The following is a 71,405-nucleotide window of genomic DNA, read 5'->3' on the forward strand; positions in this document are numbered from 1 at the left end:
TTGGATAAGTTAATTCATGTTATGCCTATCTTGGCATCACATTGGTTCACCCTGCTGAATTTGTATTTCAGGACGGAAGAGGATCTCAGGAGGTAACTTCACACGCTCACCTTTTCTGATATTCATTTGGAAAGCACATTGTTTTATAGCAAAATGATTTATTTGCCCCAGACTAGTTTGGTCCTATTGGGTTTTACTGTCACATTATGCCTTCTAACTTCTCCTCTTTGTGCGTATATGTATATATATATATATACGACACAGAATGCATTGTTGCTGTTTTTTGGATAAGTTAATTCATGTTATGCCTATCTTGGCATCACATTGGTTCACCCCGCTGAATTTGTATTTCAGGACGGAGGAGAATCTCAGGAGGTAACTTCACACGCTCACCTTTTCTGATATTCATTTGGAAAGCACATTGTTTTATAGCAAAATGATTTATTTGCCCAAAACTAGTTTGGTCCTATTGAGTTTTACTGACACATTATGCCTTCTAACTTCTCCTCTTTGTGCGTATATATATATATATATATATATATATATATATATATATATATATATATATATATGGTCCATAGATATATATATATATATATATATATATATATATATATATATATATATGGTCCATAGATATATATATATATATATATATATATATATATATATACGACACAGAATGCAATGTTGTTGTTTTTTGGATAAGTTAATTCATGTTTTCATGTTATGCCTATCTTGGCATCACATTGGTTCACCCTGCTGAATTTGTATTTCAGGACAGAAGAGGATCTCAGGAGGTAACTTCACACGCTCACCTTTTCTGATATTCATTTGGAAAGCACATTGTTTTATAGCAAAATGATTTATTAGCCCAAAACTAGTTTGGTCCTATTGGGTTTTACTGTCACATTATGCCTTCTAACTTCTCCTCTTTGTGCGTATATATATATATATATATATATATATATATATATATATATATATATATATATATATATACATATATATACGACACAGAATGCAATGTTGCTGTTTTTTTTGGGTAAGTTGGTTCATGTTATGCCTATCTTGGCATCACATTGGTTCAGCCTGCTGTATTTGTATTTCAGGACAGAAGAGGAGGTGGCAAACCCCAGCACGTACATGTGAGAAACAATTCACCTTTTCTGATATTCATTTGAAAATCACATTGTTTTAGAGGAAAATAATTTATTTGCCCCCGACTAGTTTGGTCCTATTGGGTTTTACTGTCACATTATGCCTTCTAACTTCTCCTCTTTGTGCGTCTGTATACATATATATATATATATATATATATATATATATATATATATATATATATATATATATATATATATACATATATATACGACACAGAATGCAATGTTGCTGTTTTTTGGATAAGTTAATTCATGTTATGCCTATCTTGGCATCACATTGGTAAACCCTGCTGAATTTGTCTTTCAGGACAGAAGAGGATCTCAGGAGGTAACTTCACACGCTCACCTTTTCTGATATTCATTTGGAAAGCACATTGTTTTATAGCAAAATGATTTATTTGCCCAAAACTAGTTTGGTCCTATTGAGTTTTACTGTCACATTATGCCTTCTAACTTCTCCTCTTTGTGCGTCTGTATACATATATATATATATATATATATATATATATATATATATATATATATATATACGACACAGAATGCAATGTTGCTGTTTTTTGGATAAGTTAATTCATGTTATGCCTATCTTGGCATCACATTGGTTCACCCTGCTGAATTTGTATTTCAGGACAGAAGAGGATCTCAGGAGGTAACTTCACACGCTCACCTTTTCTGATATTCATTTGGAAATCATATTGTTTTATAGCAAAATGATTTATTTGCCCCAGACTAGTTTGGTCCTATTGGGTTTTACTGTCACATTATGCCTTCTAACTTCTCCTCTTTGTGCGTATATATATATATATATATATATATATATATATATATATATATATATATATACGACACAGAATGCAATGTTGTTGTTTTTTGGATAAGTTAATTCATGTTATGCCTATCTTGACATCACATTGGTTCACCCTGCTGAATTTGTATTTCAGGACAGAAGAGGATCTCAGGAGGTAACTTCACACGCTCACCTTTTCTGATATTCATTTGGAAAGCACATTGTTTTATAGCAAAATGATTTATTAGCCCAAAACTAGTTTGGTCCTATTGGGTTTTACTGTCACATTATGCCTTCTAACTTCTCCTCTTTGTGCGTATATATATATATATATATATATATATATATATATATACGACACAGAATGCATTGTTGCTGTTTTTTGGATAAGTTGGTTCATGTTATGCCTATCTTGACATCACATTGGTTCAGCCTGCTGTATTTGTATTTCAGGACAGAAGAGGAGGTGGCAAACCCCAGCACGTACATGTGAGAAACAATTCACCTTTTCTGATATTCATTTGAAAATCACATTGTTTTATAGCAAAATGATTTATTTGCCCCTGACTAATTTGGTCCTATTGGGTTTTACTGTCACATTATGCCTTCTAACTTCTCCTCTTTGTGCGTATATATATATTTATATATATATATATATATATATATATATATATATATATATATATATATATATATATACGACACAGAATGCAATGTTGCTGTTTTTTGGATAAGTTAATTCATGTTATGCCTATCTTGGCATCACATTGGTTCACCCTGCTGAATTTGTATTTCAGGACGGAAGAGGATCTCAGGAGGTAACTTCACACGCTCACCTTTTCTGATATTCATTTGGAAAGCACATTGTTTTATAGCAAAATGATTTATTTGCCCAAAACTAGTTTGGTCCCATTGGGATTTATTGTCACATTATGCCTTCTAACTTCTCCTCTTTGTGCGTGTATATATATATATACAACACAGAATGCATTGTTGCTGTTTTTTGGATAAGTTGGTTCATGTTTTGCCTATCTTGGCATCACATTGGTTCAGCCTGCTGTATTTGTATTTTAGGACAGAAGAGGAGGTGGCAAACCCCAGCACGTACATGTGAGAAACAATTCACCTTTTCTGATATTCATTTGGAAAGCACATTGTTTTATAGCAAAATGATTTATTTGCCCCCGACTAGTTTGGTCCTATTGGGTTTTACTGTCACATTATGCCTTCTAACTTCTCCTCTTTGTGCGTATATACATATATATATATATATATATATATATATATATATGACACAGAATGCAATGTTGTTGTTTTTTGGATAAGTTAATTCATGTTATGCCTATCTTGGCATCACATTGGTAAAACCTGCTGAATTTGTATTTCAGGACGGAGGAGAATCTCAGGAGGTAACTTCACACGCTCACCTTTTCTGATATTCATTTGGAAAGCACATAGTTTTATAGCAAAATGATTTATTTGCCCAAAACTAGTTTGGTCCCATTGGGTTTTACTGTCACATTATGCCTTCTAACTTCTCCTCTTTGTGCGTATATATATATATGTATATATATATATATATATATATATATATATATATATATATATTATATATATATATATATATAATATATATATACATATATATATATATATATATATATATATATATATAATATATATACATATATATATATATATATATAATATAAATATATATATATATATATATATATATATATATATATATATATATATATATATATATATATATATATATACGACACAGAATGCAATGTTGCTGTTTTTTGGATAAGTTAATTCATGTTCTGCCTATCTTGGCATCACATTGGTTCACCCTGCTGAATTTGTATTTCAGGACGGAAGAGGATCTCAGGAGGTAACTTCACACGCTCACCTTTTCTGATATTCATTTGGAAAGCACATTGTTTTATAGCAAAATGATTTATTTGCCCCAAATTAGTTTGGTCCTATTGAGTTTTACTGTCACATTATGACTTCTAACTTCTCCTCTTTGTGAATGCATTGTTGCTGTTTTTTGGATAAGTTGGTTCATGTTATGCCTATCTTGGCATCACATTGATTCAGCCTGCTGTATTTGTATTTCAGGACAGAAGAGGAGGTGGCAAACCCCAGCACGTACATGTGAGAAACAATTCACCTTTTCTGATATTCATTTGGAAAGCACATTGTTTTATAGCAAAAATGATTTATTTGCCCCCGACTAGTTTGGTCCTATTGGGTTTTACTGTCACATTATGCCTTCTAACTTCTCCTCTTTGTGCGTATGTATATATATATATGGTCCATATGTATATATATATATATACATATATATATATATATATACGCCACAGAATGCATTGTTGCTGTTTTTTGGATAAGTTTGTTCATGTTATGCCTATCTTGGCATCACATTGGTTCAGCCTGCTGTATTTGTATTTCAGGACAGAAGAGGAGGTGGCAAACCCAAGCACGTACATGTGAGAAACAATTCACCTTTTCTGATATTCATTTGGAAAGCACATTGTTTTATAGCAAAATGATTTATATATATATATATATATATACGACACAGAATGCAATGTTGTTGTTTTTTGGATAAGTTAATTCATGTTATGCCTATCTTGGCATCACATTGGTTCACCCTGCTGCATTTTTATTTCAGGACAGAAGAGGATCTCAGGAGGTAACTTCACACGCTCACCTTTTCTGATATTCATTTGGAAAGCACATTGTTTTATAGCAAAATGATTTATTCGCCCCAAACTAGTTTGGTCCTATTGGGTTTTATTGTCACATTTTGCCTTCTAACTTCTCCTCTTTGTGTGTGTATATATATATATATATATATATATATATATATATATATATATATATATATATATATACGACACAGAATGCATTGTTGCTGTTTTTTGGATAAGTTTGTTCATGTTATGCCTATCTTAGCATCACATTGGTTCAGCCTGCTGTATTTGTATTTCAGGACAGAAGAGGAGGTGGCAAACCCAAGCACGTACATGTGAGAAACAATTCACCTTTTCTGATATTCATTTGAAAATCACATTGTTTTATAGCAAAATGATTTATTTGCCCAAAACTAGTTTGGTCCTATTGGGTTTTACTGTCACATTATGCCTTCTAACTTCTCCTCTTTGTGCGTATGTATATATATATATATATACGACACAAAATGCATTGTTGCTGTTTTTTGGATAAGTTAATTCATGTTATGCCTATCTTGGCATCACATTGGTTCAGCCTGCTGTATTTGTATTTCAGGACAGAAGAGGAGGTGGCAAACCCCAGCACGTACATGTGAGAAACAATTCACCTTTTCTGATATTCATTTGGAAAGCACATTGTTTTATAGCAAAATGATTTATTTGCCCAAAACTAGTTTGGTCCTATTGAGTTTTACTGTCACATTATGCCTTCTAACTTCTCATCTTTGTGAATATATATATATATATATATATATATATATATATATATATATACGACACAGAATGCATTGTTGCTGTTTTTTGGATAAGTTAATTCATGTTCTGCCTATCTTGGCATCACATTGGTTCACCCTGCTGAATTTGTATTTCAGGACGGAGGAGAATCTCAGGAGGTAACTTCACACGCTCACCTTTTCTGATATTCATTTGGAAAGCACATTGTTTTATAGCAAAATGATTTATTTGCCCCCGACTAGTTTGGTCCTATTGGGTTTTACTGTCACATTATGCCTTCTAACTTCTCCTCTTTGTGCGTATGTATATATATATATATACGACACAGAATGCATTGTTGCTGTTTTTTGGATAAGTTAATTCATGTTATGCCTATCTTGGCATCACATTGGTTCAGCCTGCTGTATTTGTATTTCAGGACAGAAGAGGATCTGACAAACCCCTGCACGTACATGTGAGAAACAATTCACAGCTGGACAGTCCTTTAACTACAAATGCTGTTTTCAAAAAATGAACGAGGCCATGTTGATCCTTCATATTATTAGCTAAATGAAATGTAATGTAATTATGTAGCATGATGCAACAGTAGCCTATACAATGATTTTCCAACTGATTTTCCCCTTCTTTGTTACAGAAAAGAAGTACAAATGAGACCGAGGTAAGACAATAATCTGTCAGTATCTATTGTTTGTATCTATTTACGATAACGTTCAGAAATATTCAGTTCAATGCAACTTTATTCATCCTGATATCAGGGTAGTGTTTGATAGATTGATAAACGGGTCGCCTAGTGTGTCAATAAAACGATTGAGAATAACAAAATTCACCGAAAAGGAGTTTAGTCTCAAATTGGAGGATACAGCACCCAGGTTGAGTCACCGAATCGCTCTCTCACAACACTCTGTTATGTCACTGTGGAATCAGTGACATAATGTCTTGAAGAAAAAAAGGGCAGCATGCTGTGGACTGAACCCAGGTCCGGTTGAAACGACATGACACATAGCAGATCTTACAGGGCCTTCACTGTACAAATAAAGAATGACAGTGAACGAGGCAGAATGTGACACTGTCCATCCTCTCAGATGGTGGAGGTGTACAGCGTGAAAGTGGACTGCACAGTGACGTCTCGATTCGCCCACACCGTCACGACCTCCAGGGCTCTGAACAAGGCAAAGTCCTCCCAGGAGATCTTCTTCGAAGTGCAGATGCCCAAGACGGCCTTCATCGTCAACTTCAGCATGTCAGTCTGCCTCCACTCTGATTTCGGCTCTGTCCACATTCCTGCTCGCATTATGACAATTTTTTTGTGTGACAGTCGTGCACTTATGATGAGTTTTCTTAATGATCCAGTGAATTAATGAGTTCCCCCATGTTTGTTCCTCACAGGGAAATTGATGGTGAGGTGTATGTTGGGGCGGTGAAGGAAAAAAAGAAAGCCAAGAAACAGTATGAGAAGGCTGTTTCTTCTGGACAGACTGCTGGACTGGTCAAGTGAGTCGGTCCAGATGAAAAATACATAACCGCAGTGTAACATATGCAGTCAAAAAAGCGTACTGTATCGAAACTTACCACTGAGTTAGGGCAGATAATTTTAACATTAGAGGCTGTCATTGGTGGATGTGTTTCATGACAGAGCCTCTGGAAGGAAGATGGAGAAGTTTTCAGTGTCTGTCAACATCGCAGCCGAAAGCAACGTGACTTTCATTCTGACCTACGAGGAGCTCCTTCAGAGGAAACTGGGCCAGTATGAGATCCTGACTCGAGTTAAACCCAAACTACCGGTGCAGGAGTTTCAGGTGAATCCATGTTCGTGTTCAAATCCGTCTTGGTCATTTCAGATATTCTGAATGAGTGGTTTACACTCTCTGCCTCTGCCTCTCTCTCTCTCTGTGTATGTGTGTGTGTGTGTGTGTGTGTGTGTGTGTGTGTGTGTGTGTGTGTGCGTGTGTGTGTGTGGGGAGACAGATTGTAACAAACATCTACGAGCCTCAGGGCCTTGCTTATGTGGATGCCCATGCAACCTTCCTTTCCAATGAGCTGCTCCCCCTGGTGCATAAAACTGTCACAGACACTAAGGTACGTGATACAACCTTAAAGAACTTGTCTCTGATTGGTTTTGCAGATCCTCACTTCTTTTCCTCCACATTCAATGAAACGATTGATCCAAGAAACACTAGTAAGCTAAACTAGTCGTATCGTTATCCCTTTGTCAGGCACGCATCTCTTTCTCGCCAACCATGGACGAGCAGAGGAAGTGTCCAAATTGTGAAGGAACGCTCATCGACGGAGATTTTGTCATCAAGTACGACGTGAAGCGAACAGAGAACCTCGGGAACGTTCAGGTCAGCTGTCAACACATACTCAGTATCTATTGAAGAATGCACATTTGAATCAGGCTTCACATGTAAAACTATGCAGATTCACTTTTTTTCTGGAGGCTAAGTTGTATTTGGTGTATGTGAAATGAATGAACAACATTTTAGAGGGGAACATTTAGCAGTTTTTTGCCTTTTCATTCTTTCATGTTCATGCTCTTCATTGATTCTCATCTCCTTCAGATTGCGAACGGATACTTTGTGCACTTCTTTTCTCCCCAAGACTTGCAAAGAGTCCCAAAGAATGTGGCTTTTGTGATTGACAGGAGCGGATCAATGTGGGGAATAAAAATGCAACAGGTGAGAGACCATTCCGACATTTAATGTGTCTCTGATTTATTGAGGCCCGCATGCACATATTTTAACCTCTGACCTTGTGACTCCTTGCAGACACATGAGGCATTGTTGGCCATCCTCAAAGACCTCAACGAAGAGGACCACTTTGCCCTCATCCAGTTTGATGATACTATCGACTCTTGGAGGGAATCACTCTCCAAAGCAACCAAGGAAAACGTGGCTGAAGGCATGGCTTACATCAGAACGATACAGCCATCAGGAGGTTATTGATACAACTTTTATGCTAAATGTCATCCTAACTCCTAAAATGGTAGAAATACACTCTCCTACGAAAAATATTTTATGATTTGCTGTGTGTTTTCCTTCAAGTCACCGATATCAATAGTGGAGTGTTGAGAGGCGTGCATATGCTGATCAAAGACAGGCAGGAGGAGAAGCTTCCAGAGAGAAGCGTCGATATGATTATTTTACTGACTGATGGGATGCCAAACATAGGTAAGCATGCAGAGTGTGTCCATACTACCTGTGTAGTTGTGTGAGTGCTCATTTGATTTATGCACTTTCTATTTCATTCAATTTCTGCATGTTGTATCTCTGCGTTTAAAGGAGTGACTTCCATCCCGGCAATCCAAGACAATGTTAAATCTGCTATGGGAGGAAACATGTCTCTGTTCTGTCTTGGAATTGGAAATGATGTGGATTACTCCTTTCTGGATGTGATGAGCCAGCAAAACAAGGGAGTGGCCCGCAGAATCTTTGAGGGTTCAGATGCATCCCTTCAACTTCAGGTGGAGCCTTTCGGTTATTAAGGGGCAGTGGGCTGCAGGGCACATGTAAATAATACCAGCTAATGTATATAGGAATAAGTCCTGAAACCAGAAAAGTAGTTTGGACTTTGCACTTCCTGTTCCTTTATCTCGAGGAAAATTGTTTACATTTTTTAATGGGCTTTTGGTTAAATGCCTCAAAAAAAGGTCTGTGGTGAACACAAGCTTAGGATATTTTATTTGGGCTAAAATGGGTCCGCTAGCCACTATCACACCGATTACTTTTTGTCAAGGGAACCAGTGCGATGCTAAATTCAGGGGTTGGCCTACAAAGTTACGTCATCCCTGCAGCTCTCTATAATGTCACATTCTTCTACAATTGTGTAAAACTATTTATATCGTTTTTGTTTGTTTTTACAAATACATGTAATTCACTGAGTGTATGCATTTGTTCCAGGGTTTCTATGACGAGGTGGCCAGTCCTATACTTTCAAAGGTGGATCTGCGTTATCCTGTCAACGTAGTGGACTCCCTGACCACCAACCACTACTCCGAGTTGTATAACGGCTCAGAGATCGTGGTGGCCGGTCGGATGATGGACAATAACCTGGACAACTTTATGGTGGAGGTGTTCGGCCAAGGGGTGAGGAGAAGAAAATGACAGTGCTGAGTTGAAGGACAAGGCTGAGTTGAAAGGAAGAAGTGTGTTTGTTACTCTGTTTATTTATAAAATATTTTTTCTCATTATAGTCTGAGATGGACTTCCTGGTGGAGGGCCAGGCCAGTGCTTTGGACTGGAATGTGATGTATCCAAATGAGGACTACATATTTGGGTATTTCACAGAGCGTCTATGGGCGTACCTCACCATCCAGCAACTACTCCAGAAGAGGTCTGTTATTTAGTCATTTCACTCAAGCTCATACCTGGATTCACCTGACATCTTTGTCTTCAGTTGGGCGCACATCATCTTTGTTAATGATACTTTTTGAGCATCATCTGAGGGCCCATGATTAATCTTGTATTATTCATTTCTAGATTCCGTGGTGTCAGTGTCGTATGTAACAACATGTTCCTTCTTGCAGCAAGACTGGAACCCCAGAAGAGAAAGCCAACGCCACAGCCAAGGCCTTGGAGATGTCTCTGCGTTACAGCTTTGTCACCCCTCTCACCTCCATGGTGGTCACCAAGCCTGACACTAAAGACGGACCGGACAGCCCTCTCATCGCTGATAAACTGACTGAGGGTGAGGGAGGAAAGAGTGACAACTGGGCAGGCGTTCCAGATCATGGCCAAGCTTTTTCTCTGAAAAGCAAAACCATAGTGTTATACATTCACAAGCAGTACTGACTATTTTATTCATGTTTTCAACATTTTTATATTTACTCAACTTGTCCATCTGTTGTTGTTTTTGGACAGCCCAAAGACAACAGTCAGAAAGAGTGGGTAAGGCAGTGTTTTTTCTTCTTCGTTTTAACCTTTAGCATCAAAATCTAATCCTGGGATTAAGTCAATTCACTGTATTGCTTTCAATTTTAATACAATTCTTCCTTTTTCTAGCACATCACTATGTACAGCCTTCGTATTTATCACATCATACACCCACATATTTAGGTAAGTACTCTTTAAGCAATGGTAGCTCCATAGGCTCTGGGGGATGGAAATGTCCTGTCAGTTTGTCATTTGGTCCGTCAGTCCACCACCACCAATATTAGATAAATTGCCAAGAGATTTAGTGCAGACTGTCATGGTCCTCAGAGGATGTGTCCTAATGACTTTGGTGATCCCTGACTTTTCATTTAGCGCCATCCTCAGGTCAACATATTTACCTGTGCAGTGAAATTTCTCATCTACTTGATGGATCCGATAACATAGCTTATGACCAAACACCTGCAAAACGAATGACACTCCCATCAAATTGAACAGTATTTTCTGTTTAGCGCATGCGGGAAGCATGATAGACGTTAGACCTGCTAAACATCCGCATATTAGCGTGTTGATGTTTGCTAACACGCTTGATTTTCTTTAGCTAGAATCTCCACTGTGATGACAAGTATAGCCTCACAGAACAGCTGGCATGCCTGTAGACTCTTAGTCATGTTGACATGTTACCACCAGCTGAACTGTGTTTGTTTCTGTCGTGCTCCTGGTGTCCCCCGCAGTGGATGGAGATCCTCATTTCATGATAGAGCTCCCGGACAGAGAAGATGCCCTGTGTTTCAACCTCAACGATAAACCGGGAACCATTTTCAACCTGGTCAGAGATCCAACTCAAGGTCAGCCTTCAGTCCTGATGATCATCAGGACTTTTCTTACCCCTTCACTTTTCACTGCAATTGTGGACACTTCTCATGTGTGTGCTAGTAAATCATACTGAGCAGTTAAACAGTGAGTGGCTGAATCCCACGTTGCTTCCTCAGGTATTTTCGTCAATGGGCAAATCCTCGGAGACAAGAAGATTGCTCCTGATGGTAAAATGAACACTTACTTCTGCCGTTTTGGCATCGAACACCGGATTCTGGGGTTGAAGCTGGAGGTGAGCACTCAGGACATCTCAGTGCTTCAGGACGGCAAATGGGTCACATTTCAGTGGTCCGAAACGGCTTCCGTCAAAGGACCCAAGTAAGCAAGTCAAAGAGAGCTCTACATGTGAAATCTAGACTCCAGTCGAGGATGAATAGTTGTTACCTCCTTCCTCTTATGTCTCCTTCAGCATGGATCTTCTCTTGACCAAGGATCGCAGCCTAACAGTAACTCTCAGGAATTCTGTCAAGTTCGTCATCCTGCTGCACAAAGTTTGGTCAGAGCACCCGTACCACCGGGACTACTTGGGTTTCTACACCCTGGACAGCCACCTCCTGTCCTCCTCTGTTCACGGCCTGCTAGGTACAACATGACACACATACATTGCATTACTTTTAAATTGATTAGCAGGTGATATGGATTGCATTTCTGAATTCCATGGGTGGATTGCCTCTATATCTGTCACTTTGTTTGGGGATTGGCCCGATGATGACTTACTGACATGCGAAGCGGAGAACTTCATTTCACTTGGTAAATAGTACATTTGGCAAGTCATAATCATGAACATTTGACAGTTGCACATTGCAGTTCCAGCCCGGGCAGAAGTCCACCTCATCCTGCATCCAAATATAAAATAACAGTGAAAGAATCTGCAATCTGAATGTGCAGCTCCCCTCTGCTTTACAGAGCTTTATAGTGAGTTTAGACACTCCCTGCTCAGAAGAGAAGCGGGTATTTCCATCAGCTGTTTGTAGAAACAGAAACAGAGCTCACAGGAGAGGAAATATATTACATTTTTCAGGTGGCACGAAGCAAGACTCTAAATGAATAATAATGTTGCTTTGTGTCTGCTGGATGTGCAGAGGGGGGACATTTTTGCTGACATGTTTGTTGACATGTTAATCATAACAATATGTACAGCTTGCTGCGCTCAACTAATGGCCCAACATTTATTTTTATTGTGGCTTCAAATGAAACTGGATAGTTTCCCCGTGTGAGCCTTTAAAATTGTACAAAACGTCTACTTTAGTTCAAAAATACTCACAGGAGGAATTTCCCGTTGGATTCGTCAGATTTGATGATTACTTATAATGATTCATAAATGAGCTTTGTGATGCTTTTTCTTATTTATCAGAAAGAAACGGTTTCAACCGAAGCCAGAATCAAACAATTGTCTGCCTAAATCATCTTTCATATAGTATTAACAGAGGGATAATTAAATATTGTTGACGTTACAGTATAACAGATATAATAAAGCTCAAATGATTTTACTGCAGTTGACAATTACTGGTGGAGAATTACAAGGCCAGAATGATTTGATTTAATAATGATGTTTTCTTTAAATGGCGGGTCGTCCTCCAGGTCAGTTCTACCATGGGATTGAATACGAGGTGTCGGATATGCATCCAGGGGAAGTCCAAGAGAAACCGGACGCCACCATGTATGTGAAAGGACGGGAGCTCAATGTGACCAGGTACACTACACAAACAGATAAATAGTGTCACGTCTCAGCGTGGAGGAGTTTGCATGCAATGTGTGTCCTAAATGAATAAATGTGTGACGTTTCTGTCTTGGTCCACAGAGGCTGGCAGAGAGACTTCAGGAGTGATCTGAAGATGGGAAAAAATGTTCCCTGCTGGTTCGTTCACAGTAACGGAACCGGCCTCATCGACGGAGATGCAACCGACTACGTTGTTTCAGGCCTTTTTAAAACATTTTAAAAACAGGTTAAGGCTTTATGTCTACCAACGGAAACAATTCACCTAAATTCATTCAATAAATATAAAAATCTGCCTGTACTTACATGAATGCTTGGACATCTTTTACCTATAAGGGCAAACTGGCTTCATTCACAGTATTGCATGGTCAAATTCACAGTGTCTTTGCTGGAATTATAAAAAATGATCAGTAACACTGTTGTTCCTAAATAATGAGAAGAAATGAGAGTGAGCAGAATCACATGTACAAAAATAAATAATAAAAGTTCTTTGAGATGGACTCGGCCTGGACTTATTCATTTCACCTCATTGTTCCCAACATTGGTTAGTAGTACAGATTTGATAGCTCATGTTTGTCATTTTAGAGAATATCTAATACTTGCTTATTTAAAAAATCATGATATGATGACGCTGGCACATCGGGCGTTTTGAAATTGGTACAATGAAAGTGTTATTAAAGATATAAAGCGGGTGTTATGTCCAAGAAACTCTGTTAGGTTTAGTTAATCAGTTTTGTCTTGTGTCCATGTTGTCTCGTGATTTCCTGTTTTATTTTGAAAGTCAACTTTCCTCTCGTGTCAGACCACTTGTTCTTTCCCCTGTGTTTTCCCCCTCTGGTCTGATTGTCTGCCTCGCTCCTGATTGTTTCCACCTGTGCCCTTACCCTGTGTATATATTCAAGGGCGTAGGTTTGCATATGGTCCATAGGGACTAGTCACGACCAACGTTTTGGGAAAGACACACTTGTGGTCTCAGCATTGATATTATTGACCCTGTTGGGCTTTGTAGTTAGGAAAATGCCACCAAAAAAGAAGAGATATCAGAAGTTTGTTCACCACCCAGGGGGTCTTTGTTAGGTAGCTAGTAGCAGGCTAACTCCCCACACAGTGCAAACCTGCATCCTTTTGAGATGCATTCAGGTGCAGATGTTGTGCAGGTTGATGAAGCAGCAGCTGGACCATCAGGGCTCCAGGTGAAGTCTTACTCATGGCATTTTGTTAAGAATGACCATTTTACCATGCATTAGCAATGAAACTGAAGGACGTTTGGGGAATCTGACTTCATGTCAGCACTTTTGGATTGTGAATTATGTGATGTTGAATAAAAAGAAAAAGGCTGTTCCATACAACCTAAATATGCTAAATTGCTTTAAAAATAAATACATATACTACTCATAAGGTCTACATTTATTCATTAAGACATTATTTTGAAATGCATTCAGGAAACTCAGAAATCAGGTTGAGGAAGCAGTAGCTGGACCATCAGGGCTTCAGGTGAGGTCTTACATTGATTCTGTGTTGAGGTGTATTATCATGTCTGACAGTGTTTGTTCCGGCAGCAGTTCGATTTTTTTAATGGACACCTTTAGGTGTTTTTAGATTTAGACTTAGCATCTTTCTGATGGTCATGTTTTATGGGGTATCTTCTGGTTTTGTTTGTTTTGTAGTGTATTACTTGTCTGTTGTGCTCTGTCTATTGTTGTCTGTATGAATGTTTTGTGGCAAATAAGTTTTAATTAATCTAAACATTGTCTACCTGTATTAAGTGAATTATTATTATGTTAAAACATGCATGTGATAAACCACTGATGCATTATTCTTTTTGATTTAAGTATTGCCAGTTTATTACAGCAATTGATTTTCTCATTATTGCCAGTTTTTTGAATAACAGTAATTGATTTATCGTTTGCTTTTCTCATGATTGTCGGATATTGATTAAGACATATCGTTTGATTTCTCATTATTACTGGTTTTGATTAAAAGTAATTGTTTTATCGTTTGCTTTTCTCATAATTGGCGGTTTTGGTTCTCATGCCATTTGTTTTTCATTATTGACGATTCTTTGATTAAGAGTAATTGTTTTATCGTTTGCTTTTTTCATAATTATCGTTTTTTGTGATCATACTATTTGCTTGTTCATGCTTGGCGGTTTTGTTTAAAAGTAATTGTTAAACATTTGCTTAAAATAACGTTTTTTTTCCCATTGATTTGGTTGAAACGCAGGAGAAGCCTGTATAAGCGTAGAACAGAGTTCCGTTTATACCAATGGGCCCCTGTTAATTAATTTGCTTATTAAAAGTACACAGGAGAAGCCTGTATAAAGTGTTGGACAGAGTCCCACTTATACTGATTGGGCCCTTGGTGATTCATTAGCATAAAATAACAAGTTTTTCCCATTTTTGACAGCTGAAGGCTGTATCATTTGCTTTGTGCTTGGCTGTGTGGATTGTACGTAATTGATGTATCCATTTGCATAAAGTAACACATTTTTCCCATTTTTGTCTAATCTATACATTGTCCTATTGCAGTACAACTTTATTCCCTCTAACCTATACATTGTCCTATTGCAGTGTACAACTTTATTCCCTTCCTAACTTGAATATTTTTCCCAATCGCATCACACTTGCACGTTAGACACATAGCGTGAAAAATATTTTATTTTTTAATTTATTAAATTTTAATCTGACATTTTTTATTTTTCCTTCTACATTTACATTTCCTTATATAAAGCCAGTCAGTACCTGATTCTCGGAAAATGTCGAGCCAACTTCAATCAAGACTCCGGTCGCTTGGATTGAAGACATCCTCTATGCTGCTATGAACCTGATAGTTCAAGCCAAAAGACTGAATAAGAAGCTGAGGAAATATGTTCAGCAATGGCATGCTGAGGGTTTACTTGACGTAACAACCCTGGAGGGGCCCACAGAAGACCAGAAGTTACAGCTGATGAAAGTGCTCAAGCTGAGAGACAGTGCGGCAAAAGAGGAGCAGAAAAGGAAAATTGGTTCACGTCCCGATCAGCAGACGTCACCAGAACCAATGAAGCCATTTTGCAGGCAAGACTGCCACAACATGGCATAGCAGTGAATGAAGACAACACTGCCCGGAGGTACCAGGCCTCACTGGAAGAAGCAATACCCCCGAAAGACCGCAAAGAAGAAACAAACAGGAATAAAGAGTTGTCAACGGAGACAGCCCCTGTACTTCTGCCATCAACCCCAGTTCCCACCCCTTCCATCTATCCCATAATATGTTAATACCCTCCCCCGTATGCCCACAGCCTACTTAAAAGAGAAGCCCCACACACCATGGCCCCAGTAGAAAGACTATTAGGAGGCAGTGTAGAGTTTGACTCCGCAGAACAGTCGCAGACCTGATGAACAAGGTCGCACAGCTGCAGAGGGCATTAGCTGGCCAAGAAAAGGGCAGAGAAGGGGATGCTAGACAAAGTCAGCAAAGAGAGAAGGAAGACAGGGACCTAATGAGAAGATAATTATGGTGGAAGGAAGAGAGGGAAAGAAAGGCAGAGGAGGAAGGTGCACTGTAAGCAGAGCTGTCAGAACAGGGTAGAGACAACGTCAGTCCATCACATTACCAGTAAGAATGGCTCAAAGGAAGCCCGGGAGAGGCGCCAAGTCATGACCTCCCCAATTCAGAGCGTCCCAATAGATACAAATAGGAGATAGGTCCCACCCAGATACCACTCCCTCGCTCATTAACGCCATCCCTAACCGAACAACAGGCGATGGACGCATATGGACTGCGCCCTGGTTGCACCCCACCTCCAGCTCAGAGCCCCCACCTCCAGCTCTGAGCCTCCATTCTAATCGCGTGACCAACCGCGACACCTCAGCGAGAAGAGGAGCCAAATCAAGGCCCCAGCCCCCTCCACTCCCATCTCACAAGAAGAGGAGCCCTGCTTGACTTTCCGGTCAATTAACTGTGCCTTGCAACTGGCGCAGAGGAGGAGACAGCCTCCAAGACAGCAGAGGAGGAGAAGGCCTCCAGGGATCACGACAACACCTCCCGAGGAGAGCAAAGGAAGGCATAAGCTACAAGCCTCCACCACGACACAGTCAGATGTCAGTGGCAGCAACAAGCCCAGTGTACTGTGAAGTGGAAAATGCCAGATTCAGGCACCCATCATGACATTGAGCAATGGCACAACTCAATACAAGCCATATAATCACACACCACATCACTCAGCACCACGAGGATAATGAAGAAAAGGCAACCAAAGATAAGCTGTCAATGACACTCCTGAAGCTACAGATAGCAAAAGAGGACACAGAGGCTGCTAAGCACGGCCCACAAGTGCAAAAGCAAATGGCTGCTGTTAGCAACCTCGTCGTCCAGATCCAGGAAGCAATGGGCAAAGCCCTGGACCAATATAAAGAAGAGGAGAGAAGACAGAGACAAGTCCAGAGGATCCAGAAGAGACAGGTGGCGAGAACCTTGTCGCATCTGTGACAGACTTGGGCACAGGGCTGATGAATGTTACAGTCGCCCTGATGCAGCTAGAGGCAGAGGAAGCCCACAAAGAGGAGGATTTGGACGACACATTCCAAACCAGAACCAGATGCCTGCAAGAATAGTGCAGGATGAAGATTATGTGGATCTTCTATGAAGAGGCCCAGAGGGCCCGGCGCAGTGAATAATAGTTCCAATTGGGCGAGAACCTGTCAACACCTGTGCCAGGAGGAGAAAGATTTGATGGTGGATACTGGTGCCTCAGTGTCATGCATTGCCAAATTGCATCATGCAGTACCACCACTCTCCACTCAAACACTGTCAGTAGTGGGATACTCAGGAACACCACAAAAAACAATACTATACTGGTCTAAACTGCAACCAGAAATCCCAGAATCCCCTAGTCTAATCAAGGACTTTAAGCCATGGATTATGACACAACATCCATATGTCATGCCAGAAGATCCCTACCGTTGCACCTACAACTACGCCGCCGCCTAAGAAGAAAAGGAGGGTGAAACTGAAGTCATCAGAACAGGAGCCATAATTGTAGGAAGATAAGGAGTTGCAGCTGAATGTTTACTGTCTGCAGGCCAACGAGACTGGTATGCACTGCGACCTGACTCTGCCCCTCACATCACACTACTGATCAGAGCAGGTCATGAAGTAAGACATATTGGCCCCATGATGGAGAAAGTCTCAAAAGAAAGGTGGATTCCTACCAAATCCCCATATCTGTCCCACACCCCCGATGGTGACTATTGGAAAATACATCAACACTCGTATTCCAAGGGACAACTCCAACAACTTGACAGAAATCATGGAAGGGAACACTCAAATCATCCCTCCACTGATGAAATGTTGGAAGAAGTGCCACCACAAATATGGTCAAGAAGAGACTATGATATCGGCCACACCACTCAACATAACGTGTTAATGACTTTGAAACCAGATCAAGACACTGTCTGGCGTTATCAATATCCGCTGCAACAAGAACAAAGAGATGGCATTCGAGAGACAATTCAAGGATTGTATGAAGCAGGCATACTCATCGACGCAGAGTCCAACTGGAATACACAGATATTACCAGTCCCAAAATCTGGTAACAGAGGCTGGAGAATGGTTCATAACCTAAGAACCATCAACCAAGCCACAATTGCACAGAACATTCAAGTGCCAAACCCGTAATGCCAGAAGGCTACAGAGATAGCCCGGGTTTGTTTAATGCAGCCCTGAAGCAAGACCTCAAAGACTTCATATTACCGGAAGACACAGAACTTGTACAGTACGTGGATGATCTGCTGTTAGCTGCACCAACTGCAGCAATTTGTCTTAGAGTGACGGAAGACCTTCTAACGCTGTTATCCAAAGCAGGTTATGAGGTGAAGCGCTCAAAGACTCAGATTGCAAAAATGCAGTGTCATTCCTGGGACAACTGATCTCAGGAGACTTGTGCGCTCTGTCTGCGGGACAGAGGTCGGACATTTTGAGTGCAGCTAAACCAAAGACAGTACAAGAGATGCTGTCATTCCTGGGCCTAACAGGCTACAGTCGACACTACGTTCCTGACTTCACGTCTCTCACACAGCCACTCAGAGACATGCTAACTGAAGCAGGAAGCCGAAACATGAAAGCCCTGCTCACATGGACAAATAATGCAGAAGAGGCATTCGCAAAGACCAAACAAGAAGTTGGCCAAGCCTCAAAGCTGTCTACACCTGAATACAACAGGCCCTTCCACCTTGATGTTTCTGAATCAAGCGGGATGGTGTCCGCTGTTTTGTTACAGCTCGAAGTTAGACCACATCGAAAAGGTCAAAACAGGTTGCACAAGACACTTGGCAGTCCTGAAAAGAGCAATTGAGAAAACTGCTCATGTTGTGATGTGTCACGAGCTCAAGGTCAACACAGAACATGGAGTTCTTGCCTAGTTGACCTCAAGTGCATTCTCGATGACAGCAGTAAGATAAGATTTCAAAAGTCTTACAACAGTTACATCACAGTCTCATACGAGCCAAACGACATGGCCGATGGACTTAATGTGAAGATGGAAATATTGCCGTATACTCAGTCGTGCAGCAACAAGAGAAAAGACATTAAACCATTTCTGCGGAAATCATCACACAGCCAGCATCTGCACAGCTAGGAGAAGTAGTGGCATTGACAAAAGCACTCGAATAACCAGAAGGGAAATCGGTCAACAGCTACACCGATTCAGCCTATGCACATGGAGCCGTACATGACGACGGCCCCCAGTGGTTGAGAAGAGGATTCTTGACTACAGCAAACACACCAGTAAAGCACAAAAGTCAAGCAATTACTGAGAGCCATCCTGCTACCACGACACGTAGCAGTGATGAAGTGTAAAGGACACCAGACCACAAAGACAAAAGTTGCAAAAGGCAACGAAGCCACTGACCTCGCAGCAAAGAAGGCATGTGAAACAAATGACCGACATAGCCGCACTGGAACTCCCAAAACTCGGAATAGAAGACATCAAGCTCATGCAGAAAGAAGCAGAGCAGAGCAGAATCACTGGGCACACAATGGAGCCGTCCAAAAGAAAGGACTCTGGGGATCACATGATGGACGCATAGTGGCACCTGCAAGGATGTGTCAAGGACTCATCAGACAGGCACATGGTCCCTCTCACATGAATCCAAAAAGAACAGAGGAGGAAGTCTCCATCCTCTGTTGGCATCCCTATATGACTGAGATGGTGAAACTCTACCACCATGAATGTCCCACCTGCAACGACTTCAGTATGAAGAGACCATACAGATGTCCCCAAGGAGAGTTTCCAGTGCCAGATGCTCCATTCAAAGAAATATGCATCGACTACACCAATATGGGTGCAGAAAACAGGAAGAGAGGATTCAGATACCTACTCGTGATGATCGACAGATACACCCGATGGGTGGAAGCGATCCCCTGCAAGAAAGAAGACTCAAAGACAGTCTTAAAATGGCCGAAGAAGGAACTCATCCCGAGATATGAAGTTCCAAGGAGAATAGGGTCTGACCACGGCACACATTTTGCAACCAAACACTTTCACACATTTCTATCTAGGTGCAAATATTTTTGAGAAGAAATTAGAGATTTCATGTTCTTTTTCAGTAGGTGTTCGAGCAAGAGAGGAGAGCCGGATGAATAGCTCGCAATCAGATCCTAGTAGGATTTGAAATAGTTAAAAGAACGTAGAGTGGATCAATTACATTTAATATAATCCGCAGAGATAAATAAATTAAGAGATAAATAATTTAAGATAGATGGGATTGGACGAGTAATTAAGACTCCGTTGGACAACAGAAGCGCATTTAATAGCTGATTCCTACCACGGGTGAGAAGCTGTTCCTCACACGGAGTTCAAGATTGCTAGTCTGATCCTTGATAATTTTGTTTGAGATCGCTAGTCTGAACCTGGATAATTTAGTTCCTTAAGAAATATATTTTGAGAAGATTAAAAGAAATAGAATGACTACTTCTCAGACATGTTGGAGAATTGGTTTGGGAAATATGAAAAATTATTTCCAAATATATTTCAGATATCCAACTTTAGTTAGAGCCAGCGCAGAAAGCCGCTCTGTGTGTTTTAATTCTCTTCCACAGCTACACTTGTCTCTCCATCGTCGACCTTCATCGTGTACCTGACTGCCTGCTGTGTTGGACCTCACCAACAGATGAGATGCCCACAGAGGAGTATCGTGCACCTTTAACACATTGATTCAAATTATAACAAAACACAGAAGTATGATGATAATAAAATAAATATAGTGTTTGAACCTGCTGTTTTTCCTTTTACCCGAGGAAATCGAGGATTGGAGGAATGCAGAGGAGGAGACCATGGAGGTGATGAGAGTGCAGAGAAAGGCTTTGCAGAGCAGGGTCAAAAGGAGGGAGTGATATTGTTTTTTCTTCCACAGGTATTGATAATAAAGATTGTATTACAGTGATGTTTGCAGTGCGGTGAAATAAAATCCATTACAAAGTTGTTTATACTATGGAATAGTATAAAAGGAGGGACTGTTGAGTTGTCGTGTTCCCTACCAATTCTGGGACCAAACCTACGCCCTTGGCTATAATCCAACGTATGTATATCAGCTTTTGGGAGAAGGGATAAATATACATGAAAGACAAAACCAAAATATGTATGTGACCTTAATGCATATAACAGGAACATCTTCCCGTTACTGACCTCCCCTTTAAACACGGACTCACACCACCACAAGATGGGCCCCTATAGTGGGTCTGGTGTGGGTGGAGTAAAACTCTTACGGGAAGAGCGAAGACTTGATCCCCACATGCCACGAATTCCCTTCATGCTGGTTTTCAGCCTTCCCGGGGAAGAGGCGACACTGTTGCCCAGCCATGCCCGCGCCGTGGAGAGTCATGCTGCTGTGGATGTGTGTGTGCCTCGCGCTTCCAGCTCAGGCGCGTGGAGCTCTGGTCGTTTCTCGCAGAAACGCTCTGACGGAGGTATTTGCATTTGCAGCTTTTACATGTAAACACATGACGTTTCTGTTATATTCTATATGGCAATGCAGAGAGCAGTGCATTCACTGTTTATAAGACCCTGTAACTTTCAGTTGTAAGAGTTGATCAAGATCCCGACGCACGCAATTGACGAGCTGATGCGTGTCTGGCAGCAGGACGTGTTTTCCCGTGGAAAAAAAAAGACTGTTTAAGTAGATTAAATGAGGCTATTTAATTCAATCAGGAAAGGAAAAAGAAAACGAGTCTTTCGGTTTTCTTCGTGGTTTGTAGGCTTTAAAATAGAAAATTGAGAGCGTGTTTATTTGTTTTTGTCTTGAAATTGGCATTTCAATACTATTTTTTTTCTCATTTTGTTTGCATTACCGTTTCTCCCCACTGTGCGCATGCGCATGCTGCTCTGGAGAAGAAGAAGAAGAAGGAAGGGAAATAATAAACATGTTATCCGTGATAATAACCAGGTTCATCAGTGATGTCAGATGCACTGTGGCCTCTTATGAGTCTGAGAGAAGTGCAAATCGAGTTTTCTTCATTAAGTTGGTGAAAAAAATTCTCGTCTCGTTTTTAAACATAAAAGTTTAGACAAAGATCCTGTGATGCACTTGGAACTAGTGTAGTACTAGTTTACAAACCTAATTTTGATAACTATGGCGGAAGAAATAGCGTTTGCATTCTTGATGAAATTGAGGCAGAAGAGATCCCTCTATTTATGTCGTAGTACTAACATGAGTAGTAGTTTTCAGCAGCTGGAGTTTTAGTAGTGGTTGTAGTAGAAGTATCAGTGGTTCCAAGAAGTAGTAGTATCAAAAAGCTGAATCATACAGTAATAGTTGAAGATTGTGTCAACATTTAAAAGTTGAAATGTGTCTGGAGATTAAGTTCACTTCACAGCATTCCAACAAATATATTTAACAGAACTAATCATCTTAACAGGCATATTAAATAAGGTTTGGGATATCTATTATGCAATCTCACAAATGGACATAATGCATTTTCAATCTGTTGAGGTCACACAAATGGGATTTTCCAAAATAAAATAAATCTACTTATCATAGTGGTCTACATTTTGATATCTTTTTATTTATTTAACTATGTTATTGTTGGAATTGAGGACAAAAGATTGGCTATATTGTAGATGTTGGATGTCATATTTATTTACACATTTATATAAAAACATATGTGAAGATAGTTGTCATTTCTCTATACATTATTTATTTACAGATGCTAAATACATAACCTTATACATTATTATTATTATTATTATTATTATTAACACCCACATCTTTGCACTACATGAGACAAATGGCGAACAATCGAATGTTAATTATTACAACTACACATAAAATAAGGATTTTCTACAACACGTGGTGTTTGCTGTCAGATCTAAGAGCCAATCAGCTCCCTGATGTGGCGACAGCCAGGCGTTTCCCATCATGCACTGGGCCACGCAGTCGATGGAGAGCTCCTGCGACGCCTTGCTCTCGTGTGAGTATCGTTGACCACATGTGCATGACGTCAGAGCAAGTCGGGAGCGAGTCGGACACAAATCTAACCGGCATGCATTGCGCGCCGATCACCGCGATCGATTCTGCGCAGAACTGGCCCATCTCGAACGAGCCTAATACTACTCTTGATCCATGATTAACTCTTTAATGTGACATGCTCACGTTGTTCAGCGCCACCTAGTGGCCTTGTTCATCACAGCATACATGCGTCCACAGTTTATATAGAAAACAGTCCACCTGTTTGTTCATGTTGCGACCGGCCTGCCAAGTAACATCTGTTTATTCCTGCCAGCCTGATTACTGTGTGACCTTTAGCACATCCAAAACTCTTTTCCCATACCCGTCTACATTTATTTGTCTGATTATGTGCCGCACCTTGCTTACGCAATGTACTCGCAAAAATTGCTCTGAAAGAAGTCTTTAAGGATCATATCAAAAGCATGGACGCCTCAGAAAGGGACTATTGATGCAGTGGTTGTACAAAATTGTTGGAAAATCTGTGTCTATCATGCCTAACTAACAGGGAACATTCAGGGAAACATGTGTAGTGATGACAAATGGTTATTAATTTGGTGCACATCTCTCTCCAATCCTGCTTTTCCTTAATAACCATGCAGTCATATGTTGTGTTCCAGGAAACCAAAGAAGCTTTGGGCCCCAGGTCAATAACGGTATGCAGAATTAAGTCCTAAGCTGATGTTCCTTTTTTCCTGCTGAAAATAAACGGCATATCCTTGTCTTTTTTTTCTTCCACAGAAAAGAAGCACAAGCTCTGTAAATGTAAGGAAACAATTTTGATACTCAAATACAATTATAAAGTCAAAACAAAGGCACAATCGCTCTTGTAAATGTATCAAAGTGAATTGTGAAACCTGGATATTATAATTCAATAGACACAAGGCCATGGCCATGATGACTGGTGGCTTCTATCTCATAGTTGTAGTATTGTTGCTGTTTGCTAAATGAAGTCCACATTCTCTCTGAACCTCATTGGCTCCAGATGTCTCTTGTTCTGCTTTTGCCCCAGCAGTGTCCATTGCCATGTACTTCTCTATTCTTTTTGATTTGCTGTAGTTAATACACATGCTGGAAAGGATCTGTCCATCTGTGCTTTATTCATTTCTCTAAAAGGTTCAACATGTATTGTGTTTACATCAGTGACCTCTCTGGGGGTTTGTGGCATGAATATTTCTGGGACATTTCTCATGACCTCTGATCCACAATTCAGTAGAGACACAACAATAAGCTGCCTGTTCTCTTGGCCACTGGTCTTGCTATAATATGATGTTTTAGATTTTTTTTGTGGGTACGATTTATTATTCATTACACCTTTTAGAAAGCATTTTATTCAAAAAAACATGCCAAGTTTTCCTTTTTCCGTGGCACTTACGGTGAATTCTATCAACAAGAGGAGGAGAAAGTAGGCAGACCAGTCAGACAGGAACATACAAAGGCCGACTGGCGCGAGGGCAAGTCGTGACAGAATCAAAGGAGGGTCCTGGAAACCAAAATGAAGTAGACAGACTGCTACATGTTTGGATGGAAAGCAACATTGTGACTTCAATGATCTTCTAGTGTGAGAATGGAAGGTGGAAAGGTCCGGTGACTGACTGGTAGGAAATGTTAGGAAAGCTGGGAGTCACAGGGGCAGGACTAAAGGTAGACTCGAGACAAGGTAGTCAGGTTAAAAAACAAAGTCTTTACTTCGGGCAGGGTTCGGTACATGGTTAATCAGAGAGGCAGGCAGAGGTAACCGAATCGGAATAAGGGGGTGTTGCGGGGACTGGAACAGGTTAAAACAGTCTGTGTGGTGGTGAGGGAAGGTTAACTGTACAGGGGATGTGTGGTGAGTTACCCGCCAGAGTAGGCGCCCATCAAGAGTTCCAGAGGTTTGGAGAGCGGGCGGCTCTCGAACCCCAGTCTTTGAGCCAAACCTCTTTCCATCAGGTTGCCGTCCGAACTGGAATCCACTAACACCATCTGACAGAGTGGCGGTCGGAGAAGTGATAGAAACTCTGGGAAGTACACAAGAGGGACTTACGGACAGTGTTGTATGGCTCACCAGTGACGTCCTCTTTACTGGCGAGCCTGGTCTTTTACTGGACAAGAGGAAACAACGTGGCCCATCTAGCCGCAGTAGATGCAGTTGCCCTCCCGTAGGCGACGCAGACTCTCCTCGGGAGTCAACTTGGTCCTCCCAAGCTACATGGGTTCCTCAACTGGGAGGTGGGGTGCGGAGTTGCCATGAGCAGCATAGAGCCTACGGGCTGGGACGGTAGTTCCGGTCGAGACTTGGACCGCCTCTCCCAAATGACAAAAGGGGGCCTGAGCAAGCTAAAGGGGCGGCTAGGTCTCTCTCTCTCCTAAACTCCCCGACACGGGTCTCTAACCTTACAGCAAGGGCGATTAAGGATCGAGATTCTCAGAGTCATCCCTCAGCCCTAGTTCTTCCCTCACTGGGAAAAAAACCCTGGAGAGATACATCAGACCACCCTGACCCCTGCGCTATAGTTCTGAAGTCTATGGAAAACTCAGCTACGCTACAGGATCCCTGCCGTAGGGAAAGTAGACATGAGGCAACGTCTTTACTGCCAACAGGGTGATCGAAAACCCTACGCATCTCAGAGAAGTTTGCGGAAGACTGACTGTCCAATACGCTGGTATCCCAGGCTAGCGCTCTCCCAGTAAATTACCCCATAATAAAAGGCAATCCTAGCTCAGTCACATACCTAGAGGGCTGCTGGTCAAAAATGAAGGAGCATTGTATAAGAAACAACCTACATGTTCCCAGATCTCGAGCATAGCGCTCTGGCGCAGGAACGTGTGGCTACCGGGAGCCAAAGGTGGACTGGGTAGGAGGTAGAGGAACAGGGGCTTCTTGGACTGAAGAGGGCAGCTGTGAGGAAACCTGACGGAGCTGCTGCCCAATCTGGTTCACGTTCGCAGAAAGGGATCGGATAGACTCCATCATGTCCTGGAGGAGTTGCTTGTGATGGCCCACGAGAACGCCTTGCGAGGCGAGAGCTTGACGGAGGAAACCAGAGTCCGCTGAGTCCATGTTTGGCCAGTTTGTACTGTTAGGAAGGCTGGGAGCCATGGGGGCAGGACTCAAAGGTAGACTCGAGACGAGGTAGTCAGGTTAAAAGACAAAGTCTTTACTTCAGGCAGGGTTCGGTACACGGGTAATCAGAGAGGCAGGCAGAGGTATCCGAATCGGCAGGCAAAGAGTCACGGGTGGACAGAAACAGATCAAAGCACGGGAAGGCACACAGGGGGTAAATCCCTGGTAAGCTCATGGACATTAAGAGACAAACTGGCACTGAACAAGGAGTAGACACAGTCTAAATACACAGGGGAACGAGACACAGATGTAAACAATGAGGGCGGGGCTTGCAATCACACAGGAGGGCGACACACAGGGAGGGAGGAGTCTGAAACGAGAGACAAGGTGAGTGACAGAAAAAAGAACAGAAACAGACAGTGACAACAAAAAACTACCCAGAAGGTCTGGGCGTCACAGGAATGTGGTACCTGTAGTACAGATGAGAGAGCAACAGGTAAAGAATGACAGTGAACAAGGCAGAATGTGACACTGTCCATCCTCTCAGATGGTGGAGGTGTACAGCGTGAAAGTGGACTGCACAGTGATGTCTCGATTCGCCCACACCGTCATGACCTCCAGGGCTCTGAACAAGGCAAACTCCTCCCAGGAAATCTTCTTCGACGTGGAGCTGCCCAAGACGGCCTTGATCGTCAACTTCAGCATGTCAGTCAGAATATAGTACTTTTGACAGTTAGATCCTGTCTGTCTTTATCTTTTTACATGTGTCTTTGTTCCTCACAGGCAAATTGATGGTGAGGTTTATGTTGGGGAGGTGAAGGAGAAAGAGAAAGCCAAGAAACAGTATGAGAAGGCTGTTTCCTCTGGACAGACTGCTGGACTGGTCAAGTGAGTCGGACTGGAAGATGTTCCAGAGGGCTGTTGGTGGTGGTGTGACCAGCACATTAAAGTAACACATGAACATCATTGCAGAGTTTCTGGAAGGAAGATGGAGACGTTTTCAGTGTCTGTCAACATTGCAGCCAAAAGCAACGTGACTTTCATTCTGACCTACGAGGAGCTCCTTCAGAGGAAACTGGGCCAGTATGAGATCCTGACTCGAGTTAAACCCAAACAACCAGTGCAGGAGTTTCAGGTGGGAAAAACTTTCCTAATTTAGTTTTATTCATAATGACAAACTATTCATGTGTGTCCGGTGTTAGGAATGCATAGTGTGAGGAGGAACATGTGTCATTAATGAGACTTTATATGACAATAACTCCACACTTGATCTGCCACAGTGATAAGTGATAACTGTGCTGTGCTGTGCTGTGTGTGTGTGTGTGTGTGTGCGTGTGTGTGTGGGTGTGTGTGTGTGTGTGTGTGTGTGTGTATGGATACAGATTGTGGCAAACATCTATGAGGCTCAAGGCATTGCTTTTGTTGAGGCCACTGCAACCTTCCTCTCCAATGAGCTGCTCCCCCTGGTGGATAAAACCATCTCAGACAACAAGGTAAAGAGTTAAAAAGATTTATATCCTGCTGTTTATAGAGTTATAAATAGACTTATAAGAACTTTATGATGGTTTTGTTAGCATCAATGATGCGTCCTATGATGTTGACTGAAATTAATCTCCTTGCCTCTCAGGCACACATCTCTTTCTCACCAACGCTGGAGCAGCAGAGGAAATGTCCAGGATGTGAAGGAACGATAATTGATGGAGATTTCATCATCAAGTACGATGTGAAACAAAAAGAGGGACTCGGGGAACTTCAGGTCTTACTAGTTTTAGCCGTTTAAAGGCGAGTATAGCTGCGTCTTTGTGTTATATTTCCATATTAGTCTTCATATTCTGTATCTCCCTTCAGATTGTGAACGGATACTTTGTGCACTTCTTCGCTCCTCCTGACCTGCCCAGAGTCCCAAAGAATGTGGTGTTTGTGATTGACAGGAGCGGATCAATGAGTGGAAGTAAGATTGCACAGGTAAAAATGATTTGTGGAGCTGAGCCCCATAATGTTTACATTAATGTATGCACATCTTCATGTGTGGATTTGGGAACCTTTGCAGACCCGCTATGCGCTGGTGGCCATTCTGAATGACCTCCACGAAGAGGACCACTTTGCTCTGATCCTATTTGATGATAAAATCACCACCTGGAAGGAGTCTCTGACCAAAGCAACACACAGATATGTGACTGAAGCCATTGCCTACATCAGGAAACTAAAAGACAAAGGAAGTAAGAGGAAAGCAAATGGTCACAACTTTTATGCCATTTATTTTGTGGACTATGTTGGGATCTGGCAGGAGCAGGTTTGGTTATCAGCAAGTATGAAAACAAAATGATTGACATCCCAGGGAGCAACGTGAGGGCTGCTATCAAATGGATGATCTGTACTGTTTTGCTTGAAATGTCAATGGAAGAACTGGTCAGGGGAATAGATGGTGCGAAGGTTGCTGAGGCTAATCAAATACAAGTTATTCTTGATTCATCAGAGCGTGACTCATCAGTTGTAGTGGTAACTTTACTTTTCAGGACGAGACCCTCCCAGAGCGAGTGTTCTTAGGCTGCTTGTCATTTAATGTTCACCCACATAGGAGGCCCCCTTTAATGTTTTATAAATGCCAGAGTTATGGCCATATTGCAACTGACTGCCGAGGAATCAGAAGATGCGGTAAATGTAGAGGTTGAGCATGACAATTCTGAGTGTAAGGAAAAGGTGCTTGTGGTGGAGGGCATATTACTGTAAGGAATCAATGAGAGCAATATAAGCACCCTGTGCGGAGGCGGGTCCCCTTCTGGTGGCCCTTGGTCATAGAGGAATCAATAGTGGTGAACAAGCTTAGTTTCCTAGTCTTTATTGTTGAAGTATTGTGTGATGTGCAGGCGAAAAACCACTCGGATGTGGTAAGAAGTATGGTGCGGGCCGCTGAGAGGGTTTTTGGGATTGAAGGTTTGGAGCCGTCTAACCTCCACAGCAACACGTTTTCAATGATTCATCGAACGGTTGGGATTAAAAAAGGTCCGTCTATTCCTGTTTTAATGAAGCGAAGTAAAGAAGCTGTCTGTAACCGGGAGAGGGCTCACCTATTAGAACTTTTCAGAGAGTGCACAGTTCCAGTAATGTTGGTGAAGAGGGGAAAGCTAAGAGGGGTGGAACATTTTCTTGAGCATGAAGTACACAAACTGGAAATATACACTGATAATAGTGATGAGATACATGTATATTTTTCAATGCAAGAGTTGAAGTGTGTGCAAGGGAGGTCATAATTAGATGATGGCCTGGGATATGAACTGTTTAAGCACATGGATGACTTTGCATTGGAGGAAGTGTTCATTCTGATAAATACGGTGTGGGAACATGGGGTTAATGCCTGCGAGTGGAAGCATGCAGCAGTCGTGCCGATTTTGAAACTTGGTTAAGAAGCTGATAATCACGGATCATACAGACCGATTGCCCTCACAGCAGTTTTCTGAAAAAAAATCATAGACCAGAGTGTGTTTAGACTAAGTTGAGCAACAATGGATGCAGTCCTAGTGCTAGACAGATATATTAAAAAAGCTCTCGTGAACAAGGAGGTGTTGATTTGTATCTTAATATATATAGAGAGGCCCAATTATATGCTGTGGAAAGAGGAATTGGTTGTGAAATTGTATGATGCAGGGGTTCGGGGCAGGATGTTGAATTGGATCAAAGATCTTCTGAGATCCCGTTCCATACAGGTAAGAGTGGAAGCGAGTGTTTCTGATGCTGTAGGAATAGAAAATGGGACCCCACAGGGCAGTGTTATTGGTCCTATCTAGTTTAATATAATGCTTGTTTGATGGTAAATCTCTTTTTGCTGATGATGGAGCAATATGGAAGATGCGTACATTCGGATCCGTAGGATCTCTAAGCCTAGAACTGGGACCTTACCGCTCTAACGGCGGGTTAAACAGCTAATTCTCGTTTGGCTGCGGAGAAAACAGCTAATGTCGATTTGAAGAATCCGGGAACTCCGTGATCTGCCTTCTGCAGGTGAAAGTGGCAGAGCACGGCTAAGTCATCCGTTCTCTCCTTCAGGATCCAAAAACAGTCTATTGTTCGTCCAACAAAGTTGTTTCTGTCTCATTTCATCCCAGCCGAGTCGAATGGGCAGGGTAAAGGTGAACAGTGATTTATAGTCTCGGTGATGTCAGAATGCTGTCACAAAGACTGTATTTACACTTTTTTGTAAAGAGTAAACAAACAAGATACAATATATCAGGTTTTTTTAGGGGTGCAAATAACTGTATTTTGTTACTTTTGGATTCAGCCAGGCCTCCCCATGTTTCCATTCTTTATGCTTCATATTTAGTAGACTAAAATGAGAGTAGTATGTGCAATCTCATCTAATGCTCAGCAGGACCTGTTTTTATTTGTAGTTATTTCCTCTATGATAATTTACCTCAAGAAAAGTCCTTGTTAATCTGCTCCATGAATTATTACCTTTCAGGCACAAATCTCATCTAATGCTCAGCGGGAACTGTTTTGTTGTTTATTGTTTTATTACCTTTCAGGCACCAATATCAATGACGCTGTTCTGAAGGCAGTAAACATGCTGGAGAAAGAAAGACGAGATAAGAACCTTCTAGAGAGGCGTGCGGACATGATTATTTTACTGACTGATGGGATGCCAAACAGCGGTAAAATGTCTTCATTTGGTATATTATATATGCAGTATATTATATTAAATTATCTGTGTGTAGATTAAGTACAGCAGTTTAAAACATGTGTAGCTTACTGTGATTTAAGAAAAAGGGCTGGTTCTGTGCACAGTGCATAGACATTTTGATGAAGTAGATGTGTCAGAAGTCAAAATGGTTTGGTCCATTCTAGTTTCTTTTTGCTTGTGAAGAAAGACCTGATGGAGATCCTTTTGAGATTAAAAGTTGTCTGTGAATAAAGACGAACCTTTAGTGGGCTGAATCCTGACAGATTTGTCAATGCAGCAATTTGATACACAATAGAAATCAAAGTTTGAAAAAACCTTAGAAGTAGGTTAAGTAAGTTAAGTCTTGTTGAAACTGCAAGGCTTTCATTGCAGGCTCACACAGCCACATAACCCACTTGTGTGCCTGCATGTAGGGGAGTCCAACCTGAAGACCATTCAGGAGAATGTGCGCTCTGCTATTGGGGGGAAGATGACTCTGTTCTCTCTTGGATTCGGAAATGATGTGGATTACTCCTTCCTGGATGTGATGTCCAGACAAAACAAAGGAGCAGCCCGCCGGATCTTTGAGGGTTCAGATGCAGCCGTTCAACTCAAGGTAGGTTATTTACAGCAAACATATACTGTGTATATATATATATATATATATATATATATATATATATATATATATATTGTGTGTGTGTGTTTGCATAAGGACATTTAGACAAGACATTTATTAGAGATATTGCACGATATAGAGTGTGTCTTTGTTCCAGGGTTTCTATGAGGAGGTGGCCAGCCCTCTTCTCTTGGAGGTAGACCTGCGTTATCCTGAACAAGCGGTGGTTTCCGTGACCAAAAACCACTACAGCCAGTTGTTTAATGGCTCGGAGATCGTGGTGGCCGGTCGGCTGACTGACAGTGACATGGATAACTTCGTGGTGGAGGTGTTTGCCCAGGGGGTGAGAAAAGGACAACAATATGTCAATTAAAGCATGAGTAAGACAATATCTGGTCTTGGTGATGAATAAAGAATGTGAACTTCCTCTCATATGTAACTGAATATTGAATGTTGAAAGTGATATTGTAAACAAATTGAATTTAAGTAGATTAAGACAATTTACTTAAGTTCAATTGATATTACTATATCTCAGGGCCTCAGTAGGAATCAAATCACTATGCCATGATGGTCTTATTTTACGCTACCATCTTTTTAGGGATGGTCACTGAGGATGAATCCAACTGGTCCCTCAACTTTTCATCAGGTCAAAATGTATATTTGTCCACTATTTTGGTGTATGAACAAATACCTGCCAACCTATTGTTGTTTCTATCAACCTCTGCTGTACTTCTGACTAATTAGCAAACGTTAGCGTACACACGTGCTAAAATAAGATGGTGAACATAGTGAACATTACACCTACTAAGGGTATATTCCCACATTAAGTACACTTTTTTTTAAAGTTTAGTTGACTCTTAGACTTGTTATCAAATGATACTGTGAAGCTCCTCTCATGTCAGCAATACCTGCCATTAAATCTCTCATCTTTCTCCTCTTTCTTCAGCCTGAGGAGGACTTCCAGGTGCAGGGAAAGGCCAGTGTGGTAAACTTGGATGTGATCTACCCAGACCAGGAGTACATCTTTGGAGATTTTTCAGAGCGTCTTTGGGCCTACCTCACTATCCAACAGCTACTGGAGAACAGGTTTGTTTATCTGAATGTTGTCGGCCATCTTTGTTTGTACCTGCACAAAGATTTGAAGCCGGCTTCCCCATGAACTGTGACAGATGTGCATTTTATTGCACATCATGTGTAAACATATTGCATATCTGCTCAATCTTCCTCTTCAATCTCCCAGTGACATTGGTACTCAGCAAGAGAAAGACAATGCGACAGCCAAGGCCCTGGACTTGTCCCTGAGATACAACTTTGTCACCCCTCTCACCTCCATGGTGGTCACCAAGCCTGAAACTGAGGACGGACCAGTCAGCCCTCTCATCGCTGATAAACTGACTGAGGGTGAGAGAATCTGAGGGCCGTGCTTAATAAGTTAGAAGCTGATTAGAAAAAACAATTGATAGTGATCTGCTCAATTAAAAGGTAAACCAGAATATTATTTATTTTAAATGGAAAGCATATATAGTTACATAATTAGAAATGTGTTGAATCAATAAGTAGAACATGCCAAAGACAACTAACTTTGTGTTGTGTGTTTTCTAACGGTTTCCTTGTTTCACAGACCAGCGACAGAAAGCAGAGAGAAAAAGTGGTACGACACTCTCTTTTAACTTAATTATGTAGAATACCTTATTTAACCTTGATTCCACCAGGATATTCACATTTTACAAATCTCATTTTGGGCCGAACAATTTTACTCGGCTTTTATAATTTTTCATAACAGGTTTCTCTGCCCTTGGTGGCAGTTCCAAGAGGGTTAGCAGCTCCCCAGTTAGCATCTTGCGGGGTAGCAGCTCTCCAGTTAGCAAATCGCCGAGTAGCAGCTCCCGGGGTATCAGCTCCCGGGGTGGCAGCTCCCGTAGCCAATCAGATGGTAAGCCGTACGTTGTTCATGTTACTTTACTTAAATCTACATTTTTAACAAACACAGGAATCATATGTTTTATTCTGCCCAAAATGATATCATATCAGCCATATCAGACCCAATGATGCAACACCTGAAACACACATGTAATATATACGTCTTTCATACTGAAGAAATGAGGGTAGCAAACACACTTTGAGTTTGACTGTTATTTACATACGTTTCTGTCCGACATGATATCTTAACGATGCGTTTGCAGTGGACGGAGATCCTCACTTCATGATAGAGCTGCCAGGTAGAGATGACGCTCTATGCTTCAACATCAACGACAAACCAGGAACCATTCTCAACCTGGTTCGAGACCCAAAATCTGGTCAGCCCTGAGTTTCTTTTTTAAAAACAAGACTTTTTATTTGTGACAAACGTTGAGAATGGAAAAAAACTCAAACCTGTCATTTTTATCAGGCTTTGTGGTGAACGGCCAGATTATTGGCAAGAAGAAAATCGTTCAGGATGGTAACAACCACACCTACTTTGGTCGTTTTGGTATCATCCACCAGAAACTTGGACTGAGGCTAGAGTTGAGCACTCGGGACATCTTAGTCTTCCACGAGGGCAAGCAGATAAAGCTGCTATGGTCTGATACGGCCTCTATCAAAGGAAGGAAGTAAGTAACTCTGCCTTGCAAATACTATTGGACAACGACACATGAATATAACTAAATTATTCATACAATTATTCCATGGATATTCTCTGTTATTTTGTTCACGTCAGGTTACAATTTAATGTAATTAATGTACCAACATTTTAATTATAATTTTCATTGGTCGTGTTTATCACACTAAAAATACCTGCAATACACTCACAAAACAATGCTCATAACATCACAATACCACTCCAAGAGTGAATCAAGAAAAAGGGAAACATGAGTAGAACTCCATCTAAATAAACAATAGGATCAGTAAATCAGTGTATACTTTATATACACTGTATACATTTTTTTTTCATTTTCATTTCCTTTATTATTTAAATTCTTAAATGTAATATGTCCTGCCCTGGTATTTTATTTTATTGTATTGTATATATTAAACATGCTTGCTGCTGCTTCAAACAAATTTCCCCCTGATGATGAATAAAGTATCTGTCTATCTGTCTGTCTATCTATCTATCTGTCTGTCTGTCTGTCTGTCTGTCTGTCTGTCTGTCTGTCTGTCTGTCTGTCTATCTATCTATCTATCTATCTATCTATCCATCTATCTATCTATCTATCTATCTATCTATCTATCTATCTATATATCTATCATTATGTAAATTATCAAACCTACTTGGAATCTGTGGTGTAATTATATTGAAATCTCATTGAACAATATATCTTCTCTTTGTTCCACATGGCTCCTGTGAATCACAGAGAAACAAAACAATCACAACTTTGGTGTCAGCTATTTGTCACAGCGTGTTGGTTTTTCTCCAGTGTGGACTTCAGGTTAACGAAGGACTGCAGCCTGACAGTGACGCTGAGGCACTCGGTCAGATTTATGGTCATCAGACACACAAAGGTTTGGAAGAGACGCCACGAACAACAAGACTACCTGGGTTTCTACACCCTGGACAGCCACCACTTGTCTGCCTCTGTTCATGGTCTTCTAGGTAGAGAACCGCGAGAAAGTCTCATGTCACGATGCATTGATAGCTCTTTTAGGTTTGCTGTTTCCTAGTTGTTTTTATAACTCCAAAGAGATCTTCCTCCAGGTCAGTTCTACCATGGGGTTGAGTTTGAGGTGACACAACTGCATCCAGGTGAGGTCCAGGAGAAAACAGATGCCACCATGTATGTGAAGGGACAAATACTCAACGTGACCAGGTGCACAGGCCTCATCAACTTTAAACACACACACACACACATAATGCATACATGGCAAAAGAGCATTCCCTTTTGCATGTTCTCACCTCATCATTGTTTTTTTAATTTTTATAATCTCCTCCACAGACACTGGCAGAAGGACTTCAGCAGGGATGTGAAGAATGGAGAAAATATTCCCTGTTGGTTTTTTAACAATGATGGAGTCGGCCTCATTGATGGAAGAGCCTCGGACTACACCGTGTCGGGGCTTTTTAAGGCTGCTTTTTGAATCTTGAACACTCAAAATCTCCGTGGCAATGCACTGGGGCCACATTATTGTGGTTAGAATCACTTGTTATAGTGAGTTGGTGTGTCTTCATTCAAACATTACACACATGCCGAAACAAACATTATAAAAACCAAGAGAATTACATTTGTAGATATATAGTGGTACACAATTCATGATTATAGAACTCTAAACTAAACATTACTCACAAAAAATTACAATATTACTAATAATGTCTGCGGTTTATGAAAGTTAGAATGCTGGCCGATGGATTTACTGATGACGTAAATAATATGGTAGAGCTTTCCAATATTAGGCTGTATTGAAATTATACAAGTCTGCATATTTCACATACCAACATAACTTCTCTCCGCTTCTTTCCAATTAAATCAATATTTAAATGTTTACAGTTGGATATTCTTGCTCAGCCCAGCATATTTGGGTTTAATGTATTTGCACTTGGGTTCATTTCGAGGTAATATGTACACGTATACATGACCTCGGCCACAACTGCAGCACTTGTGTTTCGCCTCACTCTTTGCTTTGGGAGCTGCGCTTTAATTCACAAAAATACTGCCCTGTGTGACTGTAGTGTTGCCTCAAAAAAGAGGGCACCTCACTGGTGTAAAACTCCAGCCACATAGTTGAGGACTATAGCAATTCACGTTGCAGGAAATTGAAAAAATTAGTCAGTCTGAAACCTTTAGTGACACTGTTTGCATTATGTTCATTAATATTCCTTATATGTATGCATTCCAATGTATTTAAGGTGGAACAATCATTTTTGAAAGAGACAATAATCAATAAGTCACATTTGACTGCTATGTACTCACATTTACTCCTGGCACAGCTATGCAAGAAGCATTAATTTCAATATATTTAATCTGGATTGCGTGCTTCAAGGAATATGTCAAAAAAAAAAAGGAAATCCTATGTATAGAATAATAACCAATGATCAAAGACACGATGTGCAAGTTACTCAGTGCTTTCTCTGCATAGATCACAGTCATATTCCTACATATACATTGCTTTCTGACATGTAAACTTAATTTCTTTTAAGCGCAAACAACGTATATTATCCCACATTTAACAGCAGGTTCTCTCAAACAAGAAAATAACATATCCAGCAATGTTTGATGTGGATTTACTTTGTTCTGATTGCTTTCAATAAAAAGCTTTTTGTGACATTCAAGAGTGCCAACATTTATTTCATCCAACTCTTGGGTTTTTTATAACTGAATTATAAACAAGATGTGCAAGCTAGCTTTTTCTGCATAGATCATATTCTTTAAAAAAAAAATCCTATTCCTATGCCACGTTAGTGTCTTGCATTTATTTTTCTTTGTGCTGTTGTTGTGGTGCTCGTGTCGCCTGCTGTAACAGACTTGCCATCTGATTTGTTTCATATAGTTTTACCCGAGTGTGTCTGTCTGTGTGCGTGGGTTGGTTAATTCCAACTAAACCCATGTTCAGTTTACTCAAATGGATTAGGTATCTGTAACCATTTTTTTTGTTTTAATAATAATAGAAATATGAAAAATGAAAAATATATTTAAACAAAAACACTGTACAAAAGACACACTGTACATAGTGGTAAAGTGTATGCAGTATTTACAGTATTAACAGTATTAAGTACAGGAACAGGTTATCAAAAATAAACATAAGAAAGGAAAGGAGAGTGCAGAGATAATAAGTAGGTAAGTAGGCTAGTGCTGTACCTAGCTTGTAAAAAGAAAGAAAGAGGGGGAAGGGGACAGTTATATGTGGATATTGCACATGTTCAGATGTTGGTGGAAGGTTGTGTGGGGGTTTTGCACTGATTGTGGTATTGCACATTTTTTCACACTTTCAAGGAGTGCGCATTTCTCAGTAGTTCTGTTGTGCCATCAGTCTGACTGTGGCAGGGAAGAAGCTGTTAAAGAAGCGTGTCCTGTGGGTGACGATGCTGTCTGCTCTGCTGTGTCTCAGGTTGTATGTGCAGTGTTTGTGTCTGAGCAGAGAGTGAGCTGGATGAAGTGAGTCTCCAATGATTCCCTCTGCTCTTTTACTACAGCGCTGCACATACATAGAGTCCATAGACGGAAGTTGTGTCCCTGTGATCCTCTCCGCAGTCCTTAGGACTCTTTGCAGAGCCTTCCTCTCTGCCTGTGTGGTGTTCCCATACCACACAGTGATGCCTGCGGTGAGGATGCTCTCTATCAGTCCTCTATAGGCCTGGGTGAGAGGATGACGGTTCAGACCAGCTTTCCTGAGCATCCTGATGAAATTAAGCCTTTTCTGGGCCTTTTTCACTGTGGCTGTGGTGTGAAGAGTCCAGCTCAGGTCAGATGTCACCTGCATTCCTTGAAATCTGTACCCGTCAGCCCTCTCCACCTCAGTCCCTTTAATGATGAGAGGCTGTAGAGGGGGAGGGACTTCTTCCTGAAGTCCAGTATTATTTCCTTGGTCTTGTTTGTGTTGAGGATGAGGTTGTTCTCCTCTCCGTAGACCAGGATGTTGTTCACCAAGGTCCTGTAGCCCGACTCATCCCCGCTCCCCTTGATGAGCCCCAGGACGGTGGTGTCATCGGCGTATTTGATGAGGATGGTGTTGTCCTGGGTGGAGGTGCAGTCATGGGTGTACAGGGTGAATAGTTTGGGGCTAAGGCAGCAGGCCTGTGGGGATCCTGTGCTGACTGTGAGCTCGGTAGACACCCGTCCTCCCATTCTCACCACCTGGGGTCTTTCTATCAGAAAGTCCAGAATCCAGATGCAGGTGGGAGTTGGGACGCCGAGGTCTGTCAGCTTCTTGATTAGTTTGCCCGGGCGGATGGTATTAAAGGCAGAACTATAGTCCAGGAAAAGCATCCTGGCATACGTTCTGCGGCTATCCAGGTGTTGCAGAGTGTGGTGTAGAGCTATTGCTACCGCGTCATCCACTGAGGCGGTAGGCAAACTGGAGGGGGTCGACATTGTCCGGGACCATGTGGTTGATGTGGGTGAGGACCAGTTTAGGCACTTAATGGCGACTGGTGTGAGTGCCACTGGCCTGAAGTCATTTAAGGTGGGTGTGTCTGGTTTTTTGGGGACTGGTATGAAGGGGTTTGCATAGCTTGTGTATCACAGTGTATCACAGGGTTAATAAGAATTAACCAACTGTCTCTTTATTTTTCAATTGTCAATATTTATTGCCTCGTGATCAACACATGCTCATTCTTCCATGTAGGAATGGTTGGTTCTAAAATGAAACAGATATAACAAGTAAATACATGATGTATACAACTGAGCTGCAAATAAAACCAGAACATTAAATATCAGACGAAATAAACGGCATTAAATACATCTGTATCAATAACCTAGTTAATTAACAAAGACACAGGTCAATTTAACTAAATGTATGGTTTACATACATGTATACTGCCATCTAGTGGTAGGAAGGTAAACGCTTTACTCTGCGTCTCTGTGTTCACTCAAGAAACCGCACAATGAGGTGGAAATATATATATATATATATATATATATATATATATATATATATATATATATATATATATATATATATATATAAACTCTACACACACGTTACTTTGATTAAACTATATTAGGAAATGAGTTGCATTAAAGAATGCAACGATTAATAGAAAAGTTGATTCTTGCTGTGTACATATATGGGAATGAATATTAAACTGCCTGTCGTCACTACTGTAACCGAGCGTTGTGGGTTCGTGTGTGAGGTGCACTTATAACATGTTAACAAACGGAGTCGGGAGAGCAGACAGGTCGTTCAGCCCACGGCTTCACTCTTTATTGATTTGTTTCCCCAAGTCCAGTTACTTTTTTCCTCTCTTATATTTTGACATTCGTGTTAAGCACTTCCGTTTTCGGTTTCAGACGACAAAAACGGCAAACAGTAGTGGTTTTCCGTTTTCGGTTTCAAACAGAAAACGAAGAAACCACAATATTTCCGTATTTTCGAATGAAAACATAAAACAAACGTACAAAACGTACACGGACCTCCCCGCCTAGAATTCCCGTCATACTGGTTTTCAGCCTTCCCAGGGAAGAGGTGACCCTGTTTCCCAGCCATGCCTTCGCAGTGGAGAGTCATGCTGCTGTGGATGTGTGTGTGCCTCGCGCTTCCAGCTCAGGCCCGGAGAGCTCTGGTCGTTTATGGCAGAAATGCACTGATGCAGGTATTTAACGTGTGCTCCATTTTCATGAAAACTTAATTCTGTTGTTCCTTTATTTTGTGTTGTACTGTTTCTCCAGTCGGATCTGAAGAAACAAACAAAATTAAAGAATAAGTTTGTAAAGCATGTTCTAAATTGAAAATGAAGGTACATTTTAAGGATTAGTAGACATAATCTGTAACACCTGTAAAATGATGTGGTGCTCTTCCAACAGGTGCATGCAGAGGTCCCTTTCAGGGCAAAAAAATAATCTAATTTCTCTTTTGGAGATTTGTGGATTTCGAACTTTTCTTCATTATGCGCATGCATTGAAGATGACGTCATACATCTCGCAGGACCTTTCAGAGCAAAAACCGTGAATGGCCCACTTCCAATATCTTTATTTCCCCCCCCCCCAAAAAAAATGTAAATGTAAGACCCTGTCATAACTCATAACTCCACTAGTTGAGTTGTGAGTTAATGGAGTTCTCCGGCCACTCATCTGCCCTCATACATACTTCCACAGTTTGTTCATGTTGCAACCGGCCTGCCGTGTGACATCTGTTTATTCCTGCCAGCCTGATTACTGTGTGATCTTTACCTCCAAAACTCTTTTCCCATGCCCGTCTGACTATGTGCCGCACCTTGCTTACGCAATCTACTCAAAAAACGTACTCTGAAAGAAGTCTTTAAGGATCATATCAAAAGCATGGGAATTGCATCGGTACTCCCTTTCTGAGGGGATGCAGTGGTTGTACAAAAGTGTTGGAAAATCTGTGTCTATCATGCCAATGTGTAACTAACAGGGAACATGCAGGGAAACACCACGTGTAGTGATGACAAATGGTTATTAATTTGGTGCACATCTCTCTCCAATCCTGCTTTTCCTTAATAACCATGCAGTCATATGTTGTGTTCCAGGAAACCAAAGAAGCTTTGGGCCCCAGGTCAATAACGGTATGCAGAATTGAGTCCTAAGCTGATGTTCCTTTCTTCCTGCTGAAAATAAACGTCATATCGTTGTCTTTTTTTTCTTCCATAGAAAAGAAGCACACGCTCTGTAAATGTAAGGAAACAATTTTGATAATAATACTTGAGATAATACACATGCTGGAAATGATCTGTCCATCTGTGCTTTATTCATCTGTGCTTTATTAATTTCTCTAAAAGGTTCAACATGTTTACATCACAGTGACCTCTCTGGGGTTTGTAACATGAATATTTCTGCGGCATTTCTCATGACCTCTGATCCACAATTCAGTAGAGACACAACAATAAGCTGCCTGTTCTCTTATGATATGATGTTTTAATTATTTTATATTATTGATGACACCTTATTAGAAATCATTTAACTCAAAAAGCATGCCAAGTTTTCCTCTTTCAGTGTCACGTACGGTGAATTCTATCAACATGAGGAGGAGAAAGTAGGCAGACGAGTCAGACAGGAACATACAGAGGCCGACTGGCGCGAGGGCAAGTCGTGACAGAATCAAAGGAGGGTCCTGGAAACCGAAATGAAGTAGACAGACTGCTACATGTTTGGATGGAAAGCAACATTGTGACTTCAATGATCTTCTAGTCTTAGAATGGAAAACTGGGACTGTTAGGAATGTGGTACCTGCAGTACAGATGAGAGAGCAACAGGTAAAGAATGACAGTGAATGAGGCAGAATGTGACACTGTCCATCCTCTCAGATGGTGGAGGTGTACAGCGTGAAAGTGGACCTCACGGTGATGTCTCGATTCGCCCACACTGTCATGACCTCCAGGGCTCTGAACAAGGCAAACTCCTCTCAGGAAATCTTCTTCGACGTGGAGCTGCCCAAGACGGCCTTGATCGTCAACTTCAGCATGTCAGTCAGAATATAGTACTTTTGACAGTTAGATCCTGTCTGTCTTTATCTTTTTACACGTGTTTTTGTTCCTCACAGGGAAATTGATGGTGAGGTTTATGTCGGGGAGGTGAAGGAGAAAGAGAAAGCCAAGAAACAGTATGAGAAGGCTGTTTCCTCTGGACAGACTGCTGGACTGGTCAAGTGAGTCGGACTGGAAGATGTTCCAGAGGGCTGTTGGTGGTGGTGTGACCAGCACATTAAAGTAACACATGAACATCATTGCAGAGTTTCTGGAAGGAAGATGGAGACGTTTTCAGTGTCTGTCAACATCGCAGCCAAAAGCAACGTGACTTTCATTCTGACCTACGAGGAGCTCCTTCAGAGGAAACTGGGCCAGTATGAGATCCTGACTCGAGTTAAACCCAAACAACCAGTGCAGGAGTTTCAGGTGGGAAAAACTTTCCTCATTCAGTTTTATTCATAATGACAAACTATTCATGTGTGTCCGGTGTTAGGAATGCATAGTGTGAGGAGGAACATGTGTCATTAATGAGACTTTATATGACTTTACATGGCAATAACTCCACACTTGATCTGCCTCAGTGATAGGTGATAACTGTGCTGTGCTGTGTGTGCCTGTGTGTGTGTGGACAGATTGTGGCAAACATCCTTGAGCCTCAGGGCATTGCTTTTGTTGAGGCCACTGCAATCTTCCTCTCCAATGAGCTGCTCCCCCTGGTGGAGAAAACCATCTCAGACAACAAGGTAAAGAGTTAAAAAGATTTATATCCTGCCATTTATAGAGTTATAAATAGACTTATAAGAACTTTATGATGGTTTTGTTAGCATAAATGATGCGTCCTATGATGTTGACTGAAATTAATCTCCTTGCCTCTCAGGCACACATCTCTTTCTCACCAACGCTGGAGCAGCAGAGGAAATGTCCAGGATGTGAAGGAACGATAATTGATGGAGATTTCATCATCAAGTACGATGTGAAACAAAAAGAGGGACTCGGGGAACTTCAGGTCTTACTATTTTACTTCTGATGTTAGTTTTAGTCATTTAAAGGCGAGTATAGCTGTGTCTTTGTGTTATATTTCCATATTAGTCTTCATATTCTGTATCTCCCTTCAGATTGTGAACGGATACTTTGTGCACTTCTTCGCTCCTCCTGACCTGCCCAGAGTCCCAAAGAATGTGGTGTTTGTGATTGACAGGAGCGGATCAATGAGTGGAAGTAAGATTGCACAGGTAAAAATGATTTGTGGAGCTGAGCCCCATAATGTTTACATTAATGTATGCACATCTTCATGTGTGGATTTGGGAACCTTTGCAGACCCGCGATGCGCTGGTGGCCATTCTGAATGACCTCCACGAAGAGGACCACTTTGCTCTGATCCTATTTGATGATAAAATCACCACCTGGAAGGAGTCTCTGACCAAAGCAACACACAGATATGTGACTGAAGCCATTGCCTACATCAGGAAACTAAAAGACAAAGGAAGTAAGAGGAAAGCAAATAGTCACGACCTTTATGCCATTTTTTGTGCACTTCCTAATTTTACAATTTGTCATCTTTTCATTGGTTTATTTGACTTCAGTCTTAATTGGAAAATGCATTTGAAATAGCAAATACTGAAGCAAGCTGACTCCAGGAAGTCAAATTGTTACTCAGTTGTTTTTTTAAGTAAACAAACAAGATACAATGCATTATTTCTTTTAATTGTATGTTCTTACTTTTGGATTGAGCCAGGCCTCCCCATGCTTCCAGTCTTTATGCTAAGCTAAGAAACCGCCTGCTGGCTGTAGCTTCATATTTAGTGGACTAAAATGAGAGTGGTAAGCGCTTTCTCATCTAATGCGCAGCGGGAACTTTTTTGTTGTTTTATTACCTTTCAGGCACCAATATCAATGACGCTGTTCTGAAGGCAGTGAGCATGCTGCAGAGAGAAAGACGAGATAAGAACCTTCCAGAGAGGAGTGCGGACATGATTATTTTATTGACCGATGGGATGCCAAACAGCGGTAAAATGTCTTCATTTGGTATACAGTATGTATATTATATGTGTAGAGTAAGTACAGCATGTTTAAAACATATGTGACATGTAGCTAACTGTGATTTAAGAAAAAGGGCTGGTTCTGTGCACAGTGCATAAACATTTTGATGAAGTAGATGTGTCAAAATGGTTTGGTCCATTCTAGTTTCTTTTTGTTTGTGAAGAAAGACCTGATGGAGATCCTTTTGAGATTAAAAGTTGTCTGTGAATAAAGACAAACCTTTAGTGGGCTGAATCCTGACAGATTTGTGAATGCAGCAATTTGATACACAATAGAAATCAAAGTTTGAAAAAACCTTAGAAGTAGGTTAAGTAAGTTAAGTCTTGTTGAAACTGCAAGGCTTTCATTGCAGGCTCACACAGCCACATAACCCACTTGTGTGCCTGCATGTAGGGGAGTCCAACCTGAAGACCATTCAGGAGAATGTGCGCTCTGCTATTGGGGGGAAGATGACTCTGTTCTCTCTTGGATTCGGAAATGATGTGGATTACTCCTTCCTGGATGTGATGTCCAGACAAAACAAAGGAGCAGCCCGCCGGATCTTTGAGGGTTCAGATGCAGCCGTTCAACTCAAGGTAGGTTATTTACAGCAAACATATACTGTATATATATGTAGTGTGTGTGTGTGTGTGTTTGCATAAGGACATTTAGACAATACATTTATTAGAGATATTGCACGATATAGAGTGTGTCTTTGTTCCAGGGTTTCTATGAGGAGGTGGCCAGCCCTCTTCTCTTGGAGGTAGACCTGCGTTATCCTGAACAAGCGGTGGTTTTCGTGACCAAAAACCACTACAGCCAGTTGTTTAACGGCTCGGAGATCGTGGTGGCCGGTCGGCTGACGGACAGTGACATGGATAACTTCGTGGTGGAGGTGTTTGCCCAGGGGGTGAGAAAAGGACAATTAAAGCATGAGAAAGACAATCTCTGGTGAATAGACAATCAGTGAAACAGTTCCTGTGACTTAATATTGAATGGTATGAATGATAATACAAACAAATTGAACTTAAGTAGGTTGTCTTAGTCTTTAGTATTTTTACTTTGGCAGTTTTAGTTTTTCTGATACCATCTCAGGGCCATGATGGTCCTATTTTACTCTTCCATCTTTTAAGGGATGGTCTCTGAAAAATTTAAAATACCAATTTTGGTGGATTGTCATGTAATTATACAGTCATGTTCCCCAGAGGATGAATCCTACTCACTAGATCCCTTAACTTTTCACCAGGCTTCATTTTCAGGTCAACATTTCTGTAAATGAGTAAATACCTGCCAACCTATTGTTGTTTCTATCAACCTCTGCTGTACTTCTTACTAATTAGCACTCGTTAGCGTACACACGTGCTAAAATAAGATGGTGAACATAGTGAACATTACACCTACTAAGGGTATATTCCCACATTAAGTACACTTTTTTTAAAGTTTAGTTGACTCTTAGACTTGTTATCAAATGATACTGTGAAGCTCCTCTCATGTCAGCAATACCTGCCATTAAATCTCTCATCTTTCTCCTCTTTCTTCAGCCTGAGGAGGACTTCCAGGTGCAGGGAAAGGCCAGTGTGGTAAACTTGGATGTGATCTACCCAGACCAGGAGTACATCTTTGGAGATTTTTCAGAGCGTCTTTGGGCCTACCTCACTATCCAACAGCTACTGGAGAATAGGTTTGTTTATCTGAATGTTGTCGGCCATCTTTGTTTGTACCTGCACCAAGATTTGAAGCCGGCTTCCCCATGAACTGTGACAGATGTGCATTTTATTGCACATCATGTGTAAACATATTGCATATCTGCTCAATCTTCCTCTTCAATCTCCCAGTGACATTGGTACTCAGCAAGAGAAAGACAATGCGACAGCCAAGGCCCTGGACTTGTCCCTGAGATACAACTTTGTCACCCCTCTCACCTCCATGGTGGTCACCAAGCCTGAAACTGAGGACGGACCAGTCAGCCCTCTCATCGCTGATAAACTGACTGAGGGTGAGGGAATCTGAGGGCCGTGCTTAATAAGTTAGAAGCTGATTAGAAAAAACAATTGATAGTGATCTGCTCAACTGAAAGGTAAACCAGAATATTATTTATTTTAAATGTATAGCATATATAGTTACATTATTAGGATGGCTTGCTTTGGCCACCTGTAGGCGCTGTCATTGGTACACCTTCATTTACAAGGCAATCCTTGGTCTGCTCCCAAATTACCTGTGTGTCCTCCTCATGAAGAAAAGTGTGGGACAATACTCTTTGCGTTCTCAAGACTTCCTGATGCTCACTGTCCCAAATGCCACAACGGAAATGGGAAAAGGGTCTTTTGTGTACACCTTCAACCTGGAATATGTTGCAGAATACTTTGAAAATCAAAGAACTGATTCCACTTACCGCTTTTAAATATACAATGAAAGAAATGGAGGCAGGTTCCCAAAAATGTCAATAACTTATTATGTCACTGTCTCTTAACTTTTCAGTTCTTTTAACTTGTCTTGTTCAGTGTTTTTTGTTTGTAACTATGTGTTTCTTATGCTGCTGCCTGTCTTGGCCAGGTCACCCTCGAAAAAGCGATGGGATTCACCTGGTTAAATAAAGGTTTAAAAAAAAGAAATTAGAAACTTGTTGAATCAATAAGTAGAACATGCCAAAGACGACTGTGTGTTGTGTGTTTTCTAACGGTTTCCTTGTTTCACAGACCAGCGACAGAAAGCAGAGAGAAAAAGTGGTACGACACTCTCTTTTAACTTAATTATGTAGAATACCTTATTTAACCTTGATTCCACCAGGATATTCACATTTTACGAATCTCATTTTAGGCTGAGCAATTTTACTGAAGTTGTTTTTTATAATTTTTCATAACAGGTTTCTCTGCCCATGGTGGCAGCTCCGGGGGTAGCAGCTCCTGGCGTGGCAGCTCCGGGGGTGGCAGATCCTGGGGTGGCAGATTCCACGATGCTCCGGGTGGCATCTCCGGGGGTATAGTTGTTCATGTTACTTTACTTAAATCTAAATGTTTAACAAATACAGGAATCATATGTTTTATTCTACCCAAAATTAAATCATATACGTATTTCATATTGAAGAAATCAGCGTAGCAAACACACTTCAGTTTGACTGTTATATATGACATGATTCTTTAATAATGTGTTTTCAGCGTACATCCTTTCGGGCGCGACAAGTGACGCTCCGTGCTTCAACATCAATGACAAACCGGGAACCATTTGCAACCTGGCTAGAGACCCAATGACAATGTTACTGATTGTTACACTGATAATGTCGGCGGTCTGTGAACGTTAGAACGCTGGCCGATGGATTTACCAATGGCATGAATAATGAGGCATGAAAAGCTTTCCAATATAAATATATATGTCAAAGTATTTTGCATATCCAAATGAACTTCTCTACGCCACTTTGCAATCAAATCAATATATTATTTGCCTCCTGTCAGTGCATGCACTGCATGTATCTTGCTCAGCCCAGCATGTTTTGTTTGTTTGCATTTGGGGTTCACTTCGAGGTAACATGGGTGTGTGCGTACATGACCTCGGCCACAACTGTACCAATTGTGTAAACACGCAACAATATCCCGACTGCGGTCCTGGCTTCTAAATGATGGTGTAGAAAGTTTATACATTTTCCGCCGCAAACTAAAAACACATCTTTTCCGACTACACCTTAAATCAAAATGTAAAAAATCACTTTAGTCGCACTTAAATGGCACTTACTTATAGTTTGTCTCTCTTGAATAAATTGTTATTTTCTTTGAGTTGATTCTTGTTGTTCTGAGTTCTTATGGTTGCGTGCACTTATTGAGATAAAAGCGTCAGCTAAATTAAATGTAACGTAATGTTTTCCCTCACTTTGTGCTTTGGGAGCTGCACCTTGATTCGCAAAGATACGGCCCTTGACCTCCTCGAGAAGAGGTGAACAATAAGCGCTCGGCATATACGGACTGTGAAGAACTACTACTCTGCTGGTGTAAAAAACAACCCACGTACGGTACGTCCTCAACTCTTACTACAGCTCTAACTGGGCTTAAATTTGGAGCTGGTCGACTGTGAATACTTATAATGTTGGAGTGGTACAAGTAGCTGGCACTTAATTTCCTCAACCTCATCATCACCGTTCGCAGCAACATAGTAAGAGCACGTATCCCTTGTACACTAGTAGCACACTTACTTTAGCAAATATTAAATGCAGTAACTTTAAAGGAATATTTTTTTATAGTGGCATTTATTTCCCCGCAGTTAAATACCTTACCTCACTAAAAATATGTGTTGGGCATGTTTGCCCTTTTTGTCGTACTATCAGTACAAGTCAGGACTAGACAGGAACGTGTGAGTAGTGTTATGGCCACTGGGGGCAGCAGTGAGCTCACTGTGGGCTGAGTGCGGCACACTCAAAAACAGAATTTTTGACAAAAGGTGAGATTTGTGCTTTATCTGAAGTTTTTTTTTTTTTTTCTTCAATTATTGTGTTCAACTTCTACAAAGGAAAAGATGACAAGGATAATATAACCCACGATTTTTTCAAATGTACCGCAGCGCAAAGCCGCTAATGTTACACAAACACTAGCGAAAAACACTAGCTAGCAAGCTAGCTAATGTTTTTAATGTATATCGCCGACATTTAGTACCGGATTTTAAAATGACCCAACTGTAATACACGAGTGTGTCCACCTCAGTCCGGAGACCTTCTCGACTTGAACCTCACCCGAAAAGAGAAGACCAGAAGCAGGAGTCGACCAACCGTGTGGACATAGGTCCGCCATTGTTCCGTGCGCTCCAATTAAGTATTCAGCAGGATCTCACTCACCTATTCTTATATTGTTATAGTAAAGTATAGTGTCCAATATATTATTTATGCTGCAGTAAGGAAATAAAAAGTATCATAGTCGATGCTTATGAAACCTCAGTGATGCTGTTTGCATTATGTTCATTCATGTTCCCTTTACATGTATGATTTACAAATGATTTAAGGTTGGAACAATCATTATTGACAGATTCAGTAATTCAAAATGAAGTCACATATGACTGCTATGTACTCACATTTACTCACATTTACTCCTGACAGAGCTACATGCAAGTATATTAATGAAAGGAAACTGAATTTGAATATAGTTCAACTGGGTGCCGTGCTTCCTGGTAATGTTATTATTTACACTGTGATTTGTCAACATGTCTTTGTGAAATATTGTTATGGAGATATTTCTGATTCTGAAGTATAAAGAGTTGCCATATAATTCCCTGCATATATAGTTGCACACAACTTCAACCTGAGCAGAGGATTCATTTAGCCACACTCAATGATAACACACACTCATATTTGGGTTGCTACCTTTTTTCTCAATGTGTTTTAGGGCAACATAATGCAAATTGTTAGCTTCACTGAAGGATGCACCCGTAAGTATCTAATTGTCATTTAATTGTTGAAAGTTTACATTAGCTCTTAGTATTCACAATAAATAGTCTATTTTTTGGTCTTTATTTCACTATTTCCATTAAAGTCCCTGAAGGGCAAACAGTGGTGTGTGTTTGTCTTTCTTGTCATTGTGCAAATTAAGTGGACGCATTTTTGGCACGGCTCAAAATTGAACCCCTCTGCCTGCCTCTGAACATTTTTGACCTTTTGAGCTCTCAGAAATTCAAGCTGCGTTCCAAATCATATACTTCATTTTTTACTTTTAGCACATACTGCAGTTGCCCTCACAAAGTATGTGCTGTTGCATGCCGTACACATTCAATCGGGACATACAACTTCTCGTAACACGTCACCTTGAACTTTGGCCCTTTTGCTCCAATAGCCGCTGCGCAAAGGATTGTGGGTCAGAATAGCTAGAAAAGCAAGCTGACTAGCAAACTGCAAAATGCAACCAAATGTAGTAGAACATCCTGTTTGTTTTGGCATACTGCATTTGACATACTATGTATTGGGACATACTAAATCCCTTTCTGGAATATTAAATAGTATGGTAGTACAGGTTTTTATGTATTCAGGCACTCTGATTATGCTCTCGTGACTGCTGTGATATATCTTTATAAAGGTATTTATGTATTCAGGCACTATGATTATGCTCTTGTGACTGCTGTGATATATCTTTATTTCATCAACAGCTCAGAACACACCTTTTTCATCTCCGTTGAATTTATGTGCATTTTTGAATTTGTGGTTAATTATGTGCTCTACTTGCCCAAAGTGTCCAACATTTTTGTGTGTGTGTGTGTATATGTGTGTATATGTGAGGACACCATACTCACCAGCTCTTATTACGGCTCTGGTGTTTGTACTAATAGATCCAGGGCAAGTGTGTTGACCCCAGTCATGTCGGAAGTTCAGGAGTTGAGAGGGATTTTCTTAAGGGGATCTTTGCCGAAGTGTTTGCTTGTGTGTGTCTGTCTCTTTGTATGTGTGTGTTTGTGTAAGCTTTGCTGATTAACACCAGATGTGCGGGGCTCAGGGTGTCGGCAATAGCTTGAGAGGGCCCCACTGTACTCCATTGGCCCTGGTTGCAGAAAACGCTCAAGTGACTTCTTCACACATGGCCGACATTAATGTCTTTGCTGTTCATCCCCCAGATCCCCACAAGGTTAGAAACATCAGGTCAGACTAAGAGTTTTAATAAGGAGGTTGTGCAGCGAAGGCAGGCAGTTAATGTAGGTCTCCTGCTGTTCCACCAGAGGGCGGCAGAGGGCTGTAAAACATCTGCAGCGTCTCAAGTCGGGTCCCATAGTCTGACTACTCTAACATGATATTCATTTCAAGGATCTTTGCAGTTTTCAGTTCTTATGAAGCACAGGACCATTATATCTTTTCAAAATATAATTTTCAAGATAAATAGTTTACTTCGAAAGTTCCGCATAGAAACTGCTGCAATATTTTGAGTGACTGAATCAAAGTAGTGATTAGTGCAGAAATTAAGCATTATTCTCTATATTGATTAATCTCTTGAACATTTGACAACAGTCACATTTCTTTTTTTTATTCGATAAATTGTTAGAAAATTGGGAAATACGACCATCACAAGTTCCCGCAGCCAAAAGTGACGTTGTGAAACTGAATATTTTGTCTAATTAACAGCCAACAACCAAAAACATTCAACTTACAATCATGCAAAAGAGCAAAGAGCAGCACCTCTGAAAATCTATATTTCTTTTATGTAGGACTTGTATTCAAGATGATAAATTATAAATATAAATACTATATTTATATTTATTATAGTATTTGATTATTAAAATTGATGGCGATTAACTGTCATTTGAGTAATTGTACAAATTATTAATTGTTTCAGTCTTAGTTATGATTATTGCAATAGTTTAAATGAAAGTAAAAGTAGTATAATCATTCTAAAATAAATGCTGTTTATTACCAAAGACATCCTCCTTTACAGCTTTTATTTTTTGTCAAAGTAAAAATGTATGGTGCATTTTTAAACAGCTGTCCCAATTAAACTTTGTTGTTGCTATATGCAAAACTAGCAAATGCAAAAATGCCGACTCAATGAGCCGCGCGGAGCCCGTTTGTCTGAACGCTCAAGTTGTGTCTCAAGTGAAGTTATTTCATGTCACCTCAAGCCCACTTTTTGAACTCTTTCCTCGGTCCTCACCTTCCAGGTCTCACCCCCCACCACCACCACCTTCCCCCGCCCGTCTTTCTACCTTTTGTCCTCGTGTGAATATTTCACATTGCTGCTGCCGCTGGTGCGTGATGCGGGGGACTGAGCGCCCATTGTGTGTCCGCGGTGTGGGTGCTGCGGTATGCGGCTCCGCGGCGTGTGGTGTGTCGTGACAGGCGTGTGGCCGCTGACGCCAGCCGGCCGCCCGCCTGTCTGTCTGTCTGTCTGTTCAGTTACACCTGACCGAGGCTGACATCGTTATGCCCACACACACACGCAAACACGTGCAATACAGTGTGTGTGCGCACACACGCACACACACGCTTAGTATGCAATGCACCACTAGACATGATGCCCAAAAGATAAATGAAGGGTGCCCCACTATAGTTCACCCACTTGTCCCCTCAGGAGGTTGTCGAGGGGCTTTGGTGTCCCCCTTTTGAAAGTCTGTTGACTTTGTGAGTTCATGTTTGTCACCAAAATGTCATCAACATGTAGTTTTCTGGTAATCTGACTCAAAAGATTGAATCTACATGATTTCAATGTAATTTAAATACAATTGTTGCAGTTTGTAGAATTTTTTTAAGGCAGATTTTGACTCATATTTCATGTTGAGTATGTACCAAGTGTGTCTTTACCCAATTGCAACAGACATTTTGCCGTGGAATTTATTTTACTTTGAAAATGCATTATTGAATTTCCTGGTTTTGAAATATGCTGTGCAAGTGTGTTCTGAGGCCGGGCGACCTTGCAGCGCACCGCGGCGTAGTCCTCGGTATTTAGTGTGTTCTCTCAGGCTGCCGAGGTGAAAAGTTGAACCTGGTGTTGACCTTCTCTTGAGAGAGGGCTTAGCTCTGAAGTCAGGCGCAGGCCAAACGCACAGGGAGGATATTCTCAAGTTCCTCTTCTCCTCCCTCACGTGCACCGCTCGTCTCCCTCCCCTCCCACGCGGAAACAATTAGCATCTGTGATAAGACGCTGTACATATTTCCATCATTTTATCTCGGCGGATTTTTGTGTTTGTTTGTTTTTCCAGCATGACAAAAGTCTTGTGTCGTCTTATCGTGGCGCTGTTAATCACAATTGCATCTCATCTAGGTGCAAGGAGTTGGAGAGAGAAAGAAGGAGACATGGCCTGATAGGGGGCCTTATGTTGATCACTGCAGGGAGTTGGATTCCAGATGGAGGGATAATGAAAAGAACAAGCAAACAATTATGCAAAAATAGACAAAGTGGGCGGAAAAATAAGCCAGAGCAGACTGACAGACGACGGCAATGTCGTTTGGGACAAACTAGACACGTTTCTATTTGCCAGTTCGGGACAGGTCTGCATTGCCACCAGAAAATAAGAGTGCAGGTCTCTACTGATACATCAAAAGCTGGATTACCTGTTATTATCATAAACCCTCACAACCACAGCAAATACTTTGAAATACGTTTTACTCTCCTCTTTTTAACTTGTCTTGCTGTGCATCTGTTTCTATGTGCAGTATTTTATATATTTCGGACTCCAATGTTGGGTGATCTCAGCACCCGCTATACTCGAAAAGGAAATTGTTTTAAGGTGTGCGCACATTTGCGATATTACACTTTCGGTACGATGATATAAAAATATATCTGTGACCACGAGGGACAGAGAGCTTTCACCGCTGTGTAAGAGTTACGCATCTCCTGTTATCACGAGTCGTATCTTACGTCTCAGACGTGCTGATCCACACGATATTTTGTTAAAGCAACTTGACCCAGAAATCAAAACCCAAAAAACTAAGTCTGACATTCTTCCAGTCCAGTGGAGAAGGAGAATACACGGCCTAAAGATATGAGGCCGACGGTAGATGTTGAGTCGGGCTGCACTCGCTCTCCATCTGTTTTAGTTTTGGAGTGGTTGTGATAACCTCAGCCTGACCCCTGATTGGGCTAATCTCACCCTCATCTTCCCTCGCTGGTCAGCTGACAGAACGCTGCGCTGCAATTGGCCGGGCGCACTGCTGAGGAAGAGGGATTTGTTTAGCATTGTGTTGTGGTAACAGTTGGCCACTGAGAAGTTTAGTCTACTGCCTAAACCAAAGCAAAGCTTCAAAACACAAAAACCAGAAGGAATGTTTAGGGTGAGTATTCAGAGAGCCCGAAACATGTTGGCTTTCCCAGGCGAGTGGCTGATGAAATACTGTCCCCCTGCAGTCGGAAAATATAATTTTTTTTTTCACTACAATGCTTAAAGTAACTGTCGTTATCTGTAAATAAATTGAACCCGCCCCGTGAGCGCTTATTTCCAGTTAAAAGCAAAGAATATTGCAACTAGCCCCTAATGCATCCAATGTATTATAGTATCATTTTTACCTGTTAACTCTTGATTTAAAGAGCCTGCAAAATGATGTCATAGTAGTTACAGTGCTTTTGGAGGTACTGTAACTACCATCCCTTCTACTATAGTTGCTGGAAGGGACAAGCTGCTGTAGTAGCTGCTCCAGGCGCTCTGTTTAGAGGGCTTTAGTCCAGCCAGATTAGATCAGAGGACCACTCTGTTTGTTTGTTTTTGATTTGGGAGGGGCCAGGCTCCTGAGGGATAGCCCCCCTCCCTTCAGCTACCGCTCTGCTGTCCCTCCCCAGGATTCCCCCTCCGGGCACAGTTGACTGGAGCCCCCCTGACCTCTCCGTCACCCCTTCCTAACCCACGTTAGCCAAGCCATCCTGGGAACAAACAAGAAAAAACCAAGGGAGACTCTGCTGTGTCTTAACGTCGGCAGAACCAAATCACAACCAGACCCGTTCGGCTGGGGGTGTAGGCAGTGCCACCCAGGCAGGCAGCGCCTCTAGCCCTGGTCAGCCCGAGAAGAGGTTCACCTCAGCGGGCTGACCTCTCTTTCATCTGCCTGTGGGTCTGATGTGTTCTCTCACACCCAGTAACTGCTTCAGGAGAAAGGTGCTATAGCGAAGCTGAGAGGTTGGCTGGAGGCCGTTTCAGCCGCGGTCCTGTGTGTGTGTGTGTGTGTGTGTGTGTGTGTGTGTGCGTATGTTTGTGTGTGTGTGTGTGTGTGTGTTTGATGTAATTATTGTCCTCATCGTCTCTATTTTTTTTAATTTAAAGAGATACCAGTACGGATGGAGTCCACATTTGATCCTATTAAGTTATTGTAAATCTGCCACTGACATGAATGCAGCCAATTTGGTGCCTTTATCACATGATTTTTGTTTGTGCTCTTTTATGTAGCGCTCTGGGTCCCATGCTCGCACACACACACGACTCCCTTTCCACTTATTCCCATGTCTTTCCATTGACACACACTCTTCCCATATCGTCCAGGCTCGATGAACAGCCATGGGCATACACCTTCACATGCGTGCGCACACACACACACACACACGCACACACACACACACACACACACACACACACAAACACACACACACACAGCTCTTCTGACCTCTTCTTCGTCTCCCAGAAGGCCTTGGGGGTGAGGCAGCATGGCACCAGACAGTTATTCAAGCCCTCAGGCAGCTTCACAACAGGTCAGAGAGAGAGACACACAGAGAGAGAGAGAGAGAGAGAGAGAGAGAGAGCCTTGTTTGCTGGATTTACATCAACATTTCCTTTAAAAATATATAAATACAAAATAGAATTTAAAGTTTAAGGAAACTAATTTGACTTCTTTGACTTTAATTATTGCCTTTGTAGATTCCCCTTTCAGTCTTTAAAACCCATCCATTTAAAACAGAAAAATATGTTATTCAGCCATAAATTAATTGTTTTTTAATATGTTTCATTGAATTGTAATCCCATGAAACAGGAAATAAAAGCAGGGGATGCTGTGATTGGATTAAAAGTTGTCTTTGTAAACATTGTGACCCAAGTCTTTGACACACCTCCTCTCTCCTCTTTGAGAAAGTCTCTTCATAACAGGAACGCCGAGAGATGAAGGTCTCTTTTTAAAAGAGGACATGGGATGGGGAGGAAGACTTTGGAGTCTTTGTTAGGCCTGTGTTTTGTGTCACTTTTGTTCTTTTAAATCCTCCTTGGTCTGTGTTTGTCTTCGAGCTCTGCTTTGAGCGATTAGGGACGAGGGTTTGAACAGCTCAGTTAAATGAAGACATCATTTCAGCCGTTTTATTCTAGCTTTGAATTGTCTTTCTTCATATCAATAAGTGACACTGGTTTGAATATTAGCTACATTTAAAGTTTGTCCTTTAAAGAGGATTAGCCCAAAGTGCTCACAGAATGTTACTTGTGGCTGGTTTGCTCTTTATGGGATGAGAGTATATTGTATTGGACAAGTGATGTCAGTAAACCATGCCACCAGAGATGAGCCATATCACAAGAGGCATCACTAGAAATCTGAGTTGTACCATTAGACAGAGAGAAAGGCAGTATCTTGAGGGAGAGAGAGAGAGAGGGAGAAAAAGGCGAGAGACACAGAACGGATTGTTCCACAACAGACTGACGGACCTTTTAGCCTTATCTTCCTGAGCTACTCTTACAGAAAACCAAAGAGAGAAGGGAAAAGAATGTCCTGCTCTTTCTCTCCCTCCCATTTCCCATTCTCTCATTTCTCCTGTCTGCTTCTCCCTTCCCTCTTCATTTCTTCTTCTTCTTTTGTCCATCAGTCTTTACCCGGCGTTTCTTAAAAATCCTCTTAACCCTTGCACTCCTTCCATTGTCCCCTTTCCTCAATATCTTACCTTGATGTTTTAATATCTTGTTTCTTTCCTCACCCACTACTATCTTATCCGTCTCCAGCTTTGGAGCACTCTAAGAGCTCATTGCTCCGACAGATTGTTAAATGGTAGATTTGTAAGCCGCCCGCGAGTCTCAACAGCAGTTTGACTGTTAGCGTTACACTCTGTAAAATAGATCCCTCTCTCCATCTCAGGCTCACACTATATGCATGACAGCTTTTCAAGAGAGGGGGGGTGCCATACAAACGTGGGCCCAGTTGCCTTTGCAAGAACATCTTATTTGCATTTGTTTACATGTGCCACTCTCTGCACATTTGGATTTGCTTGCATGTCATGATGTTTCGGTGCGGCCCCTTTCCCCAGATCCTGATACACACCGACACACATGCAACAGTATTTGGTTGCGATGACACTGTGAGCCGTCCCTCTCCTCCCTCTCTGACAGAATGAAACGGATGGATAATTAGATATCAAAGGGAGGCAGGCAGGGTGTGGCGAGGCGCGCGGGTCCCTACGATGGTAAAGCACTTATTAATGAGATAGGCCTTATCTGCTCTCCTCCCAGGAATTCTGCCTTTGATCGGCCACGACTCCGGACTTAATACATTTTTGATTGATAGGCTGAGATGACAGAGAGAGGGCGGCATGGATTGGGTGGATTGGGGGGTGAGGGGGTTATGCGTGTGGAAGGGGGGGGGGGGCAACCCTCAGATGCAACTGTAACGATGCCCTTCACTGGGAAAGAATAACCTCTGACAATAGTGTTTCACCTCATGGGATCGGATACATTAAGATGAACAGACACGCGACTTGTTTGCGTGGCGAATACATTTCAGGCATAAACGTACTGTATAAATGCAGACACGTACACCTTCACATTCCTCGGCCCACGCCCAGACGTAATATCACCAAGACAACTCAAACAGACAGGCCTATTCAGTCACCTTAACCCCAACTATAACTCACACACCGGGGCACCGGAAAAATCTTTTCCCGAAGACAGAGAAGGAGAGGGCCAGGCCTGTGGAGGGGGACTGAGATAAGGCCCTATCCCCCGCCTGGAGATGAGTTATAGCCCACCCAGAAGGATGTGGCTAGCAACAACCCACACGGACAGGCTGCTCGCCGCGCTGGGATTGGTAGGGATGGTGTGCTCACGTTAGTGAGGCAGCCTCATGGACAGAGATAACAGTCCCACTCTCAATAACACCTTGACCAGAGGGAAGAGAGGCAACCTCGAATCAGTTAGCCTCTACAAACACACACACGCACACACACACACACACATCATGCACTACCACCTCCGGTCCCTCTCTCCGCTCGACAAAGAGGTGACTGAGCGTGACCGTTACAGCGCCGTGTCACCTTGTTATGAGTCTCTGTCGGTGTGAGGCGTCGGGTAAATTAGAGAAGCCATAACTGCTGCTCCGTCAACTTTATTTATTACCACGCCGAGGGCGGGAGGGAGAACCCCATCGAGTCGACAGATCGATCAACGTGACAGGCACATTTCAGGTCTCCAAATCAATCACGCTAACAAAGGCAGGTGAAAGAGGAGGTGGTTGTTGATTTCTGTCAGAGGACTACAGCTGTGTGCCCAGATGAGTCAGGAGAAAAGGCCTAAACATACCCTCTGTTGTCCTGAGCCAAGGAGTCAAACTTGATCTAACTTCCAATACTGCGGGGCGATGCATTGATCTCTGTCCCAATACTTGATCTGACTCTCTTGTCTCGGTCTTGATCACGGGATTGGTTTTGAGTTTTCATTCCGACGGTGCATTGAACTGGATGAGACATTGTGGAGGGTGGTCGAGGAACAACCATCGGCAGATTTTAAACTCGCGCATCAAAGTTTTTTTATTTAACATACAGAGCGAGCTCTAACGCTGGACATGAGCGTGAGACGGCGGCTCCATGAGAAGCGCCATGAAACAGCGGCAGCGGCGAACAGAGAAGGGCTGGGAAGCGAGACGGAGCGAGGAGGGGTTAGATGATAAGAGCGGGAAGAACTGATAGAGTGGAAGAAACCGTGTAGAGAAAGAAAATGATTAAAAACAGCAATCACCCGTCGTGGACTGATAAACCAACCAGTCGTTAATTGGAAGCGTGCAACTTGTGGGGCTACGGTTGGATTAGGTTCACTTCTTCCCATCCTCTTTCTTCTTTTTCCTCCTCTGTGGACTTAAATGCCTCAAAGACACACTTCATTATCAACAGTTAAAGTTATTACATTTCATGTCATATTTTTCTCCACATTTGCAAAACCAATGGAGAAATATGGAACGGACACTTTTTCTTGTGGAGTTCTTCCTTTGCTACTGTACATTTGAAACAAACTTGGGAAGACCAAATCCCATTTGTTTGCAAAGAAAATGAAAAAGGAAGACAGTCAGAGATGGAGAGACAAAAGAGTGGTGAGCTAGGAGCTATTTTTGAGTGATCTAGGGTTTTGGGGCATATAGGAGATGGGAGATGGGCGGTGGTCCATAAACAAAAGGCTGACAGCCCACCCATCACCCCGGCAGGTCTGGCTTGTGCTGCCTAGATAAAGAAGGGCTGCTGCCTCCTGTATCAACACCATCCATCATCCATCTTTGCCTGCTCGCCCGCTCATTCGCCCTTACATCAGCCCTCTCACTCCCCACACCTGCCTCTCTGCCAGCTGCGTGTGTCCCTTTACCCCTCAGTGCTTTCACCAAACTTTTAATACAGCGGCCGCTATCTGCATTTCTGCTTTTCATTACCCTTTCTTTATGTATTGACCTAGTTTGTACACTTTTACAGTTAACTCAAACCTTTGTGTGTGTGTGTGTGTGTGTGTGTGTGTGTGTGTGTGTGTGTGTGTGTGTGTGTGTGTGTGTGTGTGTCATTGATACGTCCACCATCCTCTGTGCCTTTTTTATCTGTTGCAGCTCATTTCTGGTTTTGCTGCAAAGTCAACGGATACTGACAAGTGAAATGAAAGCCATTGTTTTCTTTTTATTTCTTTTTTTTTTCGTGATTATGTGAGAACTATTCAGGTTGAATGTATTTTGCTCGTCAAATCAGACAAAGCGGGAGTTTGACTGAGCTTTGGCAAAAAAAAACATTTTCCCAAACCAGCCTGACAAAATATTAAACCATGATTGAGGAACATTTTAGGCCCCTCAAAGTGACCCTTCAGGCCACCATTGTTGCCTCGTCAATTGGGTTTTGTACGAGCATCTCCTTCCTTTCTTTGTTGCTCGTGGGGAATGGACATTATGCAAATGTGGATGGGCACTTTGAAGACAAAATGTTGACATCTCCCGTCCTTGCTGCCCCCTAAATACACACACGTCATGCACACACCATTCAGCGAGCTCTCGTTTGGCCCACATTGGTGGGTCTGTCTCTTTTGACTGTCTCTCAAGCTATACTTTAACAATTGTAGCCATATTGCCTGTAGCTCATCCTTTCTTCTGTCCATTCTGGTCCATTTGAGTCAGACTGGACAGGCGCTGAGACAGGAGGACAGAATGCTGTCAGACATTTTAACAAACAATATTGGGTTATCTAAGTTTTGAAGAACACAGGAAGTAAAAGTTGTCTTGTGCTTTTGATTAGCCACCTCCATCAATGCCACCTCGCCACATGTTCACATTTTAAACACAGGGTAGTGGGGGGCGGGGGGATGGGATTTTTGCTTCAAAGAGGAAACTTTGTAGATGTGGGGCTTTTTTCTTCTTAATTTCTTCAGTGTTTCATTCAGTTGCACCAATCAAGGGGGATTTAAGAGATAGAGAAGAGACCTGGAGACTGAGCAGAGCAGGGCGGCCGGGGAAATGGCTCAACTAGAGGATGAATTAAAATGAATAAAAGCCAAGAAATGGGAAAATGGGCTATCACTTGCGCAGCATAATGAACAAAGTGCAGATACCACTGCCTTTCTGTGCCGGGGGGGCTGGAGGCTCTATGTTCTCACACTAGTAGAACAAATGAGAGTGAACGGAGCCAGAACGCATAATGATTGTCCATTAGTCTGTCTCTAAACTCTGCTTCCTGTTGTAGCTTTAGGGAAGCAGAGTTTCTGAGCTATGGGAACCCGTCACGTGACCTCGGTGCACCCCCAGCGTGCCCTAATGGACCCGGACACAACTCTTTGTGTATCCACTGAAGTTTGAGCACTGAGTCGGGGTTCATTCAGAGGTTTAAAGGCTATAATACTAAAATACTAAATTCTGGCAGATTAAAATACAACATGTTTGTTGAAACTATAAGAAATCTGACACGTCACATGTTGTCAGCAAGAGCCATGTTAAGTTCCATAATTTGATGTAATATGATAAAATATTACATCATATAGTGTAAGGTCAAATAAATGAATGAATACATTTGCAGTAAGAAAAACAGATCAACTGATCGACGAAACAACTCAGTGATTAATCATTTAATTGTTTTAGCTCTTTATTTATTCAGATCTATCTTTATGTTTTCCTATTTCTACATGTATTGGACCATTCAGGTGATGTTAAAAATCAATTATCCCTTTGTAATAGGTTACAGATATGGTACTACTCTACTGTACTTCAAGATGTGTATTGCTTTTGTTATCATGGCCACCACATGATTATTGTGGTCAAAAGAATGTGTGGTCACGATATTATCTCGATATCAATAACAATTGTCTTTGTTTTGAGTCTTTAACTATAAATGTATATATCATGATTTAAATAGGCACTGGATTAATTACAATATATCATGTGTATTGTTAACATTACATTTTCTCAATAATCGTCATTGTAATACAAAATGACATGACCATGACCAAAAAAGATATTTCTTGGATCGTTAAGAACCCAACTTGTATCAAAACTTATCTAACTGAATCATGTTCGCTATAAATACAGAATATGTCTATTGCCTGGTGCATTTCACACTTTTCTTGAGTGGAGGAGTTATTCCCCCTCATGGACATGACAAATGAGCACCATCATCTCCTCACGATGAGCTCATCGCTGCATCCCCTCAGCTCTAATGATGATGATCTTCAGTCACGCGTGGCCGAAGAAAGCGTGCTGCGTTTAAGACCCCTTGCACTCGCAATCGTCTCCATTAACCCCCATGACTCAGCTGTTGACACTAAACCCCACCCCGGTCTAATGTTCACACATCAAACGGCCATGATCGACGCCCTCAGTCTCTGCGGTTAGACCGACATGATGGGATGTCACATAAGTAGACTGTGAGTGGGCAAGTGGTGTCTGAAAGTGTGTTGGGAGAACGAGAGAGCGAGGAAAAAAAGGGGCTACGTGATATTAGTGCTGAGGAATGTGATGTGTTGGAGGTCATGTGAAACACTGCTGGCACTCTGGATAACCTTCATGAAGGCTATCGCGACATGACCCGGAAGTAGTCAGGTCATGTGTCGGGGCAAAAGGCTCGTCTCTGTTGACAGCACCCTTTCCAATCTATACACAACTCTCACTCCTCAACCTCCTGGGAACCGTACTCAGTTTAAAGGCCTCTGTCCACACAGGAAAAGACACGTTGACGTGACTGGCCAAAGCACAGAGAGCCATTGTTGGCCGTCAGGATATCAAGGAGCCGTATTCCAGAGAGGAAAACTTCCCCCAGGAACTGCTGTGGTCGACTAATCGAAAACCACATCTTGATGAATCTCGCAGATGTTTTTCTCCCTCCTCTGATTTACAATTTGAAATCCCAGACAGGTAAAGGTGTCATCTGGCTTTAACCACGCCGGCCGTTGATTAACGTTTGAGGGTCTAAGAATAGAGAGGGATGGGGAAGGGGAGGCAATGGATGAAGCAAGGGTTGACGTAAAAGTCACAGAGTTCAAGTTGCAAGTTAAACAAACAACGGGGCCTTTTCATTGGCCGCAGCCTGAGGTTTGCATAACTTTAGTGAATTAGTGCAAATTTGCAGAGGTAACCTAATTTTCAGAGAAAACAAATGGCGGTATTTTAATTGAACACAATAGTCAACTCACCACGCAGAATGGGGAAAACGAAGCGAGACTGATGGCAATCATCACTGGCCTTTACTTTGTTAGAGAGTAAACTCAATAAAATGGTCTTCAGATAAGTGTTTTTAAAATAATGCATTATCGTATATGCACATTTTTAAAAAGCAAAATAATGTTGAGACCTAATGATGGCACAGGGCGATCCAAGTGGGACTCACTCGTCACTCACTGTGAGTGATGGACAAGGTATAAATCATCCACTTATGGCCATTTTCTGTCTCTACGGTTTATTAATATGTAGTTACCTATGATACCACGGGTTCATCTTTGTAAAGTACCTGATCATCACCATGCCATGGGTGAGCGTCAGTGAACAGTGGCTGAGCCTGTTTGAAAAAATATAGTTAAAGGGCCGATGTAAAAGCTATGATAATTAATCAGTTAGTTGATCGAGAGGAAATTAACCAAGAACTGTCGTGAAAAACATTGACTCACTTCTGTCAAGTTCATTCATTTTAAAAGCAAAAAGCCAAAACATTCTCAAATGGGAGGATTTGACCATTTTCTCTGTATTTTATTTTATTTTGTTGTGTTTTGGTCCAACAAAACAAATCATTTGAAGACATCCCTTAGTCTTCAAATTCAAACATTTATCTTTCTGTCGTTTGGTCCTTTTTTTCCCTTGTCTTGCAAACCTCCTTGGACTTAAAAAGCAGACACACAAGTCTGTAACTGTAATAACATTTACTTTGTTGTTTCTTTTAGCTTGTCATATTAACAGTACTTTACATCGGACCTACATTAATTACAAATAGTGTAATGTTATTCTTTCTAAAGATGAACGAGTAAATCAATCAACCTAAAACCATTAAAGTATGAGGATGAATGTTATTGATGTGTCTGCCATGTGGTTTGACTGTGGTTAAACAACGTACATGTTGTGCATGTGTCCGTGGTCTATATACTCTTTTTTTCTTCTTCTTTTTTTCTTCCTTGACAATATAAAAAGAAAAACCTTCTTCAAAGAGATCCACCGCACGCCAGTCGCACAGCTTTTTAGCGAGGTCAGAGCAGCTCAACTTGTCAGTGTATGCATCATTAGTGTGTGTGTGTGCGCACACTCTAATGTGTGTTTTAATGTTATAACATATGCAACCCCTTATAAACAGTGTTTTATACAAACAGTGGCAGAGCTCCCATCAGATAAGACTCCCAGAACAGGAGAAGGAGACTGCCGAGTGAGGGAGAGAGGGGCGAGGGAGAGGCAGAATGAGGGAGGGGTGGTAAGCGGCAGGCATTGTGAGAAATGAGCTTAAAACGTTAAGGCCGAGAAAAAAATGTCTCCTTTGAATATTTTCAGACAGCTAAAGAAATAGCAGCACATTTGTCCGAGGAAGCGCCGTGGCTTTTTATTTGCCCTTTCAAACGTTTTAGCATAAACAATTCTACGACCTTGTTTCAGTGTTTCACCGACAAACTGATAGCAACTTTAGCGACAACCGTACACAAATGTTTTTATAGGACTTTTTATTTATTTTTAATCGTACAATTTTTCTCCATTTGGTTGCTGAACAGAAAGAGGACCATGTAGCTTTAGCCCTTCACACAGGGTTTTTATTTTGGTCAAATCAGACGTCTTTCACCCCCACATGTGATATCAGCTGTCCACTGCAGTCCAGAATGTATCTAAGTTTGAGGTGTTCTTCGGCGTAATCTGGTGTGTGTAGTGTGTGTGTGTGTGTGTGTGTGTGTGTGTGTGTGCGTGTGTCTGATGGCAAGACACGGCATGGCATTGGTCAACTTTATCATCGCTAATGTAATCTCCCTTCGACTTCCTCCACCAGCACAACATAAAAGGCCTGATAGAGAAACATATGACACAACAACTAGACCTAGTCGCTAAAGCCATCTATCTCATATCTCATATCTCTCTTTCTTTCTGTTGCTCGTCACCAGAGGAGAGAAAAAACATCTCCAGTCCACTTCCGAGTTTTGGCGTGCCTTCCATTTTAACTTTCTCAGCATTTCTCCTCTCGACAGTAGGATTTTCTTCTGTTTCTGACGATTGAGCGAGCACTGGGGTGTTGACTGAACTACCACTCTGCCCTAGATCAGCTAAATCTCTCATTTTGAACACCCCCCTGCACATTTCTGTCACTCCAGGAGACAAATGTGCATCTCGAGTTCTTTCCCCCCTCTCCCTGTGCCCACTGGCTGCCTGAAACTCAGTTCCTTTTCGCCTTTGAAGTGCTGCGTGCAGAATGGAGATTCTTTGCATGGTGAATTTGCCAAGTTGCCCGCAGCGTATCCATTACACAAGTTTAAAGTACGCTTCGGAGTCGTTTTGGAAGGGCCCTTTTTTCTCACTTCACAACCAATTTCTCTGTGTTTTGAACTTCGCTAGTCATGAGCCATGTAATCTGTAAATTGGGCCCTTTCTTCCGAGCTTGCGCTCCGCCATCGAGCAGCGTTTGATGTGCAATTATTTTGCTCATTACAACTTAATTTTATTGTTATAGTTTTGCAAATGTTTCTCCGGGTCATGATGTTAAAAGTTTCAGAAGAAGTGAGAAAAAAAGGGAGAATTAACATCACGGTGGCGCGCGGAGCTCATTTGAGATGGCGGAGCTGGCTATCTCCAGGCTCTCACTTTCAAGCCATTTAAAAAACAACCTGCTGGGTGGTTTGAATAGCTAAGGAGAAGTTGATCCGGGATTTAGTGTAGAAAAACGATCCGAGGCCCTTTATCTGCTGTAAAAGGTTGGGAAAATTGAGATTTGTCGTGTTTGTTAGAACGGAACCATAATCTCCTGCACAGAGAAATCTTAGCGGTATGGGAATCATATGTCCTTTTGTCCCCATTCTCCCTCCACACACACATCTTGGCAACCCGGTGTGATCATGTGTGTCGGCCGACATACTGTTGCTATGAGAAGGGAGGGATGTTGATGAAGAAAAATCTCCCTTTTTTTTTCTTTTTTCAGATATTCCGGATTTGAGAGGCTCGTTAATTTTCACACAGAAAGAGGATCAACACATTAATTATGTCTGGCTCGTGAACAAAGCTAAATGTCATTGTTAGATCTTGGCAGTACAACCCTGATCATCATATGACTGTGCCGCGAAGCATTAAATTCATGTCACTGAATTACGCTGTCATGCTTTTATGAAAATTTCAATAGCCGGCTAAATCCATTGATAAAAATAAGATTGGATTTTACAGTGACATTTTCCTCTTTTCCTTTTCTATTTAATTCTCTGATACCCCAAATTATTTGGCAAATGCTCCTATTGTGTTGCCTTTCTCTGCTTAAATAAAGACAGCTGGTTTTGTTTTATTGCTGTTCTGTGTTTGATCCAGTCACCCTAATTCAAATACATTAATAATTTCCTTTTCGCTGTGGGACACAATAACCAGCGCACGCATGCCCAAATTGTTTGTAGACTCTCCTTTTCATTTGAGGAAGAGATAGCGCTCTGTGCTCTTTTTTATACCTCTCTTTCATTTCTCCCCCCTGTCTCATGGCAAAGGCAAATTCTGTTGTGCTGTGTTCTTTAATACCACCAACGCTAAACAAACTTTGTTGACAATAGCTGCTGGCAAAGCGCCTCCACAAACAAAGGAGAGCCAACAGGTTCAAAGGCAATGCATCACTCTCCTTCTGACTCTTCATTATTCATCCTTCTGTCTTTACCTCTCATCCCCCATTCTTTTCCTGTGCATGTGTGTGTGTGTGTGTGTGTGTTTTCTTTGTGGGTCTTTGTCTGTTAAACTGCTACATGGTCTGGATACTGAGGCTTATTAGCTGTTCAGTTTAATTAAAAAAAGGCCATTCATATGAAAATGTGAGTCCGATAGCGATTGCTGTCCCCAGCAGCTTCCTCCTGTTACTTTTAATTAGACACCCGCTTGATTGACATCAAGCTTACTGCCTGGCTGAAGCCCTAGTGTGTGTGTGTGTGTGTGTGTGTGTGTGTGTGTGTGTGTTTGAGAGAAAGTGTCAGTGTGCAGGCATTTTCTACACAAACGGGTGGAACGGGGCGTGCACGAATACCAGCTCTAAGGTCATTAAAGCGCTGCAGCGGGAGACTGTACATCAAAGTTCACTTTGTCGTCATGAGGTAATTATCCGCACAGTAGCACCGAGCCCGGCTGCCCACCTTGTCACTCATGTCCAGCGGGTCACGTCCAACAATGAACAGTAACCTTGTGATTATGAACAGGGTCCACAGTGTTTCTGTGTTCAGTCACACTGCCCTGCGCCGCCCGCCACGCTGATGGAAAAGGTGATGAGCTACTTTTCAACTTCTGTTTGTCCTCCTCCTTTCTCATTCGCTCGCTCGCTCTCTCCCTCCGTCTATGGAAGAAAAAAAAAGTGTCTCTCTTCATCTGTTTTCAGTGCACGCTCCAGCTCTCACAACCTTATTATTATACTGTCAGCGGCACGTGCCTGGCTGATAGATGTTCCTCTCAACTGTTTACTACAAGCAGATGATTTAACTAAGGCTCTCTCCGTTCAACTTGACCTCTCCTCTTCTCGTCTTCTAGAACAAGATGACTTCATCCGTTGTTTACGACGACTCCATTTTATAGGAGCAGGCGGAAAAACGCGCCTGCTATGCGGCCGGTGGTTGTGTTTTTTAAGATGAAGGTATGTGTGTGTGCGTTTGTGTGTGTGTGTGTGTGTGTGTGTGTGCTGAAGTGGAAATTTAAGTCCATGTATGTGTGCATTTTTTATTTATTTTCCCTCACATCTCTATTATTGCAATGCAGATTGCGTGCAGCGCAGACTCCTTTTGTGCAGCGTTTTGTTTCCAAACACAACAACAGCTCATGTGTGCCCCCGAAACCCTTGGTTGTCTCCAGCCGAATGTAGCCCAGAGTAGCAGGCTGTTTCGCGTTAGGGGCTAAGTAAAGGCCCACCTCCTCGCAGACTGGAGTCTCCAGCCGAAATGGCCCATCAGAAGTCACTGCTCTGTAAAGTTGTGTTCCTTTCCCCCGTGTTTTGTTTTGATTTGCAGGACGTTTGGCAATGATTTGGGATGGCGGCAGGGATACCAGAGCAAGACGTGCACCGTGAACCTGAAATGTTGTTCCAATTACTGCTTTCATTATGGGTTTGTCATCCGCGCTTTAAACGCACGGCGGCCCGCATTTCATGGCAGGAGAGGCCGCTTGCTTTTTTTTACCATTTTTTTGTCATGTAGTCTGATATCTGCTCCAGGCGAATGCAGCTCAGAGTGGAAAACGGCCACCGATAGGGGGCTGCTTATGTAAAAATGTGAATGAACTGGAACTAGAGAGGGAACATATGAAGAGGTTTTCATAGAAAAATCTGTTGTTTTTGGTCTGTTTACAATATTTGTTAATATTAGGCCTTCCTCATAATCATGTTACAATTTGCATTGTGTTAGCCTTTCATTTCATCCACCTGTGAAATTAAAATGACTTAAAGTTGTTTTGTTTTGCTTGAGAAGAGTTCCATTGAAAGGTCCACAGACCTCTCTGTTTTTGTGCAGTTACACAGTGTTCTCTCCTTCCTCTCAGACAGATTAAATCACTTGTGTTACTCGGAATTGCTCCGAGCAATAAGGCAGGATGGAGCGCACACAAAAGAGCCTAACATGGTTTGAAAAGAGCAAGAGAGAGAGTGAGACGGAGGGGGAGTGTGTTGATGTAACATATCATTGTGGTGACTCTCTTGAGTTAACACCATTAGCCGACCAGTGCGAGAGTCCAGCTGTCTCTCTGAGCCGCTGAGGTGAGTTACCTGGGCCGACTTACCTGTCCTCCCAATGCCCCCCAGGATACAGTGTTTCAGCCAGGCCCCGTGTCCTCCCCTCTCCACAGCACTTAGCAGTGATTAACCCCGGATTCGGCCGGCCCACCTGCCATCTGACTACCATTACAGCCCTGCTTATCTGCCTCTCCATCTCCCTACAATAGGGCCAGGGCCTGGGCTAGGCCGGGGGATCGGGCCGGGGAGGGCTGCCTGCTCTGTTTAATAATAAATCATTAGCTAAATACTTTTGTCCATTTGTGTCATGTTACATGTACTTCAATTTTCTGCTCTGTCTCTGTCCGTCACCCTCCCCCCCCCCGCTCTATTCCTTCCCTTTCTTGTCACCACGGCCGTCTGCTGCCACAATCCAGTCGCTCCGAGCGTCTGTCCACCAGACTGCTCCTTCCTGTTGTTGTTTTTCCATTTTTCCCTTTTCTCCATCTGTCTCCTGACTGACAATAAAAGTCAGTCATCTTTCCTTGACATACGCCGTCACATAATTCTATCTATGAGCTGACCTAGTGTGAAATAGAAAAAAAATGTTTTTGAGATCTCAGAAAAAGATAGAAATGTCCACCTTGGATTGATCATTCTATTATGTTAAGTGTTCATCGAGCGAACGTACTGCTTCATGTTTTGTGCCTGTTTCTCAGAATGGCTACATTCTGAATGGCCTGTTTTGGTCAAAAACCATCCATTCAGACACATCCCTGCTTCACGTGCACTTCCTTTTGTCTGATTCGCTGTAAAAGGACACCGCGGAGGTACAACGTATGCAGAGGAGGATTTGTGCCGTAGAGGTTTTGCAACACACACACACACACACACACACACACACACACACACACATACGCTTGACACCAGCATCGGCAATCTGGACAGCGAGGAAGAGATAAGTCTGTTGGTTCATGTAACTTGTATAAAGTGATTATGGACATACTGAGCCCTCCATATTTAGACTGCTTGACGCCCCTCTTCAGTTCCCCCCCTGGTCCGACTGTTGTAATCTAATTTTCCGCTGACAGAGGCCGTGGAGATCCTTGGGTCACGGTGCGAGTCCCTCCAGGCACCCCCCCCCCCCCTGAATCTCCCTACCCTGCGCCCTCATGCTCTAACTCAGAAGTCGCCATGCAGCAGACAGCACACATTAGATCTGTCTGCCACGACATTGGCTAACCCACCCGATCCATAACCCTGCACGGCCTCAGAAGTGAGAGAGAAAGATTAGAGAATAGGACAGCAGAAAGGAATTGCATTTATCCTTTTTGTTGTTCCTATCACTGCTCAGCACCTTACAACCTGTCGGGAGTGAAAGATGAACTGAATATTGCATATCATTTTAAACCTGTCAGAGATAATTTAGGAGGATAACAAAAAAAAAAAAAAACGGGGATGAGAAGTGTGGCAGTGCCTGGTGTGTTGGAGCTGAGAGAGGAGGCCACACCTGGAGAGGTCACGCTCCTTGTTGACCTTTTGCGTGTCACCGACCTGACTCACCCTCAGTTTTACTATACATCACTCTGCCTGTCAACACTGGCCTATGGCCTCCACCGCTACTGTTATCTTCAATGGAGAATAAATTGGCCTCCTTAACTTGATTCGCCCGTTGAGGGATTTAGCCCAATCATTTTACCGTCGTAATAGTAAAACGCTGATGTCAATATCTGGCATACGTGACGCATAGGAAATGTTAATTTCCTGAGTTATCGTAGCCTCATATGGCTTTCAAAAGTTCAGGCGGATGTGGACTTTTATTTTTTCCTGATTTCTATGTCTATTTTTTCATTCAGCATCTTGTGTTGTAGTCCCCTCTCTCCCTCTCTTTTTCTCCCGCTCTTTCTCCCTCTCTCTCTCTCCCTCCCTCTCTTCTCCAGGCCGTAGCATAGCCAGTAGCTGATAGGCATCTCCTCTGGAGTCTGCTGCAGTCTGCCCCAGCTTCAGACAAAGTGCCTCCATCAGACCAGTGAGGCTCCCTGGGAACCTAGCAGCAGACCCACTGGCCCCACTATCGGTCTGTGTGTGTGTGTGTGTGTGTGTGTGTGTGTGTGTGTGTGTGTGTGTTGCGTGCGTGTGTGCGTGCGTGTGTGTGTGTGTGTGTGTGTGTGGATGACGAGGGCTCAGACTGGAACCTTTTGTGTTGTAAATGGGTTTTGTAAACTGGGAGATGTAGAGATGTGTAGCGTCCGTGATATTTAGGCCACAGCATGAATGCTCGGTTTATTCTGAGCGTTCATCTGGAAGCTGCGCACCATACTATTACTGACTATTCATTATGTATGTTTGTATTCATGCGGTTGTGTTGTAGTCCATGTGAAGGAGCCATATCAAGATTGACTGTTTCTCGAAGCACGCGCGCGCACACACACACACACACACACACACACACACACCCACACACACTTCAAATCTGCACTTGGCATCGGGGAACACTTGGGAACGCTTGGCTTTTTTACTTTCATCAGAACTAGAAAGAGACCAAATGGACCAAAAACAAAAACCAAGAGAGGAAATCAGAAGAAGTGCTTTTATTAGGGGCCCAGTGTTCAGGGCCTGACACGCACACACACACACACACACACACATGTACACGTACGCTTCCTGTACCTGACCCCCATGTAACCCCCATCATTTTCCAACATTTAAAAATGCAGTCAAGGGAGGCTATTATCCCAGTGGAGTTTATTTGTGTGTGTGTGTGCGTGTGTGTGTGCGTGTGCGTGTGATGCATTCCTTTTAGGCTATCGCCACCATCACTTGACAAGAATTATATAATTGCAGCCTGTGATCTCATTTTCCTCAAAGAGCATTTTGAAGTTTCCTTTCCTCTTCTGCTCTTTTTGTTTCCTCTGCGTCCCACTTGTTTTAATGTTAAAATGACTCGCATTAAAACACCCGGCTTTCCCCCGCTACGCTTTGCATTAGCTGTCTGCTCACTGTTGCTGGAAACTTTTAGAGGGTTAGAGAGCATGTTTGAATAGAATATTTTGATTGTGCTGATAGAGTAACATAAAACATCAGCTGATGGGATCTACCTTTTGATTATTCAGCAGCAGTAGTGGCAGAAAAAAAGAATAGATTTTTCTTCTCCTTTCTTTTTTACAACAAACAAAAAAAAATGCAGTGGCGGATAGATCACGTCAATATATTTATTTTCTCTCAGTATTTTTCTTTGATCTTTTATTTGTTGTGATGATGAAAAAACAAAATTGGATGTGGGCCTTGTCACGGAGTCCTTCAAATTTCACATTTTTATTGTAAATAATGTAAAACCTGGTAGTCAGAACTTTTGAATTTGCTTTAATATTAAAGTGCCCCTCAGTCTCTGGCATTTTTTTCCAAGTTTATTTTTTGTAGACGTTGTCAGAATATAAAATGGCAAGTTAATTCAAAGAGGATACTTGTCCATGTATAAATGTACGTCATGAGTGTAAAACCCCGAAATAGGTGTAAATTAACAGAGAACTTCAGTTTCCCTCTTCCTGTTCCTCTTTTACAAAGCGTACAACACCAGCTGACCATTACTAATTAAGCAGCTAATAATGTCTGGATTTTATATATAAAGGCTAAATCAAAACTTAATCCCTACATCTTGTTTAACTCCCCCCTCTATCTCTGCAGCTGCCGT

At 41.9% G+C, this 71,405-nt stretch overlaps 3 protein-coding genes across 4 annotated transcripts; all 3 read left to right on the forward strand.

Annotated features, from left to right (window-relative positions):
* Nucleotides 1-4,084: 4,084 nt before the first annotated feature.
* LOC117731082 (inter-alpha-trypsin inhibitor heavy chain H3-like) lies at nucleotides 4,085-13,398 on the forward strand. Its single transcript, XM_034533229.1, has 27 exons — nucleotides 4,085-4,116; nucleotides 4,419-4,454; nucleotides 4,640-4,660; nucleotides 4,961-4,996; nucleotides 5,257-5,292; nucleotides 5,573-5,593; nucleotides 5,854-5,889; nucleotides 6,070-6,093; nucleotides 6,518-6,675; nucleotides 6,822-6,926; nucleotides 7,069-7,231; nucleotides 7,401-7,511; nucleotides 7,649-7,777; nucleotides 7,994-8,110; nucleotides 8,201-8,369; nucleotides 8,477-8,602; nucleotides 8,714-8,895; nucleotides 9,332-9,517; nucleotides 9,625-9,764; nucleotides 9,958-10,118; nucleotides 10,292-10,318; nucleotides 10,433-10,486; nucleotides 11,035-11,148; nucleotides 11,293-11,494; nucleotides 11,586-11,758; nucleotides 12,758-12,869; nucleotides 12,978-13,398. Exons 9-27 carry the CDS (start codon nucleotides 6,518-6,520, stop codon nucleotides 13,114-13,116), a joined length of 2,568 nt encoding a protein of 855 aa, XP_034389120.1. The 5' UTR covers nucleotides 4,085-4,116; nucleotides 4,419-4,454; nucleotides 4,640-4,660; nucleotides 4,961-4,996; nucleotides 5,257-5,292; nucleotides 5,573-5,593; nucleotides 5,854-5,889; nucleotides 6,070-6,093; the 3' UTR covers nucleotides 13,117-13,398.
* Nucleotides 13,399-21,688: 8,290 nt separating this feature from the next.
* On the forward strand, nucleotides 21,689-36,655 carry LOC117731398 (inter-alpha-trypsin inhibitor heavy chain H3-like). 2 transcript variants are annotated; one of them, XM_034533738.1, is made up of 22 exons: nucleotides 21,689-21,839; nucleotides 23,995-24,030; nucleotides 24,116-24,139; nucleotides 26,968-27,125; nucleotides 27,204-27,308; nucleotides 27,393-27,555; nucleotides 27,803-27,913; nucleotides 28,048-28,176; nucleotides 28,269-28,385; nucleotides 28,471-28,639; nucleotides 30,941-31,066; nucleotides 31,509-31,690; nucleotides 31,851-32,036; nucleotides 32,640-32,779; nucleotides 32,934-33,094; nucleotides 33,315-33,344; nucleotides 33,477-33,626; nucleotides 33,877-33,990; nucleotides 34,083-34,284; nucleotides 35,089-35,264; nucleotides 35,367-35,478; nucleotides 35,605-36,655. In XM_034533738.1, exons 1-22 carry the CDS (start codon nucleotides 21,732-21,734, stop codon nucleotides 35,744-35,746), a joined length of 2,841 nt encoding a protein of 946 aa, XP_034389629.1. In that variant the 5' UTR covers nucleotides 21,689-21,731; the 3' UTR covers nucleotides 35,747-36,655. The 2 variants fall into 2 exon arrangements, with proteins under 2 accessions (XP_034389629.1, XP_034389630.1); XM_034533739.1 differs by lacking the exon at nucleotides 24,116-24,139.
* Nucleotides 36,656-39,538: 2,883 nt separating this feature from the next.
* LOC117731357 (inter-alpha-trypsin inhibitor heavy chain H3-like) lies at nucleotides 39,539-47,438 on the forward strand. The gene is made up of 18 exons (XM_034533659.1): nucleotides 39,539-39,914; nucleotides 40,812-40,847; nucleotides 40,933-40,956; nucleotides 41,586-41,743; nucleotides 41,822-41,926; nucleotides 42,011-42,173; nucleotides 42,380-42,490; nucleotides 42,625-42,753; nucleotides 42,863-42,979; nucleotides 43,065-43,233; nucleotides 43,629-43,754; nucleotides 44,181-44,362; nucleotides 44,491-44,676; nucleotides 45,308-45,447; nucleotides 45,602-45,762; nucleotides 46,463-46,492; nucleotides 46,630-46,743; nucleotides 46,922-47,438. The coding sequence occupies exons 1-18, from the start codon at nucleotides 39,807-39,809 to the stop codon at nucleotides 47,062-47,064; spliced, it is 2,202 nt and encodes a 733-aa protein (XP_034389550.1). The 5' UTR covers nucleotides 39,539-39,806; the 3' UTR covers nucleotides 47,065-47,438.
* Nucleotides 47,439-71,405: the final 23,967 nt, after the last annotated feature.

Source organism: Cyclopterus lumpus, chromosome 5 (genome assembly GCF_009769545.1).
Source record: "Cyclopterus lumpus isolate fCycLum1 chromosome 5, fCycLum1.pri, whole genome shotgun sequence".
Lineage (NCBI taxonomy): Eukaryota > Metazoa > Chordata > Actinopteri > Perciformes > Cyclopteridae > Cyclopterus > Cyclopterus lumpus.

What these genes read in the sequence shown, in the direction of transcription:
- LOC117731082 (XM_034533229.1), top strand. Translation starts at nt 6,518, where the DNA reads ATGGTGGAGGTGTACAGCGTGAAAGTGGACTGCACAGTGACGTCTCGA. An exon ending in CGCTGATAAACTGACTGAGG is followed by an intron (nt 10,119 to 10,291) that starts GTGAGGGAGGAA and finishes GTTTTTGGACAG; the next exon opens with CCCAAAGACAACAGTCAGAA. An exon ending in TCATACACCCACATATTTAG is followed by an intron (nt 10,487 to 11,034) that starts GTAAGTACTCTT and finishes TGTCCCCCGCAG; the next exon opens with TGGATGGAGATCCTCATTTC.
- LOC117731398 (XM_034533738.1), top strand. Translation starts at nt 21,732, where the DNA reads ATGCCCGCGCCGTGGAGAGTCATGCTGCTGTGGATGTGTGTGTGCCTC. An exon ending in TTGATCGTCAACTTCAGCAT is followed by an intron (nt 27,126 to 27,203) that starts GTCAGTCAGAAT and finishes TGTTCCTCACAG; the next exon opens with GCAAATTGATGGTGAGGTTT. An exon ending in CAACAGCTACTGGAGAACAG is followed by an intron (nt 32,780 to 32,933) that starts GTTTGTTTATCT and finishes TCAATCTCCCAG; the next exon opens with TGACATTGGTACTCAGCAAG.
- LOC117731357 (XM_034533659.1), top strand. Translation starts at nt 39,807, where the DNA reads ATGCCTTCGCAGTGGAGAGTCATGCTGCTGTGGATGTGTGTGTGCCTC. An exon ending in ATGCAGCCGTTCAACTCAAG is followed by an intron (nt 44,363 to 44,490) that starts GTAGGTTATTTA and finishes TCTTTGTTCCAG; the next exon opens with GGTTTCTATGAGGAGGTGGC. An exon ending in CGCTGATAAACTGACTGAGG is followed by an intron (nt 45,763 to 46,462) that starts GTGAGGGAATCT and finishes CTTGTTTCACAG; the next exon opens with ACCAGCGACAGAAAGCAGAG.